The sequence below is a fragment of the Musa acuminata genome, chromosome BXJ3-9, assembly GCF_036884655.1.
Source record: "Musa acuminata AAA Group cultivar baxijiao chromosome BXJ3-9, Cavendish_Baxijiao_AAA, whole genome shotgun sequence".
Classification (NCBI taxonomy): Eukaryota; Viridiplantae; Streptophyta; class Magnoliopsida; order Zingiberales; family Musaceae; genus Musa; species Musa acuminata.
In genome coordinates, this window is record NC_088357.1 from 37,511,450 (window position 1) to 37,583,538 (window position 72,089).

The following is a 72,089-nucleotide window of genomic DNA, read 5'->3' on the forward strand; positions in this document are numbered from 1 at the left end:
TCAAACTTTTGCCTAACTTATGGGACAATGATGTTGTATCACGTTGACTTTCTATTGAGTTTGGGCTAAATATGATGTATATTAATTTTAAGTAGTACTTATTAGTTGAAAGCTATATATTTAATTTCTTTCAAAAATCTTCAATTTAAACTGCTTGAAAGTCTTCTCGGTTCAAGTTAAATAGACATTAAATGATATAGAATAGTCATTTACTATAGCACATCCTATAAAGGGCACATAAAGATCATGCACCTAGGCGTTTGGAGCCATTTAAGGCAGCCCAACCCAACAAACCATAACTATTTGGAAGAGTTATTTATTTAAAATGTACATACAAAGTTTGGGGGAGTGCAATAAGCAATCAACCACCTACGAACGATTATTATTTGTACCATTTTTAAATAAATATAATTTTATAATAAGTACCATTTTATTTTATACATGAGTACATAAGTTGTACCTATAAGTTTCATCATTTCCTAATATACTATTTATATTTTTTTTAAATCCAAATAAGAGTTGTGCAATTGTTATCCTATTAGAGTTCCTTCCTAAGCCGATCCAAAGGAGTCTGAATCTAATTTATGTGGCTGAGATAGATGTAGAGATACGAAAATTTTTGACTTATTTTCCTTATATTTTGTCCACAAGCAGGTCTGTGATATATTTTTTACCGAACGATATGATTTCTTAGAAATTTATGTATTCTTATTCATTATTATTTTCACTTAATGTTCTTTGCAACTTTTTCATTTCACTGTAGCCTTCTGTAAGTTACATATTTGGAGATCTTCCAAATAACAAGTTGAGGAGAAATAACAAATGCTATTTGAGTCACATGGATCCCCAACAAACTCTATGATTATATTTAATGGTGTTGACACATATGATCTCGGATGATTAATATGAGTTGAGAACATTAAAATAGAAAGAAATTTGAGTCAGAAAAGAAAAACAGGAAGGTTATGTGCATTTGATGTCCCAAACTCAAATTTTTTTTTTAATAATTATCATTTATTAAGAATATAAATGAATAGTATCCAACTCTAGAATGTTAATTTTTTTAGATTCTTTAAATGAATATTTTAAAATGGTATTATCTTATTAAGAATATAAATGAATATATATATATATATGTATATATATATATATGTATATATATGTATATATATATATTTATATATATGTATATATACACATACATATACATACATACATACATATATATATATATATATATATATATATATATATATATATATATATATATATATATATATATATATATAGGGAGAGAGAAAGAGATCGAGAGAGAGAGAGAGGTGGGGGTGGGGTCGATTTCCGTATTGCTTTGGTACAGTTGTCTGAAAGCAAATGCATTTCCACACCCAACACTTGCCACATCAAAAGAACACGATCCTCTCTGTAGGACAGGAATTCCGCACTATAAATCTGGATCGAAACCCGCTCTTATACCACTCCAAGCTCAACCAGTCTTCCTCCACATCTCATAGTACTCCACCATCACTCGTTCTGCAAACTAGCTAGCTAGCTAGTAGTATGGCATCCACGAAGAACATCCAGCAGCTGACGCTCTCGGAGGAGGCAGGCGCGTGCGCCTTACGGCTAGCGAGCAGCTGCGCTCTCCCCTTCACCCTCAAGGGCGCTATCGAGCTGCGGCTACTCGACATCATCGTCGAGGCCGGCCCGGGCGCCATGTTGAGCCCGGTTGAGATCGTTGCCCGGCTGCCGACCGAGAACCCGCAGGCGGCCACGATGGTGGACCGAATGCTCCGCTTGCTCGCCGCCAACACTGTCGTCAGCTGCACCGTCCAAACTGGAGCCGATGGCCGCCCAACGAGGAAGTACGGCGCAGCTCCAATCTGCAAGTACCTGACCAAGAACGAGGATGGTGTGTCCATGGCTGCTTTGGCTTTGTTGCTGCAGGATAAGATCTTTGTTGATACATGGTAATTTTGAAGTAGGAGGATATATTTGAGATCTTCTAGGCACATTTACTGTAGCTTTTCTCCAACTGATTTGTAGCAGCTAAGGCTCAGTAGTCATAAAGCAAAACACTGTAAACAATCAATTTCAGGCACCATTTGAAGGATTCGGTCCTGGAGGGTGGCATCCCTATGAAGACTGCCCACGGGATGTTCCTGTTCGATTACACGAGTTCTGATCCAAAGTTCAGCACGGTGTTCAACGAGGGCATGAGGGGCCACTCCAGCATCATCATCAAGAATCTACTCCGTGTCTACAGTGGCTTCGACGACATGGAGGGGCTCGTCGATGTCGGTGGCAATGACGGTGCAACCCTCCAAATGATCACCTCCAGGCACCCGCACATCAAGGGCATCAACTATGACCTACCTCATGTTATCTCCGGTGCTCAACCCATGCCAGGTTCGTCATGATCATGTTCTTTGATCATAAACAGCAACCTATCTAGGAAGAAGTATTATCTTATACGTTCATGGCATGGTTTGGTTGCAGGAGTAGAGCACATCAGTGGAGACATGTTTGAAGCTGTTCCGAGCGGAGATGCCATCTTTTTGAAGGTGATGTCTTCTAATCACTGGACTCCCCGCACTCATTGACATTATAAACTGGAAAGTATAATGCAATCTTTTTTACTCCTTTTCTTGTTCTTATTATATTAATAGTAATTATATGATTGAACAGAGAAAAAATAATTATTCATCAATAACTAAATTTGATATTAATAATGAATTTTTTAGAGCGAGACCTCTGGTAAGAAGCAAAAGACTGAACGTAATATCACAAAATTTACTTAGTTTTGCCTAAATTAAAATTATATTCATCGTGCAAAAAAATTTAGATTCTCTTCTATGTCAGAATAATATATATATATATATATATATATATATATATATATATATATATATACATGAATACCAACAAAAAGGTTCTTCTCATTCTCTAACCTTAGTCATGCATGGTATTTATAATGCAACCAACATTTAATTTTAATGGGCTTTTTCTAGAATTTTTTTTAACTTGAATTACTTATACTCCAAGTAATTACTTTGTCTTTTAAGAAATATTTATTAAATAGAATATTATTTTAAAAAAATACTTTTGAGAAAAAGAAGGAGACTGATGAGCCCTACACCTCAAAAATTATGACAAGAGACAACTCATTCGACAACAAACCGCCTTTTTTGAGAATAAACGTTCTTTACACCGAAGACAAAGAGTCGGATGTCAAAATGAAAAGAAAAGAAAAGGATCATAAGGTTTGTTTAAAAATGAAAACCTTGATCAGGGATTTCAGTTTGCTAAAAAGTAGTATCTATTCTTCATTAATGAACCATATACAATTAAATTAAATTTCTATCATATATATGTTGGGAGCTAACACTGAAAAAGTTCAACGTTACAGTGGGTTTGGAAAGCATTGACAGAAAACGGGAAAGTGATTATGATGGAATAAATACTTCCAGTAGTGCCGGTGTAAGCATAAAATTTGGAATTATGATGCGTATCTTTCTTGTTGTCAAGATTATGATGCGTAATTGAAAAAAATTTTATGTCAAAATTGAAATCAAATAAATTGAATCTAATAATATTATGATGCGTATCTTTCTTGTTGTTCAGAAGAATAAACCTTATCTGATCTACAAATGCTCAATCTTCAGATCTGAAATATCAATCTACAAGGATCTGCAAAGAGAACGAACTAGATCCTTCTCCTCTCTTCCTATTTTTTATAGGACCATCTAGATTGATGGATTAGGGGAGAAAGAGAGAGATTGAGAGAAAAACCTTAATCTCTCAATTGCTAAGATGCTACTCACATGCACCAATCAGATGCACTACTTTGGTGCACACTTAGCACCTAGAGATCCTATCTATTTATAGGCAAGGTAGAGGATCTAGGATAAGTTATTAGGAGAGTTCCTCCCATCAAGATTATCTCTTAAGGAGTCCTACTTTAACATAAACTTCTTTTCTATTGGCCAATAATCAATCCAATAATATCTATAATATATCTTAATTAAATAGGGTCAAATAATCTTATATTTTTTCACTTGACTCATTAATTAGTAAGATATAAAAAGATTTAAAATAAAAAATAAATAAAATTTATTTAAAAATAATTTGACTCAATTGGATTTTAAAATTTTACAAAAACTATATACACGCATGTGAATTTTTTAGAAAATAGGCCAATAAGTCCAATAATAATAATAATAATACATTAAGCCTAACTAATAATATGAGTCATAGCGGTTATATGCTATTAGTGTCACACTTCCTTTTATATACTACAATACTGTTAGTCTTTCCTCATGCAGTCCAAAATGACCCTTATAATTTGTCTTGTCAAGATAATCCTATCATCACATTCAACCATAATATGTACATAATTGTGAACAGGATAACAAAAACAAAATACTTTATGGGTTGCTCACAAACCCAATCATAAGAACATGTTTTTTCAAAATACTTTAGACTGTAAATTCTAAGTGAATGGATCAGTAATCAATGCAGTGGAACTCAAATAATTAATTGACATTAGATATTTGTGGACTCATCTTCTCTAACCATCAAGTACTTTATACCATAATGCATATAGCTGCAATAGTACTTTTCATTCTTAGAGAAGGAAACTACTGCAATGTCATAAAATATCTTCAATAACTTGATAATTGAGTCTAACTACACCAAGTCATGAGATAAAAATTTTACAGTCAAAATTTTGATTAGTGGCCTCAAAGCATGCACCAAAATAAATTGCCCCTCTAATTGACATAGATATTAATCATAAGGTGGACTTCCTATTATCGAGACAATTTATACAATCAACATCTGAAAAAAACCATTATTTCAAGATGATATAATTTTATACATGTGAGCATATAATCTTTTGTCCCTTCTAGATATCTTATTACTTTCTTTATAGTCCTTTAGTGTTTTTACTTCTACGTAACTCAAATATATACCTAATATTTTAACTATAAAAACTGATATCTTTTCTAACAAAGCCTTGAGCATAGACTTCCAACTACACATATACAAAGAATATCTTCTTTATATGATTTTTTCAAATCATTTTCAAGCATTTAATATTGACTAAAATTTTACTTTTATGATTTACTAAACATAATTATATATTAAAATCATTTCAAGACTCGGTTAATATATTCTTTCTAAGATAATATTCATAATCATTGAGGTCTATCCTTGAATTACTCAATGTTAATAATATTAGATGCCTCATTCATATCAACTATATTAAAAATTTTAGTGATAAATTCTTGATTTAGTATAATAAATCAAGATCACTATTGGGAAGGCAAAATATTATCCATATATAAGACCAATATAATAAACTTGCTCCCACTAATATAAATACTGATTAATAGTATTCACCTTAAATCTGAAATTGATATCAAGAACCTTTATATATCATTACCTTGAAGCTTGTTTAAGGTCATAAATGGATTCCTGAATTTGCATACCAAACTTTATATTTCTTTTATTTTCTTTGTAAATCATTTAGAGTAACCCATATAAAGTTAGATCTTTTAAAAATATTTTCATATCATTATGATATAACTCAAACTCATAATGAATCACTAATGTTATGATGATTCATAACGAGTTCATTAAAAATCTCGTTATGGTCGATACATTCTTTATGAGTAAAACTTTTAACCACAAGTCTGACCATTATATCGTTCGACATTGTCCTTTGAGCTACATTTATATAATAGACTCTTTTATAATTATTGGATAATTCGATAAATTTATCAGACGCCATTCTAGTTATTGATTTTAACTTTTTTTTTATTGCATCATATTACTTTTCAAAATCATTATTTTCATGACTCGTGACAAAAATAAGAGATCAATTCTGATTCCTATATCATAATATAATTCTTGTAGATATACAACATAATAACCATAAATGGCATGATTCCTTTTCCTATGAGATATTCTCAAAGTTATTAATTATGGTTGTTCTACAAGATCATTAATAATGATATCAATATAATGTGGGAGTTTAGTAATGTTATTTTGTTATTCACTTTTATCAAATCATTTAATGATTTGAGTAACAACAATCTCTCGAATAATAAAGGAGTATTAACTTATATCTCCTTTATATCAAAATTAAATTTCGAGATTTTCACTCTCACTAATTTGCTATTTTATAGGAATCTTATGTTACCAGATTTAATTATCCTTGTACTATTGATTAGAGCAATAAAATATATACCCATTTAAATTTTTCTGAATAGATAATAAAATATTTAGAAATAATTATTAAATCTAATTTTCTTTTATCTGAGTTGAAGATCCTTATCTTCTTAAGACAATCTCAAATATGTAAATATCTTAAGTTTGATTTCTTGTCCTTTCATAACTTAAAAAAAGTAATGTAATTTATTTACTAGGAACACCATTCAAGATATACATAGTTGTCCTTGGAACTTCTTCTCACATTGATTTGGGTACAAAAGAATAACTTATCATTGCTTTTAACCATATCTATAAGGTACGATAATATCTTTCAGTAATCATATTCTATTGTAACACATCTGGTAAATCATATATCTTATTTTCCTAAGAATCTAGCAAAAGAATTATAATCGGGTTCATCATAAATACCATAAAATTTATCACCCTTGTCAGATATGATGATCTTGATTTTTCTATCTAATTGTCTATCAACTTCATTTATATACACTTTAAGAGTGTAAATGGTCATAGACTTTATATGAATTAGATATATATAATCATATCTTAACAGATTATTTATATGGTGATAAAATGTCTCTCTTTAATGAGACATAAACATAGAGTGATAAACATAACCTCAAAGAGTTTATAAAACTATATTTCACTTTAATATTTAATTGTAGGATCATCGTAAACTTATGATTCATATTAATTCTGTATAGACTATTATATAGAATTCAAAAGTTAATTTTATTGAATCATAATAAGTTTACAACTACCAAAACATAAATAATATTTTAATAATTCTAGATAAAAAAACTCAAATTCCTAGAATTATAAGAAGTATGGATCCTCAAGATTTATCAAATTGAATCATCATATAAGTGATAAATATAAACTAATATCGCTTTCACTTTAAGATGATTCCCTATAATGATAAATATCTCATTCTCTTTTGTTTTTATCCCTCTTTATTTTTTTTAATTTTAATAAATATCTATTATTAGTAATATATGATGAAGCATCAAATTAATCCATCAATAATATCTATAATATTTGATTTGAACCATATAAAGGTTATATTTATATCTTTTTTATTTCAAATCAAATCTTATAGCATATTTATTCTTCATATAACTTTATTTGCTACAAAAGTAACACTTTATTGTGAAGATATTCTTTTATGAGTTTATATAGTAATTATAAACTCAGGTGAACTTACGCTTCATCCTTATTTTAGTGTTACCTACTCCTTGAGTAGTACTCAAAATATTATAAGTCTTGAGCTTACAATTTTATCATTTATTTTGAGGATATAATCTTGAATTCCTCAAATACTATCATAGTAAAGTGTCAACTAATGACTTATCAAAAAATTTAAATTGATCCTTAGATATTTTTATGCACTAGTTGTAAATTGTACTGAAGTCTAAGTATCATAAAATTGAGTCTTTCATATCTTTCTTGATTAGTCACCTCAATTATTTATTTTACAGAACTTTCAGTAATCAAAGTCTCACATAATACAACTTACATATGCTCAAGCCATTTATTTCAGAAAGTATGGGGATATTTACAAAAACACAATAAAGGAAGTGCCGTAGTAATAATATAACATTAATGCTTTGAGTTTACAAAATATGATGAACTATTGATATTATCTATATTTCACATTTGGGTGAAATATTGACATATCTAGTGTTCACTCAAGATCACTTATGGAGGACTGATACTATCCTTATGGAATAGTATTGTTACCTTTGGATATACAACCCTAAACTGTAAAAATATCTGAAACAGTATCATCCTACCCCATCATATAATTATTTAAAATAGATTCTCCTTAGGCATTATCTAAATCTCATAATTATATGTGTCATTGTGAATATTATTTTATTTAATGTTATTTAAGATGAATTCCATAATGTATTTTATAGATTATTGGTCCAGGTCACTTTGGTAACTACAAGACCAAAACAAAAAGATAAAATACAGTCTAAAATATCCCATGAATGACATGAACTTTATTGTAATTCATATTCCATAAGCTTATCATCTCAGGCTACTTAGGTAGCTACCAATCAGATAAAACTTAGGAAGATAAATTACAAATAATATTTACTAATTCATGCTGCCATTGTGAGTATTATTTTATTTAATATTATTTAGGACTAATTTCATAATGTATTTTATAAATTATCGATCCACGTCACTTTAGTGGTTGTAGGACCAATACAAAAATATAAAATATAATCTAAAATGTCTTATAAATGATAAAAACTTTATTATAATTCACATCTCATAAGTCTATCATCTCATGCTACTTTGGTAACTACAAGTCAGATAAAACTTAGGGAGATGAATTACAAATAATATTTATCAAATTTCTTTAATTTATGCTAAGCAATTCAATAATAGAATAACAATCATAATAATTATTGAACATTAATTCTAAATAGTTCAATAATAGAATAACAACCATAATAATTATTAAACATTAATGCTAAGTAGTTCAATAATAGAATAACAACCATAATAATTATTGAACAATAATGCTAAGTAGTTCAATAATAGAATAATAATCATAATAATTGTTGAACATTAATCAACAAAAGAAAACTCATATGATAGTCATGATAACATATAAATCATGCCTTCATGTGAAAGGTAAATATTATTTCATAATTTCAAATATATACATGCAAATAACTAAATAAATATTCAAGAATAATAATTAAATTTTATTTATCACATGTATAATCAATAATTCATATGAGAAAACTATAAAGTAAACCATGATTTATAGTTTTTTAATAAAAAATAAATCCAATCAAATAATAAAAAATATAATAATAATTATAATAAATTATATTTATTAATTTTATAATTGAGAATATAAACCAAATTTCTTAATTTTATAATAATAAAACTGTAAATATTTGATAGGATATAAATCAGAAATATACGATTTATGAAGGGTAGAACTATAATTTGGCATGAATTAGACCCGAGGGTAAAACTATAAATATGTTGATAGAATATTATGAAATATACAAAGGGTAGAACTATAATTTTGTAAACCCTAGCCTCGAGGTCAAAATCATAATAATGCCAAAACCGTAATCTACCTTGCTGCCGTCGCCTACGCGTGCGGCACGGCCGCTACAGCCTTTCTTGCCTACGGACGACGTGCATGGCTGGATGCGGCTATTGCTAGCGCGCGACCGCTGCGGCGGTACTTGCCTGCGCGCGGCCGCTGCCGCCGTGGGGGCTACCTCTGCCCATGAGCGGCCACTGAGGTGGTTCTCGCCCATGCGTAGCCGTTGCCTGTGCACGGCCTACCCACGCGCGTCCGCCGCCGATGCGCGGTTTCCACGTCGCGACGCTGCTTGTGCCGCTCGTGCCCACGCATGACCGCTGCCACTACCTGTGCACGGCTTCCGCGGTTTCTACTCGCGCTTGGCTGCAACCTTGGCGCAGCCGCTGCTGCTGCCCTTTGTCCACAGGGGGAGCAATTGCCGCCATCTACAGCCATCGCCCTTCCGCAGGCGCCTTCTGCGGGTGCCACCATTATGCATGAGGGCGGCCGCCGCCTTTACACGGGGTGTGGCGTTCCGTGTGTTAGGATCGGAGCGGCACTAAGAGGGGGGGGTGAATTAGTGCAGCGGATTAAAACTTTCGGTTTTAGAAAATCTTTCGTACGATAAGAACGGAACTTGAAAAGCTTAATCTTGAAAGCGTATTCTTAAATATGCGCAGCAAGAGTAATAAGGAACTAAAGCATGTAAGAAGGTTTGCAATAATGTAAATAGCAATAATGAAATGCAAACCAAGGATCACGCCGATTTTAGAGTGGTTCGGTCAAATGACCTACTCCACTTGTGAGGCCCCTCTTCGATGAGGCTCCCACCTTCCACTAGCAAATCTCTTGAAATGGAAGGGTAAATACCCCTCTTACAACTCTTTACAAGCGGTTCACTCTCTTACAGATTTTCGAGAAGGGATGAGGTGAACACTAGCAAATTAAAAAGAAGACAAGCTAACACTTTTCTAAGACCTTTCTCTCAAACACTTGCTGCTTAAAAAGTTATAATCTCAGCTGAGATTTGAGGGGTATTTATAGGCCTCAAGAGGATTTAAATTTGGGCTCCAAATTTGAATTCTCGTTGGGTTCCCGATGCTGGCGGTGCTACCGCCTGTCATTGGCGGTGCCACCGCCTGTCAGTGTCAGGCGCTGACAGTGCTGGGCGGTGCCACCGCCCAGCCCAGGCGGTGCCATCGCCTGGCTCTCGAGCACTGGGCGGTGCCACCGCCCAGCTCTCGGGTGCTGGGCGGTGCAACCGCCCAGTCTGGCAGTGCCACCGCCAGACCCTTCGGTTCACTTGTTTGAGCTTCAAATCTTGCCCAAACCAAGTCTAATTTTGGGCCCAGTTGGCCCCTAACCAGGATATAGGATTATCTCTTAATCCTAATCCTAATTACAAGTTAACTACATAACAAAACACATCCTAAGCAATTCTTCAACCGCGAACGTCGAGTCTTGTTCCAACTAGCTTTCCGACGAACTTCTTCCGACGGACTCCCAGCAAGCTTCCGAACTTGTGATGACTTTAAAAAGTAGCCGAGCCTTCTCGGTGATCTCCGTGAACCTCCAACGATCTCTTCGGTGAACTTCCGAAAATTCCAACAGGTTCCCGATTTCTTCTCGGCTGGTTCTGGAAGCATCTCCGACGATTCTTCGGACTCTTAAACGTCCATCGAACTTGACTCCGGTATTCTTGCTTTGTGTTTTCTGGTTATCGTAGTTACTCCTGCACACTTAACTGAATAATATGGATTAGATCAAATAACCCGTCAATTGATTTTATCATTAAAATCCGAGATTCAACAATCTCCTCCTTTTTGATGATGACAATCAATTGATGACAGAGTTAAATAAAACTCCCCCTATCTATATGCCATATTATGAGAAGATAAAAACACTTGAATTTCATCCCTTGAATTCAAGCATAAACCGATAAGTTCTAACCATAGAACTTATCGTTATTCTCATTAAGCATAATGTAAATGCGAAACTTCGATGAAAATCCTTTTCAAGTTGAATGATAAGAGACAATTTTTACTACGACGAGAGATAAAAAGATTTTCAACATAAATTTAATGATATACATGTTAGACATGCTTTCAATATAATCAATCGATCTTGCGATATTCTCAAAGATTTTGCAAGGCATATAAGACATGCTATTGAAATGATACAAGTCATCCCTTTTCTCCCCCTTTGTCATCAACAAAAAGGGAATGAGACTTGAAGCACATAAAGAAGCACATAAAGTATTGATCAGAAAAAAAATTTATCATTCAAAGTTAAGTATGCTAAATTCTTCTTAAAAGAAAATTCAGCATTCATTCATTTTATCAAATCTCTTCTATAAAGAACAAAGATTATAGATGTACAAGGAAGAGATAGTGATAAAAAAAATCATCACGTAGTAACTCCGATAAGTCAAGATCATAATTCGAATACAAACCCATTCAAAATCAATTCGTCAACTTGAAACTCATAATCAAGCCATTAATTTCGAGATTCACTAAATATCATAAAATCATTAGAGAAAGAATACAGCATTAAGATTAATCATTCAAATTTGCCAAAAATACTTATCCAGAATTCAGCTTAAAAAGGAAAAATCAGTATTCATCCAGAAGCATATATCCAGAATTTTAAAAAGATATTTTTTGAAAAATATATTCAAACAAGCTTATTTTCAGGGACAATTTAACATGCCTAGTTCCCTTCTAATAAATTCAAATTGGTCTTCATTTAAGGCTTTTGTAAAGATATCTGCCAATTGATGATTTGTGTCAATGAATTCTAGAACAACATCATTGTTAAGGACATGATCACATATGAAATGATGCCTAATGTCGATGTGCTTAGTTCTAGAGTGCTGAATTGGATTTTTAGTAAGACATATGGCACTAGTATTATCACATTTTATAGGAATATTCTTAAAGTGAATTCCATAGTCTTCTAATGTATTTTTCATCCAAACAACTTGTGTACAGCATGCACTTGCAGCAATGTATTCGGCTTCCGCCGTAGATAGTGCAACTGAATTTTGTTTCTTGGAAGTCCAAGAAACAAGTGCATGTCCTAGAAATTGGCATGTTCCGGATGTACTTTTTCTATCTATCCTGCATCCGCCAAAATCGGCATCTGCATAAGCTATTAAATCAAAATTTTCAGATTTTGGATACCACAATCCTAAATTTGGAGTTCCTTTAAGATACCTAAATATTCTTTTAACACTTTTAAGATGGGATAATTTGGGATTTGATTGAAACCTAGCGCAAAGTCCTACACTAAACATAATATCCGGTCTAGTCACGGCGAGGTAGAGTAGGCTACCTATCATTACCCTATATATTTTTTGATCGAAATTTTCACTATTTTCATCCATATCTAACTTAGTCATAGTACTCATAGGGGTGTTTATTGCTTTTGAATTATCCATGTTAAATCGTTTTAACAATTCTAATGTATATTTAGATTGGTTAATAAATATACCATCCTTAAGTTGTTTGATTTGTAATCCTAAAAAGAAAGTTAATTCACCCATTAAACTCATTTCAAATTCATGACTCATAGATTTGGCAAATGATTCACATAGTGATTCATCCGAAGAGCCAAAAATAATATCGTCAACATAAATTTGCACAACAAGAAAATTATTTTCAAAATGTTTAATAAACAATGTAGTATCAACCTTGCCTTTGGTAAAATTATTTAAAGTAAGAAAGGAACTAAGCCTTTCATACCAAGCTCTAGGAGCTTGTTTCAAGCCATAGAGAGCTTTAGTCAATTTGAATACATGATTAGGAAGAATAGAATTTTCAAATCCAGGAGGTTGTTCGACATATACTTCTTCGGAGATAAAACCATTCAAAAAGGCACTTTTGACATCCATTTGAAATAGTTTAAAATTATAACTACTAGCATAGGCAAGGAGCATCCTTATGGCTTCTAATCGAGCCACGGGAGCGAAGGTTTCTTCGTAATCGATACCTTCTTCTTGGTTGAAACCTTTGGCCACTAATCTAACCTTGTTTCTAACCACGATACCATTTTCGTCTTGCTTGTTTCTAAAGACCCATTTAGTACCAATGACTAAGTGGTCACTAGGTCTAGGAACAAGCTCCCATACCTTATTTCTCTCAAATTGATTCAATTCCTCTTGCATTGCAATAACCCAAAAATCATCTTTTATGGCCTCGTCAATGCACTTAGGTTCGATTTGAGAAAGGAAGGCGACATTAGCAAAAAAATTCTTGAAAGAGGAACGAGTTTGAACCCCTTTAGATGTATCTCCTATAATTAGCTCCTTTGGATGAGCATCTATATACTTCCATTCCTTAGGTAAGGAAATTTCGGAAGAAGGTGCATCCAAGTTGCTATTTTGAGGAGGGGGTTCATTTAAATTCAAATTATCAAAACCAAGATCATCATCAAAATTATTTTTCTTTAAATTTGAAACTTCATTAAAAACTACATGAATAGACTCTTCAATTACTAAAGTTCTTTTATTAAAAACCCGAAAAGCTTTAGAAACGGAAGAGTAACCAAGAAAGATGCCTTCATCGGATTTAGCATCAAATTTTCCTAAGGCATCCCTTTCATTTAAAATAAAGCATTTACAACCGAAAACTTTAAAATAGGAGATATTTGGTTTTTTGTTATTCCATAATTCATAGGGAGTTTTTGATAAGGATGGTCTTATTAGGACTCTATTCATGATGTAGCAAGCCGTATTTACAGCTTCGGCCCAAAAGTACTTAGGTAAACTATGTTCATTCAACATAGTTCTTGCCATTTCTTGTAGGTTTCTATTTTTTCTTTCAACTACTCCATTTTGTTGGGGATTTCTTGGAGTGGAGAAGTTGTGATTGTATCCATTAACTTCACAAAAATTTTGAAAGTCATGGTTTTGAAATTCGCCACCATGATCACTCCGAATTGATGAAATCATGAAACCTTTTTCGTTTTGAGTGAGTTTACAAAATTTAGAGAAACACTTGAAACAATCACTTTTGTGAGTTAAGAAATAGGTCCAAGTGTATCTAGAGTAGTCATCCACAATCACAAAAGCATATTTGCTTCCACCTAGACTTGTTGTATCAATTGGTCCAAATAAGTCCAAATGGATCAATTGTAATGGTCTAGTGGTGCTAATTTGATTTTTTGGTTTGAAGCTTGTTTTTATTTGTTTCCCTAGTTGACATGCATCGCATACCTTATCCTTAATAAACTTCATATTCGGAATCCCTCGGACTAATTCTTGAGATGAGATTTTAGATATTGTTTTCATGCTTGCATGGCCTAATCTCCTATGCCAAAGCCAAGCATCATCATTTACGGCGGAGAAACACATTTCATTTCTTAGTTCATCAAGATTGATGGTATAGACATTATTTTGTTTTAAAGCAATCATAGTCATGTTATGATTTGGTTTTTCAATAATGCACATATTTGATTCAAATCTAACGATATAACCTTTATCGCATAATTGACTAATGCTCAATAGATTATGTTTCAATCCATCAACTAGTAACACATCATCAATGGAAAAACTTGATTTGTTACCTATGGTTCCCTTGCCAATGATTTTGTCTTTGTTGTTGTCTCCGAAGGTGACATAGCCTTCGTCCATGCTAGTGAGCTTGGAGAATTGGGATGGATCTCCGGTCATATGCCTTGAGCATCCACTATCAAGATACTATCTCTTGCTCCTAGCATATGATGGTGTATGTTTCTACAAGAAGAAATTATTTTTAGGTACCCATTTACTTTTGGGTGCCTCCAAAACTAATCTAACTTGTTTATCATCTTGCATAGACTTGATCATGGTTCCTTTAGGAACCCAAATCAATTTGTTCGGACTAATTTTCTTGAATGGACATTGGTAAGTTATATATCCATATTTGCAACAAAAGTTGTAATTGCTTTGGTGTTGAACATGTAAGATAGGACCTTTAATAAAGGTGGTTGGATTTTGGTGAGTACTTCTCACAAATCCGATTCCACTCCTTTTAGGAACGTGACCCTTATTTGTAAGGATCATGTTTATGGACTTGCTACCGACCTCGAATTTCTTCAAGGTGTCTTTAAGTACCATGTTCTCAGTTTGGAGAGTTTCTAGATCATGGCATTTAGCACATGGAGCTATACTATCATGATATTCAGTTTTTAATTTATCAAAATCACAAGTAAGGCTATCATGCTCATTTTTTAGCATTTTGTACTTTCTACTAATTGTCTTACATTCATCAAATAACTCATGGAAGGCATTTAATAATTCATGATAAGGTAAATCTGTATTAATTAAATCAGTTACCTCTTCTTCGAAGGCTATTAGGGCGTAATGAGCAACTTGCTCGGTGTTGGACTCCTCTTCTTCGGACGTGCTTGAATCATCCCATGTTGCCTTGAGCGCCTTCTTCTTTGATGCTTTCTTTTTGGCTTGTGGACAATCGTTCTTGTAGTGTCCCGGTTTCTTGCACTCATAGCAAATTACTTGGTCCTTCTTGTGTTCAAATTTATTTTTTGTATTATTTTTAAATTTGTTCTTTCTTAAATATTTTTTAAATTTTTGAGTCAAAAGTGCAATGTCATTGTCACTGTCCTCATCACTTGATGTTCCTTTCAAGTGGTCTTCTTGTAATGTGAGTGCCATATCCTTCCTGTTCTTTGGAAGGGGGTTCTCGAGCTCGTCATGAGCTTGACATGTCATTTCGTAGGTCATTAGAGACCCAATGAGTTCTTCAAGAGGGAATGTTTTAAGGTTTTTGGCCTCTTGAATGGCCGTAACTTTTGGATCCCAACTTTTAGGGAGGGATCTTAAGATTTTAGTTACTAGTTCAAAGTTAGTAAAATCTTTACCAAGAGCTTTGAGTCCATTGATGACATCCGTAAACCGAGTGTACATGTCTCCGATGGACTCACTTGGTTTCATTCGGAAAAGTTCGTAAGAGTGCACAAGAATGTTGATTTTGGACTCTTTGACTCGGCTAGTGCCTTCATGAGTGACCTCAAGAGTTCTCCAAATATCAAAAGCCGAATCACAAATTAAAACACGATTAAATTCATTTTTGTCTAGTGCACAAAACAAGGCATTCATAACCTTTGCATTTAAAGCAAAAACCTTCTTCTCCGATTCATTCCATTCGCTCATCGGAAGAGAAAATTTTTGAAATCCGTTTTCAACAATAGTCCAAAGCTCGAAATCCATAGAAATGAGAAAGATCCTCATCCGAGTCTTTCAATACGTATAATCCGACCCATTAAACATAGGTGGACGTGTGATAGAGTGTCCCTCATGCATGTCGGAGTAAGCCATCTCTCTTGGGTATTAAACCAAATATGAGAGTGAGCCTTACTCTGATACCAATTGTTAGGATCGGAGTGGCACTAAGAGGGGGGGGTGAATTAGTGCAGCGGATTAAAACTTTCGGTTTTAGAAAATCTTTCGTACGATAAGAACGGAACTTGAAAAGCTTAATCTTAAAAGCGTATTCTTAAATATGCGCAGCAAGGGTAATAAGGAACTAAAGCATGTAAGAAGGTTTGCAATAATGTAAATAGCAATAATGAAATGCAAACCAAGGATCACGCCGATTTTAGAGTGGTTCGGTCAAATGACCTACTCCACTTGCGAGGCCCCTCTTCGATGAGGCTCCCACCTTCCACTAGCAAATCTCTTGAAATGGAAGGGTAAATACCCCTCTTACAACTCTTTACAAGCGGTTCACTCTCTTACAGATTTTCGAGAAGAGATGAGGTGAATACTAGCAAATTGAAAAGAAGACAAGCTAACACTTTTCTAAGACCTTTCTCTCAAACACTTGCTGCTTAAAAAGTTGTAATCTTAGCTGAGATTTGAGGGGTATTTATAGGCCTCAAGAGGATTCAAATTTGGGCTCCAAATTTGAATTCTCGTTGGGTTCCCGATGCTGGCGGTACTACCGCTTGTCAGTGGCGATGCCACCGCCTGTCAGTGTCAGGCGCTGACATTGCTGGGCGGTGCCACCGCCCAGCCCAGGCGGTGCAACCACCCAGTCTGGCAGTGCCACCGCCAGACCCTTCGGTTCACTTGTTTGGGCTTCAAATCTTGCCCAAACCAAGTCTAATTTTGGGCCCAGTTGGCCCCTAACCAGGATATAGGATTATCTCTTAATCCTAATCCTAATTATAAGTTAACTACATAACAAAACACATCCTAAGCAATTCTTCAACCGCGAACGTCGAGTCTTGTTCCAGCTAGCTTTCCGACGAACTTCTTCCGACGGACTCCCAGCAGGCTTTCGAACTTGTGATGACTTTAAAGAGTAGCCGAGCCTTCTCGGTGATCTCCGTGAACCTCCGACGATCTCTTTGGCGAACTTCCAAAAATTCCGACAGGTTCCCGATTTCTTCTCGGTTGGTTCTGGAAGCATCTCCGACGATTCTTCGGACTCTTAAACGTCCATCGAACTTGACTCCGGTATTCTTGCTTTGTGTTTTCTGGTTATCGTAGTTACTCCTGCACACTTAACTCAATAATATGGATTAGATCAAATAACCCGTCAATTGATTTTATCATCAAAATCCGAGATTCAACACCGCGGGCACCGCATTCATAGGCGATGCAGGATGCCCGTGGTGCCGCCACCGCTCGCAAGCAAACCGCTGCGAGCGCACGACCATGATCCGCGGCTGCGGGGTGGTACACGACCCTTTGTCGACAACGATCAATAGAGATGATCGTGTCGATTCAATAACCTCAATGATAGTAAACAATAAATTCATTGATCAAACATAAAATTATACATTGCTCAGTAATAGAGCAAATCATATAGAAAAAACTGATCAATAATATTTGATGAATCGTTCAGGCATCGTACACAACAATAATAGATCTAATATATTTGATCTCAAGAACTTGCCTCCGATACCAATTGTAAGCATAAAATCTGTAATTATGCTATCTGTAATGTGGAAAAGCTTTTATGCTAAGATTGAAATCAAATAAATTGGATCTAACAATATTACGATGTGTATCTTTTTTATTGTTCAGAAGAATAAACCTTATCTGATCTACAAATGCTCCATCTTCATATCTGAAATATCAATCTGCAAGGATCTGCAAAGAGAACTAGATCCTTCTCCTCTCTTCCTATCTTTTCATAGAACCATCTAGATTGATGGATTAGGGGAGGAAGAGGAAGATTGAGAGAAAAACCTTAATCTATCAATTGCCAAGATGCTACTCATATGCACCACTTAGATGCACTATTTATAAACGAGAGCAGATGATCTAAGATAAGTTATTATGAGAGTTCCCCCCATCAAGGTTATCGAATCTTACTTTAACATGGACTTCTTTTCTATTGACTAATAATCATAATCATAATCCAATAATATCTATAATATATCTTACTTAATTAAATAGGATCACATAATCTTAGACAAAAAGTCGGATGTCTAAATGAAAAGAAAAAAAAGGATCATAAGGTTTGTTTAAAAATGAAAACCTTGATCAGGGATTTCAGTTTCGATCCTGCTAAAAAATAATATCTATTCTTCGTTAATGAACCATATATAATCAAATTAAATTTCTGTCATATATATGTTGGGAGCTAACACTGAAAAAGTTCAAAGTTACAGTGGGTTCTTCATGACTGGAGTGACGAAGATTGTGTGAAGATATTGAAGAATTGTTGGAAAGCAATGACAGAAAACGGGAAAGTGATTGTGGTGGAATGCATACTTCCAATAGTGCCGGAGCCAACTGAAAGATATTGAAGAAATGTTGGAAAGCCCAAGCTGTTTTCCAGTTGGACCTCTACTTGATAGTTCTCACCAATGGAGGAAGAGAGAGAAGTGAGGAGGAATTCAAGGACTTGGCAAGAGAAGCTGGGTTTCCGGGATTCAAAGCTGCTCATGTGTTTGCGGATACTTGGGTCATGGAATTCACCAAGTAGATGGTTAGTATAAATTGTGTTTTGTACTTGAATAAATTGTGTGTGCCTTTGGGCTGCTTTGTCTGAATTTGAAAAGCTTTTGTTGGTGAAACCTTTGCATCATTACAAAATTGTTCTTTTCTACCATCAAACACTATGGTATTGATAAGTTGGCGAGATGTCTAACGTTATTATATAAACTAAATAGTACTTGAAATAAAGGTTCCCCCACAAGCTAATTGAACCGAGAATAATAAGCATGTATCAAATGACTAGAATTGATAATTGGTTAATTCCAACAACTATGATGGATATCATGATATGAAGATATAACACAATTAGGTTGTTTCTAGGTTTTAAATTAGATATAATAATTAATAGGTCACCAGTAGTTAATAGTTTGAGGAAACTGGTCAAGAGACTTTAATATTTTCTATAAAAAATAAAAAAAATACTTATTTTAAATAGATATCAAAGCTAGGTTTTACGAACCTCTTCATTTATATTTTCTCCGGTTGTAGGTCTGCAGACATACAATCATAAGGTACATCTGCTCCAAGTATTTTTTCATAATTTTCACGTTGTTCCTCTGACATTTCCAGATATATCTGCTATTGTAGCAGTAGGATGCATTAATAACAGGAAGCAGATAAACCAAAAGTTTACATCAGGTTTGAAATTCTTGTATCAGAAAGATACTGATAGCATAGCATAACACATCCTCTGGATTATCTTCCTAAATTCTTCTATCTCCATCTGATCTTGAAGATAAGTAAAACAAGTGGTAGATGCTTCCAAAAAGCTGGGAGCTTGACAGCGAGATATAGACAATGCAGTTGACGAAGGCTAGATTTTATGTTGTGAATGACTTTCCTCATTTTTCATACATAAAGACTATGGCATTTAATATATAACCAACATGCCTCTACTTCTTTTGGAGGATTTATGAAATCTCAGATGTTCCCTGTCCTAGCTAGTAGTTGTCCTGGTCATGTCAGTCTCCTCCGTTGGCAGAGATATCTTGTCGGTAGGTAACCCGGGATTGTGATGAGCATGTAGACAGCTATCTCTTGTCCTAGCTAGTAGTTCCACTGACTTATCATGCTTATGCCACCTGCTCCATATACCTTGCATTTGACAATGGTTAGATAGACTGGTGACTTCAACACTATAATTAACATAACTCGAGGAATCAAAACTCTACAGTAGTGTTGCATGGTTGTAATCATTGGCGTAGTCGTCATGTACGTGGTCAGTCGTCATGTACGTGGTCACTCTATAGTTTTGCTTATGTTGCTGCTAAAAAAAATTGTTCTCAACAGGAGATACATGGTCTGAGTCCAGGGAGGGTCTTTGTTTCAACTATGGGACATGAATTCAAAGGTCGTCCAGTCTGAAATTATCAATCATTCAGATACCTCGGAATTAATAAAGAAGAGGTTGAGGACGCTCAGGCAAACTGCATCTGTGATGGCCGGGCAGTAGGTTCTTTGGGCAATCGGAGATATGTGAACCGGCATCCAGACTACAACTTCTTTGTATCACGGAGTGGGTAGAGGTTCTGATGGAATATAAAGAAAAATAATTTTTTATATATTAATAAATACTAACAGGTTATAATATACAGTGAAATTAAATGAAATCATAATAAAATAAAACACCAAGATATACATAGAGAATCCTTTCAATGTGAACGGTAAAATTCACAGGGCAAACTATAGATAATCCACTACAAGAATAATGAATATACAAATCTCAATCTATCATGTCACTGTACATAATATCTATATCCTCCATAATTCTCCCCAAGTAATCACAGTAAGAATCTACTATAGATCTAATCTAATCTGAGATGAAAGCACTACTAGATAATTGAGAACAGTCTCTCTACGTTGTCCTTATTTTCTTCCCTTTCTTTCTCCTTAGATTTATATATTTTTCTTCTCCTTTTTGCTGTTGCTAAGAGCTCCTCTACTGCCCTCGTTGCTACTTTATTTATGCCTCTTTCTGCATCTAAAACGTAGCCACCCACACCCTCTAATATGAAATAATGTTAGGTTAAAAGAGGAGGTGGGCTATGGGCTGTTCAAGCCCACTATGGGCTGAACCATGGGCTGTCAACCCAACAACCTCCCCCTTCAGCCTATAAGGGAGGCTATCCTAATACTCCTCAATGTAAAGCCATGCTGACTAGTTGTCAGCATATCTCCTGTATTTTTTTTTTGTAAGGTCTTTGTCAGCATATCTGCTTCATTGTCATCTGTGTGAATTTTCTGAAGTTGTAACTGCTTCTCTTTCTGCTCATTTCAACTGCTTCTTAGTAACTCTCTGGTTCACCTACATCAATAAGCATCACATACTCATATATAGAGTATCTTCTGTAAGGTTGACGTTGTCTAAAAGATCTTCTCAACCGAGGTTCTATGGGAAGTTGCTCTCCAACTTCTTCTTGCTCAACATGTCCTACAAGTAGATCAACATCAAGCTCTACACCATCTTCCTGCACATCTCCCCCATCACCTTGATATATTGGAGGAGTAATTGGGTCATAATATGCTAATCCTTCTATAGAAGTCTTGGTCGGTGTCTTCTTCTTCAAATCTTCAAAGGTTTGATCCTCAAAAAAGACTACATCTTTGCTTCTGAATACCTTCTGCTTTTTTGGATCCCGTAATCAAACTGATTATGTGAGTAACAAAGAAAAATACATTCTTTAGTTTTACCATCTAGCTTGGACCTCTCATTGTCTGGAACATACGCAAATGCATGACAACTAAACACTCTCAAATGCTTGTAGGAAATATCTTTCCCTGACCATACATACTCTGCAACATCACCATCTAGGGTTGTACATGGTAACAAGTTGATTACATCAACTGCAGTCCTTAAAACCTCATCCTAAAACCTTTTGGGTAGCTTAGCTTGTGAAAGCATACATCTGATATTTTTTATGATGGTGCGGTTCATCATTTCTGCAATTGCATTATGCTAAGGTATACCAAGAACTATCATCTTATGTTGGATACCATATGACCTATAATAATCATTAAATAATCCTATATACTAACCACCATTATCTAATCTTATGCATTTCAATTACCTTTTTGTTTCCCTTTCAACCATGGCATGAAACTCTTTGAAGCCATTAATAACTTAATCTTTGGTCTTCAAAGCATAGGCCTAAACTTTTCTAGAAAAATTATCTATAAAAGTGACAAAATAAAGTGCACCACTAATACCAGGAATATCAACAGATCCACCAGGAGTTTTTGTCCTCAAAGGATCATATACATCTGTATAAACATGGTCTAAAGCATGCATTTTTCTAGATAAAGTAGGACTAGCAAATGAAACTCTATGTTGTTTACCAACCAAACAATAAATACAAGGGTTTAGATGTATACCTCTAAGGTCTGGCAATACCTCTATCTTGGAAAGAGCTTGTAGCCCATTCTCGCTCGTGTCCCAGTCGTCTATGTCACAACTCCATGCTAAAGTCTTTCTCTGTAGCATTTAACTGCTCACCATAAGCTTTGGCCTGCAACCTATACAAAGTATGATATTTCTTTTCACTAGCCATAATAAGAGAACCCTTACTGAGCTTTCATTGTCCTTTGTGAAATCTACTATCATAGTCTTCATCATCTAGCCTTTCAACTGAAATTAAATTCAGCCTTAAGTCAACCACATGTCTCATATCCTTAAGCACTAGCTTACAGTCAAGGTTGGTCTTTAAATGGATATCACCTATGCCAATGATGTCTGTTGTGCCATAGTTGCCCATCTTGATAACACCAAAATTTTTAGACTTGTATGTAGCAAAAAAACCCCTCCGTAGTATAGCATGATAAGAAGCACTTGTGTCAATCACTCACTCAAGGTCCTAACACATACAAGAAAAAATATCATCAAAAGGAGACAAAATCAATAATCACCACCCTACACTATAGCTGTGGTATTATCCTTTGACTTTATAGATTCTACTTTGTTTCCTTTTTTTTTATTCTTCATATGTTGCTTACATTGATTCTTGTAATGTCATTTCTCACCATAATTATAGCAAACAATATCTTTTCTTGATCTTGACTTGCTTCTACCAATGCATGAACTGCTTCTAGACTTTGACCTTTCTTTGTTCTTTGAGATAAGTGCATGTGAATCATTCTGAGATGTTGCTAAATTCTTTCTTCTCAACTCCTCATTCAACAAACTGCTTGTTACTTGACTCATAGTCACAACACCATCTGGTGCAGAATTACTAAGGGAAACCACCAGGGTCTCCCAACTTTCTGGTAATGAACAACTAAGAAGTAACAATGCCTGTAACTCATCATCAAGAGACATTTTCATAGAGGATAACTAGTTAGTAATACTCTACATTTCATTCAAATGCGAAGCACCCTCTCTATATTTTAGGTTCACAAGTTTTTTTATTAAAAAAACTTTGTTGCCAGCTGTTTTTCTTTCATAAAGACTTTCCAAATTTTTCGAAAGAGAATATGCAGAAATTTCAGTAGAAATATGGTGAAAGACACTATCATCAAGCCATTGTCGAATAAACATAACTGTTTTTCAATCTAACCTCTTCCACTCATCATCTGTCATAGTTGTGGGTTTTGCACTATCCCCCTGCAGAGGTCCATACAAATCTTTGCAATACAAGAGATCTTCCATTCTTGGTTTCCATGTTATCCAATTGTTTTTATTCAAACTAATTATACGAGAAACATTACTAGCCTTCATGTTCTAATACAAAATTAAATCACTACAACCAAAGCTCTAATACTAATTGATGGGATATAAAGAGAAATAAACTTTTGTATATGAACAAATACTAGCAGGCCATAACACACAACGGAATTAAATGGAACCACAATTAAATAGAACACCAAGATATACATGGAAAACCCCTTCAATGTGAAGGATAAAAATCATGGGGCAAACTAGAGATAATCCATTATAAGAATAATGAATATACAAATCTCAATCTCTTACCCAAAACTCTAACAATAATCATAAGAGAATAACTAGGATAAAAGAATCACGTCATTGTACACAATATCTAAATCCTCCATAATTCTCTCCAACTAATCATAGTAAGAATCTACTGTAGATCTGATCTAACCTGAGATGAAAGCACTACTAGATGATTGAGAACGGTCTCTCTATGTTGTCTTTATTTTCTTCCCTTTCTTTTCTTGAATCTCGGATTTTAATGATGAAGTCAATTATCATTTGTTATCTAATCCATATGTTGAGATAAGTGTGTAGGATTAACTACGATGAAAGTAAGACATGCAGCAGGAGTTATGCTGGAGTCAAGACTATGATCACGTAGGGAGTTCGAGAGTTCGACGGAAGTCCGGATGGTCGTCGGAGGTTCTGCGGGAACAAATCCGAGAAGTCCAAGAGCTTACCAAAAGAAGCTCGTCGGAACTCGCCAAGTGGAACGTCGCAAGTCCAGGAGTTTGTCGGAAGTCCGTCAGAGCATCGCCGAAGGTTCGTCGGATGTTCACAGGAAGTTCGCCGGAAGCTCGCCGGAAGAAGCGATTGACGCACCGGAGCAGGTTGTAGTAAATGTCTTAAGAAATGTCATAGTTAGCATACATATTAAGTTAGGAATGGGAGGTGATCCCATTAACTTAATCTAGGGGTAATTGGGCCCTTGACAGACCTAAATTGGGCCGAATGGATCAACCCATTCGGACCAAAATTCCTGCTAGGCGATGGCATCGCCAGGGTCGGTGGTGGCACCACCCAAGAGAGGGTCTCTCAGGAAAGCTGGGTGGTGCAACCTCCCTAGGCAAGCGGTGGCACCACCTGGGCTCAGTCTCCGAGCGAGAATGAGTGGTGCAACCGCCCTTGACAAGCGGTGGAACCGCTTGAGCTCGGTCTCCGAGCTTTGCTAGGCGGTGGCACCGCCAGGGCTTAGTCTTCGAGCGAGACTGGGTGGTGCAACCACCCCTGTCAAGTGGTGGAACTGCCCAGAGGCTTAGTCTCCGAGCTGCCAAGCGGTTATACTGCCCTAGTCAGGAGGTGGTACCGCCAGGACCTTGGAAATCTAGGAAAAGATATTTTTGAGCTCCAAATTCAAACTAGTTTGGGGCCTATATATACTATTAGGATCAAGAGCACTAAGAGGGGGGGTGAATTAGTGCAGCGGAAATCTTTCGACGATTAAAACTGCGTTTATATGATAAGAGCGATTTCGGTAGAAAATCCGATTCGTAAATCACATTAACTTGTGATCAAGCAAGAGGCAGTTAAAGCAAGTCTATAAGGGCAGTTTGTAGTTATGATGGAAATCAGAATATAAGCGCAAATTGAAATATGATGTTCGTACGATAAAACTAATTTACGTCTAAACACCGATTCGAAAAATACTTAACTTTGAAACATAATCATAAATTTGTAGAAGGCAATAAGCTATTGAGGAGGTTTGTAGTAAAGATAATATGCTCAAAGTAAATGCAAACTAGAGAGCACCACGATTTTAGAGTGGTTCGGTCAATCTTGACCTACATCCACTTCTAGCTTCCTCCACCGATGAGGTCACCGACGTCCACTAGAGGCCTTCCTTCAATAGGCGAAGGCCAACCACCCTTTTACAGTTTCACTCCTTTTGACGGGCTTAGGAGACAACCCTTACAGAATTTTCTCTCCTCTCTTGAAAGATCAGAACTTGGAAGAAAAGAGAGAGAAGAACTTTTAACTCATACAACACTTTTAAGCTCTAAAAATCATAGAGTAAGATCAGGATTTTGGTGGTTTTCGTTGCTCTTTCATTGCTGAAAGAGTGGGGTATTTAGAGGCCCCAAACCAGTTTGAATTCCGAGCTCGGAGACTAAGCCTCTAGGCGGTGCCACCGCTTGTCAAGGGCAGTTGCACCTCATACCAGAGCTCGAAGACTAGGGCAGTTGCACCTCTGTCAGAGGAGGTTGCACCGCCCAGCCAGAGCTCGGAGACTAAGCCTTGGGCGGTGCCACCATCGACCCAAGCGGTGCCACCTCTAGCCAAGTAATCTAGGTCCGAATAGGCTGATCCATTCGGCCCAATTTGGATCTTTCAAGGGCCCAATTACCCCAAGATTAAGTTAATGGGATCACCTCCCATTTTAACTTAATCATCGTGCTAACTACAAATTTCTTAAGACATTTACTGCAACTTGCTCCGGTGCGTCAATCGCTTCTTTCAGTGAACTTTCGACGAACATCCGACGAACCTCCGACGATGCTCCGACGGACTTCCGGTAAACTCCTGGACTTGTGACGTTCCACTTGGCAAGTTCCGACGAGCTTCTTTTGGCCAACTCCTGGACTTCTCGGATTTGTTCCCGTAGAACCTCCCACGACTGTCCGAACTTCCATCGAGCTCTCGAACTCCTAACGTGATCATAGTCTTGACTCCGGCACAACTCCTACTGCATGTCTTACTTTCATCGTAGTTAATCTTGCACACTAATCTCAACATATAGATTAGATAACAAATGACAATTGACGTCATCATCAAAATTCGAGATTCAATAATCTCCCTTGATGATGACAATCAATTGATAACGGAATTAACCTTAACTCCCCCTATCTATGTACCATAATTGAGATAAGTCATTCTTGAATTCAAAGCCTTTGAATTCAAAAGACATATTGATAAGTTAAAATCATTTAACCTTATCAATACTCCCATCATAATTCCCATCATGATGTATCTCTCTAAAAATGATGTATGATGTCAAGGCTTGACATCCATTTTCAAATTTCAAATGTGAATGATGGTAACGATAGTAATTCATCATATGGTAAGATATCAACACATAAAATTACGATGCAAGTTCTTGATATCTTAACATGATGCAAATATGGCAATCATAGCAAACATGACATAATGTAAATTATGGCAATCATAGTTATCATCAATTCATATATTTTTGATGATGCAGTCATAGCATCAATTCATATATCAAGCATGGCATAATCATAGCATCAATTCATACATCTGCTTTTTTCAACATAATATGACATTTATAGCATCAATTCATATATTTCTCCCCCTTTGTAATCAACAAAAAGGAGAACGATATAAACAACTTTTAAATATACATGCGATGTCATAAGTAGGTTCATGTCATTTGGATATAAATTATACAAACATCTCAAGAAAAACATAATATGAAGATTATAGAGTGAAAACTTCTTCCTTTTTATTTGTTATTATCTTTTTTGCATGAAGGAGGAAAGCCATTTATGTAGTTCAAATCGATAGGATATTAAAGCATGCTTTACAAGGATCAGGATATTTATGTGAATCAAATCCTTGCAAAAAATATCTTCCTTTTATAAGAAGGAATCATCAAATCTATTTCTCAAAAAGAATATTTTTCATATGATAAGTCTAAAAGATATGCATTTGCTAGATGATTCTATTTGTCAAAAATCAATGATGTGAATCATATGTTTATTAAGTCCGAAAGAGAATAATGTATTCATGTAATCCGATTGGAACTGAAAATTTAATTTAACACTTTCATATAATTGGATAAGACTATACAATTATGAAGACATGCTCATCATTATGAAAACTTTTGTATTAATTTCCAACATGTTATTTTAGGCATGTAATGGTAATTAAGTGATTTGATCATTCAATCAATAAAGTCCGAATAATTATAACAAGTTTATGCATTCGGACACATCAACATCATGGCAATACATCAACATCATAATAATATTATGTCACATTAACATCATGGAAATGACATATCAATTTCATGGCTATATTACTTTCACATTTATCATGGAAACCAAGACACAAGGTTTTCAAAGTTGGCATTATAGAAACATTTAATATCAACATGAAATCCGACAATGAGTAACGAGATTGAGCAACATAACCCTGTATATTCTTACCAATTAATACATCAAGTAACCATATCAAAGATTAGTAATCATCAAGGCATTGTGATCAAGGTGAGTAATGTAAAGAGTTTACAACAACGTAATTGTTACAACAAGAGGTTATTATGTCCACATATACAAGCTTATTCAGGAGGTGAAAAATTAAAGTGCCTAAATAAAGAGTCAAATTGTCTATGAATTTGCTGTAGTTCAGCTAGGATTTGATCTTGCTGGTGTTCAAGCCGATCTTGTCTTTGTTCAAATCGGTCCATCCGAATCCCAGTGTCTTCGATAGATGATGCATGAGCTTGCTCAAATGGATGTGTTTCCTCAAAGGGACAGATCAGAGGAGATTGAGTGCCCCTAAAGACTGGTGTTTCGGGTTCTGGTTCTGGTTGAGGAGGATCGGTTCTTCTAGGCATTCTAACCTAATTATCGTTTCTATAAACACATCTCAATCGATGAAGTAGATTTTTGTTTATTATGCTAAACCTATCTACTTTCATCACTTCTTCGTCGGGTGGGATTGGAATATCGTAGGCTTTAAGTATTCTAGTGATTATACTACCATATGGAAGCATCATGTCTCTCTTGGTTAGTTCTATCATGTTTTGTTGGATAAGGTATCCAAAATAGATGTTATGTCCTTTCATGATCCAATACATGGTTCCTAATTCCATTTGACTTCATCATGATGGTATTGTTTAGGGAGAATGATGCTAGTTAGGATATGATGAAGTACTTTAGTGTTTAGTGGTAGTAGATGTTTACAGCTTTTAGGAACTATCACTAAGTTGGGATTACCAAAAATTATTCTTAATGCTTCAACATATGTTGTCCCAACTATTTCATTGTCTTACGATCCTCTAAAATAAAGTCCTCTATTTTTTATGGGAATGCCTATCATGTCGCAAATGAATTTATCTGTAATAGAGATGTGTTGTCTTAAGAGATAGGTAGACATTCTTTCTTCTTCATCTACTTGTAGATTGTTGTAAAACAGTCTAATAAGTCTCGGATAGATGGGTTCACTAATTTGTAAAATAGGGAGTAGATCTAGGTTTGTAAACCATTGGATTATCTCTAAGTCTCTTAGTTCATCTAAATCTACATGTTTTCCCTCATTGACACTTCTAAATTTGAAAGAGGAAAATTTTTCAGCATGATATTTTGAATCGAAAAGGGTAAGATCAAAGTCTTCCACTAATCTCCTCTTCCCTTTGTCCCTTGAGGATCTTCTTGAGCCCATAACTATTGATGATATTGATGTGAAGATATTGATGAATTGTTGGAAAGCATTGACAGAAAACGGGAAGGTGACTGAAAACTGGTGGAATTCATACTTCCAATAGTGCCGGAGACAACTGCAAAATCCCAATCTGTCTTCCAGTTAGACATCTAAATGCTAGACTGCACCATTGGAGGAAGAGAGAGAAGTGAGGAGTTCAAGGACTTGGCAATAGAAGTGGGTTCTTGATTCAGCCTGTACATACTATGTGTCTCAATAGACATTGGTTTGCTTCTTATCAATCTATTGATGGAGGAGTTGTCCTGATTGGAAGTAATGTGTCATGTAAGGTTGTTGGTATTTTAAGAGTTCAAATCAAGATACATGATGTGATCATTAGGACTCTGACTAATGTTCGACATATATTATATATGAAAAGAAACCTTATATCTTTGAGTACTATTGACTCCCAAGGCTACAAATATTTAGCTGAAGGTGGAGTTCTAAGGATTTGTAACGGTGCACTTGTTGTGATGAAAGGAGAGTTGAGGAATGGTCTCTATTATCTCCAAGATAGTATAGTTATTGAAGCAAAAACTGTTTCATTCTCATCCAATGTAGATTCAGATACTACCCATCTTTGACATATGCAATGAAGTCATACGAGTGAGAGAGGTATAATAAATTTAGATAATACTCATCATATGTAGATTTAAATAATACTCATCCTTAGCGTATGCATTTAGAGCATACAAGTGAGAGGGATGTTTATTTTGAGCAAGCAAGGTTTGCTAAATAATCAGAATGTAGGGAAGCTTGACTTTTGTGACCATTATGTCTATGAGAAATAGTGTGGAGTCAAATTCAATACAACCATTCAAAGACTAAAGGCATAGTGGATAACATTCATTCAGGTCTTTAGGGGGTCTTTTCTGTTCAATCTAAAGGTGGTTCCCAGTTGACATTCATCGATGACTACTCTAGGCAAGTTTTGACTTATTTCTTGATAAAGTGGAGAGCTTATACTGAGAACCAAACAAATAAGAAAATCAAGTAGTAACACTACACATGCACTTGAACACCACAACAAAATAGAGTCATACGACACATGAACAGAACCTTTTGGAGACAGTAGGTTGTATGCTTCCTCGTTTTGATTTATCTAAGAGTTTCGGATTGAAGCTACTAAGCATCCTTACTACATGGTGAATAGGTATCAATTGAATTAAAGACTCTGATAGAGGTATGGTTTGGTTCTCCTGCTAATTACTCTGATGTAAAAATATTTGGTTGTCCTGTATATGCTCATGTAAATGATGGTAAACTTGGGCAAAGGTCACAAATATGTGTATTACTATGATTTCAGTCTAGGGTGAAAGGTTATCATCTATAGTATGTTGAACCAAAATTATCTAAATTCATAATTAATAAATATATTAAGTTTGATAAGAATATCATGCTAAGGAGAAAAAGGAGTTTATAGGCTCAAACCTTGGTGTCAGTGGGCAGGCGGAGCTTGAGATTGGAGCGTTTAGCAAGGTACAAGATAGCACTTCTATTCAGTCAGTTCAAAAAGAGAAACATAATTTGGTAGATAATACAGTTGAGGAGCAACAATAATAATATAGTATTGATATTGATCGAGAGAAGAGGTACATTAAACCACCTTAGAAATATGCTAATGAGGACTTAATTTCATTTACACTTATTGTGGCAGATAATATTGAGGTTTAGGAACCTTCCATTTATCGTGAGGCTATTTGCAATGAACGAAGAGATTGAATCTCTCCATAAGAACTATACGTGCGAATTGGTGAAACCATCCAAAGGCAAGAAGAATATTAGTTGCAAATAGTCTTTCATAAAAAGGAAGGAATATGAGAGTTTGAAGCACCGATATTCAAAGCACACTGGGTGCAAAGGGTTATAGTCAGAGAGAAAGTGGACTTCAATGAAGTACTTTCACTAGTTGTTACCCAATAGCTCTATTTGCATGTTGCTTGCCATGGTTGCATTGTTTGACTTGTTGCTAAAGTAGCTAGATGTTAAGACAGTTATTCTACATGTTGAACCTGAAGAACAACTCTACATGCAACAGCTAGAAGGGTTTACTGTTTAGGATAAACAAGACCACATTTATCTATTGAAAAGTTCTTATATGGTTTGAAGCAATCTCATAGGCAATGATACGAACGGTTTGACTCCTTTACGCTTGAGAATGTTTACTTTAGAAGTATTGTGTTTATTACAAGCAACTTTCGGAAGGTTTTTTTTGTTTATTTGTTGCTCTATGTTGATGATATATTTATTGCTACCAAGAATAAGGATAAGATCAACAAATTGAAAGGTCAGCTATGTGGTGAGTTTGAAATAAAAGATTTAGGTGCTGCGATTAAAATTTTAGGCATGGAAACGGGGACAAAAAGACGGAAAGTTGGTTGTCTTAGAAAAGCTACATTGAGAAAGTTTTTGAATATTCTAGTATGCAAAAGCCTAAACCTGTGAGTACATTCATTTGTAGTGTATTTCAAGCTTTCAGTAGATCGATTGCCACGATGGAAGGAGGAAAAGGAGCAGACTTCTCGTGTTCCTTGTGCTAGTGTAGTTGGGAGCATTATATATGCTATGGTCTATACTAGTTCTACATGAATAATCCTGTCAAGGTTCATTGGAAGGCTATGAAATGGATCCTTTGTTATTTGTAAGGTGTTACAAATATGAGTATGTTCTTTGGTAAGAGTTTTGACATTAGTAGCAATGTTGTTAGTTATGTGGACTGTGATTATGCTGGTGATCAAAATAAAAGGAGATCTTTGACATGCTATCTGTTCAAACTTTATGGTTGGAAATTTACTTTACAATCTATCATTGTTTTATCTGCTACAGAGATAGAGAGTATACGAAGGAAGTCATCTAGATGTTTGGTTGGCAGTTTGGGAGTATTACACAGTGCTACTATTGTTTCGTGAATGGGACTTGATATTAATATTTCATGCAATGTTTGCACCATAACCAAGAAAAAGTGAGGGAGGATTAGGCAGAAATGTGAATAGCATGCGCAAACTGCATCTTCCTGTTGAGGCTAAACAATATACCGTTTAGTTGCAAAAGTTGAGTCCACTCTTAAGAATGGTTTTTGACGGCTGGGAGAAGGTGGAACTCAGAGGAAGGAGACCGGATGAAGACATCAAGCAATATCTGCGGAAGTGACACGAGTTCTCTGTGATAAAAAATTAATAAGATATAAAATACATACAAAACATGGAGCCGAGCATCACATGTCATAACACCTTTCTTCTTTGGTTTTTGTTGGAATATGGATCTGCACTCACTATGATGGTGGAGCCGATGATGATAGCTTTGTTACGAGGGTGATAATTTGTTCTTTGTTAAAACGAAAACAACCCACGTGTATAATATGACAAGTCGAATGAAGTGCGTCCTGAGTGTTCCCTCGTATTGCGTTTGCTTGTCTAAAATCCACTACACATCAGATCATTTATAAGATAATATTTTGATTTGATTGAAGACAAAATTTAACAATAATACCAATCCAATTAATTTATGTTTACTATTTTTATGTTGTGATGAGCTCATGGTGGCTTGATGAGATAGAATCAATAGTGCATATCTATCTCATTAGTGGGTTATATTTTGGCTCACTTAAATTAGCATAAAATAATATCGATTAAGATCTTGACGAATCAATCACTCATCTAATATATATTCGAAGCTTTCGACATATTGTCCACTCTTTTTAATATATTTTTTTATCTTTTGATAATTCATTCAAATCTATGGTATATCATTTTATCCTTCAGCAAATCATCAAATCCTTAAGTATATTAATTTCATCATGACATTTGATCTTTTAATACGATATCCAATCATTTCGATATGAAATTCGAACTTTTAGCATCTAGCACATCGACCAATCCTCTATCTCGATATTGAATTTTTGGCATTATAATCTTTTGACACAATGTCCAACTCTATTACTCAGTATTTTTGGTCATTCGATAGTCTGAGTCTATAATTAAAGTATTTTCTGTATTACTTATATTAAAAGCATATTAGTTTATTAAATTTATTAATTAATTTTATCATTAAAATTTAGAATTAACACTAGATTGTTTGCTAACCCATCCAGTAACTCCAAGCAGATAAATATTTGGCTTGAGCTTTTTTATGACTTGACATGGCCTAAACTTCTTTTGCTTAAGTTCACTATATGTCCCATAAGGTAATCTTTTTTTGAAATCATGACAAAATCATGAACTTATCATGAATGGTCTTAATGTGGGCAGCAAGCTCCTCTTCAAATTGACAACTTGTCGACAACTTGATTAAGGCTTTTTTTTTGTCATAAAACTAAGTCGGCAACTTGATTAAGGCTTTTTTTTCTGTCATAAACCACTTCAAATTGAGCTTTTTAATTGATCTGTTAGATAGTTATTGTAGGCAAATTTAGCTTTAGAAAGAATGAACTTTCATCTTTTAGGATTGTCCCCAACCAAGCTTCTTAATAAATTCTCAAGAGAGTGATTTATCACCTTACTTTGGCCATGGATGAGAGGCATTATTAGAAAACTCTAATTTAGTACCCACAAGCCTCCAAACTGTCTTCCAAAATTGATTGACAATTCACATATCATAATATGAAGTAATAGACCTTCAAACTATAGAATTACTTCTTTGAATAATAAATTGGCTACATGTAAGGTATCACGAGAATTTTTGTTTGTAAGGCAGGAAGTGAGTCATCTTTGAGAATTTATCAATAACCACTAAGATGCAATCATACTCATGATATATTTTAGGCAAACCAAAAACAAAATCCATTGATACATCCTCCCAATAAGTATTAGAAATAGGAAAGGGCTAGTATAAACTAGTGTTATGCGCTACTCATTTGGCCTTTTGATAAATATAACATCTTTATACAAAGCAAACAACATTCTGTTTCATATTAGGCTAAAAGTACTTTCTTTAACAAATGCTTCTATTTTATCTTACTCAAAATACCCTCCAAGCCCACCACCATGCAATTCTTTCATGATAAAAACTCATAAAGAATCTTCTAGCATGCAAAGCTAATTTCCTTTGAAAAGATAGCTATCCATGAGTGTAATCTTTATTTTGTCCTACTCCAACATTTGTAAGACTTTAGAGAGGAAAGGGTCAATTGTATACCTTTTTTTTGGTGAAAGATCAAATCCAACAATCTCATAAGAAAAAGTGATCAACAAGCTATATTTCCTACTGGCATCTGCTACCTTATTATATGAACCAGCCTTATGATTCAAAACAAAGCAGAAGCTTCCAAGTAAGCAAACATTTTGCATGCTGAGCATTAAGCTTCTTTTATACCTTCAGGAACCTTAAATTTTGATGGTCTAAATAAAGAACAAATTTCACTCCAATAATATACCATTTCCAATGCCACAAGGCTTAAATTATGTACCATATACAACTCTGTCATATGTTGAATATTTCAACATAGAGTCACTTATTTTCTTACTAAAATAATCAATTTCTCCCCCCTTCTTATATTAGGACACCCTTATTCCAATGGAATTATCACACTCAGATATATTATTTTATCTACCATATTCGAATTCACAACCAAATGTGTCTCTACATCCAACTACAATGTAAGCCCCTATGTAACAAAAAATAGACTTGATGGAAAGAATAGAATAATTATTGAAGAATCTTTATTGAAGAAGTGAAGTAACCTTAGTTTCAATACATTAACATGTCCCTCTTCTATTTATACAAATTAGGAGGGAAGATTTTCCTCAATAGAATAGAGGATTTTCCTCAACAGAGTAGAGAGATTTCCTCATATAGTTGAAGAAATCTTATCTGCTATCATGCCCCCGCAAGAGGTGCTCTTGTCAAGGATACCAATCGATTAATGCAAAGCAAACAGTTTACGAGCCAGAGGCTTCGTGAGTAGGGCAAGAGCAGATCGCTGTTGCTATTGTTGATGTTGTTGTTGTTGCGACTACAACGGTGACGGCTGCAATGGAGGAGAAAGCTACAGCAATAGAAAAAGCTATAGCAAAGGAATAAGCTGCAGTAGAGGAGGAAGTTGCAGCAGAGGAGGAATTTACAGTAATGTTACAGCAATGCTATTGTAGAGGAGGAAGCTATAGCAGAGGTGCAGCAGAGGAGAAACCTACAATAGAGATATAGCAGAGGAGGAAGCTGCAATAGAGGAGGAAGCTGCAACGATGCTACAATAGAGAAGAAGGCTACAGCAAAGGAGGAAAGGTGGGGTAGTGCTGGTGAGCGCAGCATTAGAGACGCCACAACGGAAGGGAATGGACGTTGGTATAGAGTGGCAGTGGAGAAGACAGTTTCTGTTCACCGAGGAGGAAAGATTTATCGCACCAACGGCCTAACGATGGAAAAGTAGTAGTAAAAAGCCTTTTCTTTTGTTGCCGGAGGTGGAGAAGCAACAGTGATGAGTCAACAGCGAGAAGAGAGCTTGCTCTAGGCAAGTGGCTCTGATACCATGATGGAAAGAATAGAAGATAAGAACAATTATTAAAGAAGCTTTATTGAAAAAGCTTTATTGAAGTAACTTTAGCTTCAAATATATTAACATGTCCCTCTCCTATTTATACAGATTAGGAGGGAGGATTTTCCTCAACAGAATAGAGGATTTCCCTCAATAGAGGAGAGATTTCCTTATATAGTTGAGGAAATCTTATCTGCTATCAAGACTGGTTTGTTTGAGAGAACCTTTTTCTATGATCATACTTAATCATGTTATGCATGAACAGGCTTCGTAAGATCCCATAGAATAAAATAAATGATGTGGCATGATTCAATGTTCTGTTTATTTCACTTCCTTATTTGTATGGTATAAATGCATTCAATTCCTCCGATCCCAAAAAAAAGTCTTCAAGATGTAGAGCAATGCTAATGCTAGTGTTTGTACAAGTCTTTTCTTCAATAATTTGAAACTTTTTTTAACTTTTTTGCTCCCTATAATCTCTTTGTTCTTCAAGACATCCATCGTAAGAGCAACAATGGTGCTACAATTTTTAATGAACCATTGATAAAATGATATCAAGCCATGAAAGATTTAAATATGAATAAAATTCTTAGGTGTAGGCCAATCAAGAAATCCATTTGCAAGCCACCTGCAGTTACCACATAGCCTAAAAATATAATTTTTTTAGTCATGAAATATCATTTTCTGAGATTATTATATAACTAATTGTTATGGAGGACCTTCAACATATTTTTTGAATATTCTAGATGATATAATTTCTTTTGACTATTGTTAGTGAATATAAGTACCATAGCTAATGAGTCAGCACGGTTAGGTCCGTGGGCCGATGTCGGGAGCTTCTTATGGAGTGAGTAGGATGATGAGGTGGTCGCACCCTCAGGAAGGAATGCTGGTTGGCGTTGGTCAAGCTAGCAGGGTCGTTTGGGCCCTCGCGAGAGGATGTTGACTAGCGTTCCTCGATCTGCCGACCCGGGCGTCGTCTGTGTTGGGTCGCATCCCTCCAACTTCGGGGTGAATGGCAGTGTGTCCTCGTGCATGGGATGGCAATTTCTGGGTTGAGACGCTTGCCGCTCGGGGGTGACCGCTTTCCTACAAAAATGGCCTTCGTCGGGTGTTCCTCGATTTCGACCCTTTCAACGAGCAAGTTAGTAAAGTGTTTTGTCTTTATTTTTCTTCTCTCCCCTTGGCCGGGCATCGGCCAGGGGCTTTTATACCATTGTGCGAGGATTGATTGCGCCTCAGTTCGGTGTGGCCGTTGACTTTTGTGGGATGGAACGGCTTCTCTGATGAGTTGACGTCTTTGGGGATGCTTGAGCGGCGTCAGACGACACCGTCCCGAGTTCTCAGGATGGTCATGTCGTATAGTGTATCGGTACGGAGCCTAACGTGGCATGCACCATGAGGTTCTGATGGCGTGTGGCATCAGATTCTAACATTGGTTGGGACGTGGCGTGTGACATCGATGGTGACTCATTTTCGGGGACCAAAATATGTCTTAACACTTCTCCCCCCCCCCCCCTCCCCCTCCGAGGCATGCTGTTGACTTCGTCGGGTGTTCCTACAAAAATGGCCTTCGTCGGGTGTTCCTCAATTTCGACCCCTTCAACGAGCAAGTTAGTAAAGTGTTTTGTCTTTATTTTTCTTCTCTCCCCTTGGCCGGGCATCAGCCAGGGGTTTTTATACCATTGTGTGAGGATTGGTTGCGCCTCAGTTTGGTGTGGCCGTTGACTTTTGTGGGATGGAACGGCTTCTCTGATGAGTTGACGTATTTGGGGATGCTTGAGCGGCGTCAGACGACACCGTCCCAAGTTCTCAGGATGGTCATGTCGTATAGTGTATCGGTACGGAGCCTAACGTGGCATGCACCATGAGGTTCTGATAGCGTGTGGCATCAGATTCTAACATTGGTTGGGACGTGGCGTGTGACATCGATGGTGACTCATTTTCGGGGACCAAAATATGTCTTAACACTTCTCCCCCCCCCCCCCCCCTCCCCCTCCGAGGCATGCTGTTGGGTTCCTAATGGGCCGAGAGGCATGCTTGGGGTTGAGGGACACGATCGTGCTGGCTGCTTGCATGGGAGAGCTGGACTGACTCGTCGGGGGGCGATTTAGAGGGGTGGTGCCCCGTGATTCGGGCACGGCCGACCCTGTTGATCGAACGGTAGGGGCTTGACGAGGCAAAATTGAAGTGTTGACACCGGTAAGTCGAGGCTTACATGGTGAATCCAACGTATTTTAGCTCAGATGATGGGTCTCGTATGGCTCGGAGTTATGATTGTCAAGTTCGCAAGTCAACGAGCAAGCCGGGGCAGCTCGGTTAGAGACTTTGACGGGTTACGAGTCGGGGATCGGCACAGAGTGACTTAGATAGCAAACTGGGCCGGCGATTTGGGCATTAGATCGACCGTGAGGTGTGGCTCGGGTGTTGTATCGGTCGAGATGTGTGGCTCAAACATTGGATTTGGCCGAGATATGACTCGGTTTGAAAGTTGGGTCTGTGGGCCGAGTGACTAAGTCCGAGCTCAGGTTTTTAGTGCCGGTAGGTTGCAAGTCATGAACGATCTAGAGCAACCCAGGCAAAGGCTGGATTTGGGGGCCATCTGACTAAGTTCGGCTCTGATTTGAATCTAGGGACCGAGTGAATAGGCTTGGCTTTGAATTGAATCTAGGGACTGAGTGAGTGAGCTCGACTCCGAATCGAATTTGGGGACCGAGTGAGTGAGCTCGGCTCCGAATTGAATCTGGGAACCGAGTGAGCGAGCTCGGCTCTGAATCGAACCTGGGGACCGAGTGAGCGAGCTCAGCTCCGAATCGAACCTAGGGACCAAGTGAGCGAGCTTAGCTCCGAATCGAACGTGGGGATCGAGTGAGTGAGCTAGGCTTCAAATTGAATCTGGGGACTAACTGAGCGAGCTCAGCTTCGAATTGGACCTGGGGACCGAGTGAGTGAGCTCGACTCCGAATTGAACCTAGGGATCGAGTGAGTGAGCTCGGCTCCAAATCGAACCTGGGGACCGAGTGAGTGAGCTCGGCTTCGAATTGAACCTAGGGATTGAGTGAGTGAGCTCGGCTCCGAATTGAATCTGGGGACCGAGTGAGCAAGCTTGGCTCTGAATCGAACTTGGGGACCAAGTGAGTGAGCTCGGCTCTAAATTGAATCTGAGGACTGAGTGAGTGAGCTCGGCTCCGAATTAAATATGGGGATCGAGTGAGTGAGCTCGGCTCTGAATTGAATATGAGGACTGAGTGAGTGAGCTCAGCTCCGAATCGAACTTGGGGACCGAGTGAGTGAGCTTGGCTCCAAATTGAATCTAGGGATCGAGTGAGCGAGCTCGGCTCTGAATCAAACCTGGGGATCGAGTGAGTGAGCTCGGCTCCGAATGGAATCTGGGGACCGAGTGAGCGAGCTCGGCTCCAAATCGAACCTCGGGACCGAGTGAGGGAACTCGGCTCCGAATTGACCCTGGGGACCAAGTGAGTGAGCTCGGCTCTGAATCGAACCTAGGGACCGAGTGAGCGAGCTCAGCTCCAAATCGAACCTAGGGACTGAGTGAGTGAGCTTGGCTCTGAATTGAATCTAGAGACCAAGTGAGCGAGATCGGCTCCGAATTGAACTTGGGGACCGAGTAAGTGAGCTCGGCTTCGAATTCAATCTGGGGACTGAGTGAGTGAGCTTGGCTCCGAATTGAACCTGGGGACCAAGTGAGTGAGCTTGGCTCTGAATTGAATTTGGGGACCATGTGAGCGAGCTCAGCTCCGAATCGAACCTGGGGACCGAGAAAGTGAGCTCAGCTCCGAATTGAATCTAGGGACCGAGTGAGCGAGCTCGACTCCAAATCGAACCTGGACACCGAGTGAGTGAGCTCAGCTCCGAATTGAATTTAGGGACTGCGTGAGTGAGCTCAGCTCCGAATTGAATTTGGGGACCGAGTGAGCAAGCTCGGCTCTGAATTGAACCTCAGGACCGAGTGAGCGAGCTCGACTCCGAATTGAATTTGCAACTTCGCCATCCTCTTTGCTTCAATCCCTCGCCTCGGACCCCGGACTTCTTTCTCACAACTCTGAGGTCGAGATGTCTCCGTCTTCATCTTCGTCTTCTTTTTCATCTTTGTCTTTGTTTTCATCCCCTTGTCCCTCTCCTTCTCCTTCTCCTTCACCTTCTCCTTCTACAAATTCCCGGGATGAGGTAGTGAGTGTGTCTTCAGGTAGCGCCTCCTCGGAGGCCTCAGAGGGTTTAGCCGAGCTTGAGGCCTTCAAGTCCTGGCATGATGTAGACTTGGTGGTGATCGAGGACCTTTTGACAGTACTCCGGGATCGCTACCACATCCCAGAGTGTTACAACCTATACGTCCCTCGTCCGGGGCAATCGCCGTACGACCAGTTTCCCAACGGATTCGGGTTAACTGTGGTGGCGCTGGAAGCCGGTTTGCGGTTCCCAGTGCACCCTATCATTAGGGATTGTCTTCACTTTTGGGGGATTTCCCCATCCCAAGTTTCGCCCAACTCCTAGCGCTACTTGGTGGCTTTTATCTGGGAGTGTCAGGGGGTTGGGATCGAGCCATCCCGGCCCCCCTTTTTGGCTTGCTTCTGCTTGGGCAAGGGACCTGGCAAGTATTACGTGATCGCTCATAGCGGTTTTAAGATCAGTGGCGTGCCCTCCTGTTAGGATCAAGAGCACTAAGAGGGGGGGGCGAATTAGTGCAGCAGAAAACTTTCAACGTTTAAAACTGCGTTCGTACGACAAAGCTGATTTCAGTAGAAAAGTCGATTTGTAAATTTTTTTAACTTAAGATTAGGCAAGAAGCAGTTAAAATAAATCAGTTAAGGTAGTTTGCAGTTGTGATGGAAATCAGAATATAAGCGCAAATTGAAATACGATGTTCGTACGAGAAAAGCGATTTACGTCTAAACACAATTCGGAAAATACTAAGCTTGGAAACGCAATCGTAAAAGCGCAAAAGGCAGTAAGCTATGAAGGAGGTTTGTAGTAAGGATAATTAGCTCAAAGTAAATGCAAACCAGAGAAGACAGGAGTTTACAGTGGTTCGGTCAATCGTGACCTACATCCACTCCTCTGATTCCTCTTCCGTCGAGGCCACCGGCATCCACTAACGATCTTCCTTTACTAGGTGAAGATTAACCTTCTTCTTACATCCCTCTTCTCCTTTTACTAGGTTTAGGAGACAACCCTTACAAGCACTCACTCTCCTCTCTTAAATAGAATTCTAACACTTAAGCTAGAGGAGATAAATTCTAGAGATTGCAGCAGTGTTTTCTCTCTTTTAATCTCTTTGTGCTTGTGTCTTTTACCCAGGGATTGGAGGGGTATTTATAGGCTCCAAACCAGTTTGAATTTGGAGCTCAAATATGTCATCTCCCGGAATTCTGGGGTCTGGCGGTTGCACTGCCTGACTGGAGCGGTTGCACTGCCTAACAGAGCTCGAAGACTGAGCCTCTAGGTGGTGCCACCGCTTGTCAGGGGCGGTTGCACCACCTGGCAGAACTCAGAGACCGAGCTTAGGCTGTGCCACCGCCTGATTCGGGCGGTTGCAAGGCCAAGCCAGAGCTCAAAGATCGAGCTCAGGCGATTGCACCGTTGTCAAAGGCGGTTGCACCGCCCAGTCTCGCTCGGAGACTGAGCCCTGGCGATGCCACCGCCTGCCTAGGGCGGTTGCACCACCCAGCTTCACCGGGAGATCCTCTCCTGGGTGGTGCCACCGCCGACCTTGGCGGTGCCACTGCCTACACTATTTCAGCTCACTGGTTGGGCTCCAAACTTAGCCCAAACCAGTCCGAACTTGGGCCCAATTGGCCCCTACTTTGGTTATAGGATTAACACCTAATCCTAACCCTAATTAACGTGCTAACTATGAATTTAAAGATATTTTCTAAGCTATTACAAAGTCCGCAAGTCAAGACTTCTTCTGGTGAGCTTCCGGCAAACCTCCGGCGGTCTTCCGATGAACTCTCGGAAACCATTCTGCGGACTCCCAGCAAGCTCCTAGGCTTCATGATTTGATCATAGCGAGTTCCAACGAGCTTCTTCGGCACGCTCCGATCTTTCTTGGCAAGCTCCGCAAACTTCCAATGAACCTTCCGGCGAGCTTCCGAAAAACCCTTCGGCAAGCTCCCAACTCATTCTCGGCTAGTTCCGGTAGCGTTCCCGACGAACCTTCGGACTTCCGTCGAACTCTTGAACTCACAACGAATCCTTCGCGCTTGACTCTGACACTTTATTTCGCTTTATGTCTTTATCGTTATCATAGTTAATCCTGCACAATTAAAACAAAACTTCGATCGAGATAATTAATTCTAAGCAATTAAATAAGTTGTCCGGCATGTCATTGGTCCCTCGACGCTTTGTCCGATTCTTCGGCGCATCTTCCTCTCCTGCGGCTTATTGCCCAATCGGCCAGTTGACTCCGCAACTCCGATATCCTTGGCGCAATACCCGCTCTTCTTGGCCCGATGCCCAAGTCCACGGCCTGAAGCCTTCTGTCGATACATCGACCAATCCATCGGCCCGACGTCCAATCTTATGACATGTTTCTTCGGCACAACATGATTTTTCCTACTTTAATTGTCTCATCCTGATCGAAGCATCCTGCATCACTCAAAACGCAAATTAAAACATAAACATAATTATCAATTGGTTTCATCATCAAAATACGAGATTCAACAATCTCTCCCTTTTTGATGATGACAACCAATTGATGACGGAGTTAAACTTAACTCCCGTAATTTAAACAAACTCCCCCTATCAATATGCCATATTGATAGAACCTTGAATTCAAACTGAATTCAAGTCATTGCAATATTCATCATGAATACTTGCAACACATCATCATGAACTTATGCATAAACTTATGCATAACATGTCATGACATCAACATACTTCTCCCCCTTTGTCATCAACAAAAAGGAGAAGTACCACAATCAAGTGTTTGGAATATTAGTTCAACTTATTGCATGAAAAACATAATATCAAGTTTTATAGCATACAAGATAGCACTTTTGGTAATGTTCAAGATAGCAAGTTCTACATCATGCAAGCTAGCAATATTATAACATTTTAGAACTTGCAAGCTATTAGTTTTGAGATGTTCAAGAAAGCAACTCTTGCTTCTTGAGATATGCAAATTTGTCAAGTTTTGCTAGATGTGCAAGTTAGCATTTTTGCCTCTTGAGATAGGCAAGATAGCATATTTGCTTCTTTTGAGATAGCAACTTTTTGCTTCTCTTTAGATTACAAGCTAGCAATTTTTACGATATACAAGTTTCACAATATACAAGCTAGCAAAAACTTCGAAAGCAAATGCAAGATAACTTTCTTGTGTAGGCTCATGATTCTTGCTTCCTATTGCAATGTGCAAGTTGCAAGTTTTGCTTCTTGAGATAGGCAAGCTAGCACTTTTGCAATTTTTGTTTCTTAAGATAGGCAGGCTTGTGATGTTCAAGATGACAAGCTCTTTCTTCTCTTTTGAGAAGTGTCATTTTTGCTTTCTTTGCAAAATGCAAGCTAGCAAAATGCCAAACTAGCAAGAGATAATGTTTTACATGAGGCAAGCAAACAATTTGACAAATTTTATATTTGCATCTTCTCTTTTGAGAAGTACAATTTTTGCTTTCATCTTGAATTATGCAAGCTAGCTAGTTTGCCTCTTTTCATGATGTTCACGCTAGAAATTCTTGCTCCCCCTTTGTCATTGTCAAAAACAAGAGAAGACCCTTATATCAATTTTCATATTATGACAAAGGTAAGTATCAATCTTATTTGTGCATCATTATATATTCAAATTAAAACATACATAATTTCAAAAACCTTATTTTTCATGCACGATACCGAAAAATAAATCAATCATCATTAATGGGCATATCATACATGATACTTAAACATTAAAATTTTTAAGCATTTATCAATATGTTGATCATGATACCAAACATTCATCATTTAAAGCATTCATGATACACATCATATGCAATACATCATGTATATCATTATCATAAGTATTGCATACATCATTTTAACTTCATGAATATTTCATCATTGTATGCATCATACCAAAACATTTCAAGCCATGCAAGCCATAAATACAAAGAAATCATGTCATGAAGGATAAAATCATTTGAATACCAAATGACATGATTCATATAGTAAATATCTTCTTTAAATAAAATATCAAGAAAAATCATAGGAGTACAAAGAAGAGATCTTGTTTTAAAAGAAAATCAAGTAATAACTCCAGGAACTCACAAGGAAAAATCATGATTTATTTAGAAAATCTCCTCTTAAGAGAATATCAAGTAAAATCATAGAAGATCGATTAATGAGAAATTTTGATTTATAATAAAATCTCATGTATCGAATGTTGAGAAATCAAAATGATGATTTATATGAAAAATATCACAAGTTATATTTAAGAAAAAAATCATCATTCAGTTTTAACTCAATCAATTTGTCACATCAATATTTTTTAGATATGCATGATACAAATCTTCAACATATAACATGCATAAATTCAAAAAATTGAAAGGAGAAGGGAAGAATTCAAAGGTATGAAGATTTCAACCATCTCATAAACAAATGTAAGACCAAGTCATGAATCCAAAATTCCATGAAACAAAATGATCATCAAAGGTAATCTCATGTTATTCCAAGAAATCAATATCATGATTTTGATAAAACTCATTTCAAATTTAAATCATCAAAATCACTTTTATGGTTCACAAAATTCATAACATAGGTAGATTCATGATTTCATTGATAATATATTTTCCCCCTTTTTTAAGTATTTGATTTCATGTTAGCATGCCTTTTCATTTATGTTAAACAAAAACATGCATCAACATTTATGATCGAAAAATGAATTTCATCATAGAACCATCAAGATCAATAGATTTTCAAAAATGAATTGTTATGGTCAAGAAAATCCGAAAATGAAATTTAACACTTTCATGCATTCGGACATAGTTTTGCCATATACACTCATAAGAATAACACATGCTTATCATCATGTATAACTTAAAATCTTATGCATAAAATTGTCAATCATTGTATTAAAAATATTTAATATTTTCATTACATCATTATGCATTACTTCAAATCAAACATGATTTCATTCAACAATGTTAATCAAGCATGATACACATTATGATTTCATATTTTCAATCAAAATCATTTTGTTTGTTTATAAAATATGCAATGTTATCATTTTCGAAATTACTAGCATGATCATAATTTTTGTATTTTTATTTTTAAACATGTAATTTTTAAGAAAATTAATTCTAAACTAAAAAAGAAAATACATCATGAAAGCATCAAGTAATTTCAAAATAAATCAGGGGGATTTTGATTACCTTTTCATTGAAGGCGGTTAAGGCGTAGTTTGCCACCTCGCCTTTCTTGATTTTCTCCTCGTCTTCGGAGGAGCTCGATTCATCCCACTTTGTGTTCTTCTTCTTTGGCCTCTTCCTTCGTTCAAGTTCATTGTTTATTTTAGATTTTTGTTTAATAAACTTATTAAGATTTAGTGTTCGAAGTTTAAGTTCATCATTGTCCTCATCACTTGAGTCTTCGCTCAAGTGGTATTCATTTGTCCGGGGTTCCAAATCCTTCCTGTTCTTTGGAAGATTGTTTTGTTCATCGTGTTCATCATGTGCATTGTGCACCATTTCATATGTCATCAATGAACCAATTAATTCTTCAAGTGGTAAGTTATTTAGGTTTTTAGCTTCTTGTATTGCAGTTATTTTTGAATCCCACTTCTTAGAAAGTGAACGTAAAATCTTATTTACGAGTTCAAAATCCGAAAAACATTTGCCAAGAGCTCTTAAACCATTGACGACATCCGTGAAACGAGTGTAAATGTCAACAATGGTTTCGCAAGTCTTCATTCGAAAAAGTTCGTAAGAATGCACGAGAATGTTGATTTTGGACTCTTTCACTCGGCTAGTGCCTTCATGAGTGATCTCAAGAGTTCTCTAAATATTAAAAGCCGAATCACACGTTGAAACGTGATTAAATTCATTTTTGTCAAGTGCACAAAATAAGGCATTCATAGCCTTTGCGTTTAAAGAAAATTACTTCTCCTCTAAATCCGACCATTCGTTCATCGGTTTAGAGGGAAGTTAAAAACCGTTTTCAACAATATTCCATAAATCCAAATTCATAGAAATCAAGAAAACTCTCATTCAAGTTTTCCAATAAGTGTAGTCTAATCCGTTAAACAACGGTGGACGAACAAACGAAAAACCCTCTTGAAAGCCATGAAGAGCCATTTCTCTCGGGTGTAAATCTGAAAAGAGAAATACTGGGCTCTGATACCAATTGTTAGGATCAAGAGCACTAAGAGGGGGGGGGGGGGGGGCGGGGTGAATTAGTGCAGCGGAAAACTTTCAACGTTTAAAACTTCGTTCGTACGACAAAGCCGATTTCAGAAGAAAAGTCAATTCGTAAATTTCTTTAACTTAAGATTAGGCAAGAAGCAGTTAAAATAAATCTGTTAAGGTAGTTTGCAGTTGTGATGGAAATCAGAATGTAAGCGCAAACTGAAATACGATGTTCGTACGAGAAAAGTGATTTATGTCTAAACACAATTCGGAAAATACTGAGCTTAAAAACGCAATCGTAAAAGTGCAAAAGGCAGTAAGCTATGAAGGAGGTTTGCAGTAAGGATAATTAGCTTAAAGTAAATGCAAACTAGAGAAGACGGGAGTTTACAGTGGTTCGGTCAATCGTGACCTACATCCACTCCTCCGATTCCTCTTCCGTCGAGGCCACCGGCATCCACTAACGATCTTCCTTTACTAGGCGAAGATCAACCTCCTTCTTACACCCCTCTTCTTCTTTTACTAGGTTTAGGAGACAACCCTTACAAGCACTCACTCTCCTCTCTTAAACAGAATTCTAACACTTAAGCTAGAGGAGGGAAATTCTAGAGATTGCAGTAGTGTTTTCTCTCTTTTAATCTCTCTGTGCTTGTGTCTTTTACCCAGGGATTGGAGGGGTATTTATAGGCTCCAAACCAGTTTGAATTTAGAGCTCAAATCTATCATCTCCCGGAATTCCAGGGTTTGGCGGTTGCACCGCCTGACTGGGGCGGTTGCACCGCCTAACAGGGCTCGAAGACTGAGCCTCTGGGCGGTGCCACCGCTTGTCAGGGGCGGTTGCACCGCCTAGCAAAGCTCGGAGACCGAGCTCAAGTGGTGCCACCGCCTGACTGGGGCGGTTGCATCGCCCAGCTAGAGCTCGGAGACCGAGCTCAGGCGGTTGCACAACTGTCAGAGGCGGTTGCACAACTGTCAAATGCGGTTGCACCGCCCAGTCTCGCTCGGAGACTGAGCGCTGGCGGTGCCACCGCCTGCCTGGGGCGGTTGCACTGCCCAGCTTCGCTAGGAGATCCTCTCCTAGGCGGTGCCACCGCCTACACTATTTCAGCTCATTGGTTGGGCTCCAAACTTAGCCCAATCCAGTCCGAACTTGGGCCCAATTGGCTCCTACTTGGGTTATAGGATTAACACCTAATCCTAACCCTAATTAATGTGCTAACTATGAATTTAAAGACATTTTCTAAGCTATTACAAAGTCTGCAAGTCAAGACTTCTTCTGGTGAGCTTCTAGCAAACTTCCGGTGATCTTCCGATGAACTCTCGGAAACCATTCTACGGACTCCCGGGAAGCTCCTAGACTTCACGATTTGATCTTAGCGAGTTCCAACGAGCTTCTTTGGTAAGCTTTGATCTTTCTCGGCGAGCTCCGCGAACTTCCAATGAACCTTTCGGCGAGCTTCCGAAAAACCCTTCGGCAAGCTCCCAACTCATTCTCGGCTAGTTCCGGTAGCGTTCCCGACGAACCTTCGGACTTCCGTCGAACTCTTGAACTCGCAACGAATCCTTCGCGCTTGACTCCGACACTTTATTTCGCTTTATGTCTTCATCGCTATCATAGTTAACCCTACACAATTAAAACAAAACTTCGATCGAGACAATTAATTCTAAGCAATTAAATAAGTTGTCCGGCATGTCATTGGTCCCTCGACACTTCGTCCGATTCTTCGGCGCATCATCCTCTCCTGCGACCTATTGCCCAATCGGCCAGTTGACTCCGCAACTCCGATATCCTTGGTGCAATACCCACTCTTCTTGGCTTGATGCCCAAGTCCACAGCCCGAAGCCTTCTGTCGATATGTCAACCGATCCATCGGCCCGACGTCCAATCTTCTGACATGTTTCTCCGGCACAACATGATTTTTCCTGCTTTAATTGTCTCATCCTGATTGAAGCATCCTGCATCACTCAAAATGCAGATTAAAACATAAACACAATTATCAATTGGTTTCATCATCAAAATACGAGATTCATCACCTCCAACAACAAATGTTGGAAGAGGCATTTCTTCTATGTTAGTTATGACCAACAGTGGGGCTTTAGCACCGGGTGGGCATTTCGGACCATTGATAATGCCCCCCCGTCACTCTCTGCTAGAGATGTAGCAGTCGTGGATCATCTGAGGGGCATCCTGTCCTCTTCTCGGGTAATTAAGGAGATGACCAAGGAGTGGATGGTTGAAGCGGAGCTAAGCCCTACCACCAGGGGTATGGCCATTTGTATATAATGGCTCGTTCATTCGTCCCAAACCATTTGACCGCTATCTGTTTTTGCAGAAATTGTGGACCTGCGTTCGATGAAGAAGATGACCAGCGCCAAGGCTGTCAAGCTCCCGTCCTAAGGCGGGGTTGTCCCTGTTAGGACTCTAGCTAGGAGAGTCCTAATTGAGAGGGACATTCATGTAAAACCTACTTAAGCCGACCCCTATTAAAGAGGTGAAGAGGCCGACTAGGGTTAGGAGATTATTTCTTAGAGATAAATTAGGAGTTGTAAAGAAATAGGAGTCTTGATTAGAAGTTCTATTAGGAGTTGATTAGAAGAAGGAGTCTTGAGTAGGAGTCTTGATTAGAAGTTCTATTAGGAGTTGGTTAGAAGAAGGAGTCTTGAGTAGGAGTCCTATTAGGAGTTAGGGTTTAGAAACCCTATAAATAGCCATGTATTCCTCCTCTTTTCATAAGCAATAGATGAATCTTTTCTGCAGCATTTGAGCAACAACTTGGAGGGAGGAACCCCTATAGAGTTCCAAGGAGGCTGATCCCCTAAAGAGATCAACCCCAAGTTAGAATCTGCAAGGGTTCTAACACCTGCCTTTGAGCAGCAACTTGGAGGGAGGAACCCCTATAGAGTTCCAAGGAGGTCGATCCCCTAAAGAGATCAACCCCAAGTTTAGAATCTGCAAGGGTTCTAACACCTAGTATCAGAGCAGCGTTCTTGGCATCTCGCTGTCCTTCTACAGCCATCTATCAACCCTCCACAACCATCCAAAGCAATTTCCATAATTGCTTAAAAGATCGTCGCCGAATTCCGCCATCATCTCCACCACCGCGGATCATCCTTTTATCTCTCCGTGAATTGCAACAGGTTCTGGTTTCCTACCTTACTGCTACTGCAATTTAGTTATCCTTATTTGAAAATCCCAAAAAATTTATTCCTATACTGCTGCATATACTTTTCGTCATAAAGATTTCATCTCTACGACGAAAGATACATTGCAGAATTCCAACCGTATAGCACCGTCTGTTTGATCTTGCTACTGTGTTTTTTCTATCCAAATTTCTACGAAATTTTTATGACATCTTTGAAACTTCCTACCAGTGGATTTCCCTTTGGTTTCATCGAAAAATTCTTAATATAAACCACTGATCTTTTACGTCCAATCTGCTATACTTAAAAATCTGTGCTGCAGAAAATTTCAGCCACATATTGTTTCCTTAACCCATCTATTTGCAATCCTTTTTGAATGAAATTTCTTATACACTTCATAGATCATCTTGGCTTCTATCTAAGATTGATCTATTAAGAAAATTCATCTCAAAAAATGATTTTATGTTGCTGCAAATTTTCGTCGTAACCTGCTGAAATTTTTCGACGAGAATTCTGCAATTGCAACTTGCACCAATTTCCTTGTTGTTATACTGCCAAAATTTTCTTGATTAAATTAGATATCATTGCTGTCATATAAAATGTAATTTTGCTATCAATTCCCTCCTCAATTCTCTCAAGTTTTTGGTGGAAATTACGTCGAGAAACCTTTGTTTCTTCGACGACAATTCTACTCTTACAAGACAGCACATACTTGCTGCAACTTCCACTGTTTCTATCAAACCTTTGCTACCATCTACCACAGATCCAAAACTTTCATCTATAGCCCTAAAACTCTACCAAACCACACCCTCAAACTGCACCCAAAATAGCCACAAAACAAGCCTAAACCGTAGCCTACATCTACCAATCCATCGACCCTTTCGACCATCACCTCTCTCAACCTATACACGCCTTTAACCCGACAACAAAAGAGAGATCTTAACATCATAGATTTGGGGGCATATACTATGGCATCTGAGGAGGTAATCAATGCTAAATTTGAAGCCTTGGAGGTGCGAATGGAAGATAAGATTTGGACGCTCTTTACCGAACTCAGATTGGGCCGACCACTAAGCCCAAAGAAATCACATCAAGGAGAGAGCTTTGCCCAATCGCACCAAGCCCAAAGATATGACTTCCAAGAGAGGGGAAGCTCTATGACCAACCTCAACTATCCATGCATGAGAGTGGACTTCCCTAGATGGGAAGAAGGAGACCCGATTGGTTGGATCTCGCGTGTGGAGCGATATTTTCGGTACCACAAAACCGAGGATGCATCTATGGTGAAAATTGCAGCTATACATCTTGAAGGGGATGCTATACAGTGGTTTGACTAGTTTGAACATACTTATGGAGTCCTTTCATGGCGACAATTCAAAGAAGGACTGCTGATCCGCTTCAAACCAACCGATTACGAGAATATTGACGGACAACTAGCAAAGATCCGACAAACCTCCACCATTCAGGAGTACCAAACCAGGTTTGAAAGGTTATCTAATCAAACTCATAATTGGTCTCAAAAACAGCTATTGAGGACCCTTATTGAGGGCTTGAAGCCGGAGATCCGAAGAGAAGTTAAAGCGCGACAACCGTATATGCTTATGGTAGCCATCTCTTTCGCACGAAATCAAGAGGAGCAATTGAACTATGAAGCTCGGAGGACTAGGGTTACTCCTCAACCAGCAATATTGAAGCCCTCAACCCCCCCTACTATCAACCAAGTCCCTACACCAAAGAGGTTAACAAGAGAAGAGCTTCGGGAGCGATATGCGAAGGGGTTATGTTGGCATTGTGATGAGCCGTGGAGCCGTGAGCATCGCTGTGATAAAGGGAGACTTCTTATGATTGAACCAATAGAATAAGAGGTTATTGAACATCCAGAAGAGAGCCTTGAACATGAAGAAAAAGATGCAGAAGAAGAGCCACAACCGACTGAAGTTACGGTACATACACTAGCCGGCTACTCAAACCCACAAACGATGAAAGTTGGAGGCCTTCTCAAACAACAATCGATCAATGTTCTTATCGACATGGGCAGTACTAATAACTTTCTAAACAGTAAGGTTGCTGTCTAGATGGCTTTACGTATCGAGAATTGCAGCAGGTTTGACGTTAAGGTCACCGATGGACGGATTTTGAATTATGATCGTAGGCGCCCGCAGGAGAAACTATTGCTGGAGGACCGAGAGATAATTGCAGATTTCTTCCTTCTCCCTCTTTACAATCATGAGGCCATGCTTAGAATTAAATGGTTGACGACATTAGGTGATATTTCCTGGAATTTTATGAAACTAATTATGAAATTTTATAGTAAGGAGAAACAGGTGATATTGCACGGGAAACGTGGGGGCGACATAACAACGATTTGCACACAACAAATGGAGAAGGTTTTGCATAAAGTATGCAGCAGCTTTTTGGCACAACTTGAGCAGCAAACTAAGGGAGAGCCAACAGAATTTGAAGATCCAAATCTACTTCCTTTGCTTGCTGAATTTTCAAATATATTTGACGAACCGCGCAACCTACCTCTTACCCGTCGGTATGATCATTGTATAACGATCCTTCCAGGCAAATCTTCAGTAAATGCTCAGCCATATTAGTATCTACATCTCTAGATGGATGAAATAGAAAGGATTATAAAAGAGATGCTTGAAACAGGAGTTATTCGGCCAAGTTGTAGCCCCTATTCCTCACTGGTGCTACTTGTACGCAAGAAGGACGGAACTTGGCGGATGTGCATCGACAACCGAGCTTTAAATGGCATCACTGTCAAAGACAAGTACCCAATACCAGTGGTGGATGAACTTCTTGATGAATTAAAAGGAGCTCGAGTCTTTACGAAGTTGGACCTCCGATCCGGTTACCACCAAATTCGGGTATGTGACGATGACATTCCAAAAACTGCATTTCACACACATAATGGCCATTATGAATTTTTGGTAATGCCTTTTGGACTCACTAATGCTCCTTCAACCTTTCAAAGTCTCATGAACGATATTCTTCGAAGCTTTCTTCGTAAATTTGTGCTGGTATTTCTCGATGATATTCTCGTTTACAGCCTTTCTCTTGAGACTCACTTTCAGCAATTACGGATTGTTTTGACGATCCTTCGGGAGAATACTCTTTTTGTAAAGTAACCAAAGTGCGCTTTCTTTAGCAAAAAGTAGAGTACCTTGGGCATATAATATCAGAAGGAGTGGCGGTAGACCCAACAAAAATTGAGGCAATGCAAGGCTGGCCGAAACCTACAAACGTGAAATTACTACGGGGGTTCCTTGGACTAACGGGCTACTACCGAAAATTTGTTAAGGACTATGGGAAGATCAGTGCACCACTCACTTCTTTACTGAAAAAAGATGCTTTCCAATGGTCGGACAAAGCCTCTGTTGCCTTCGACAAACTTAAAGCAGCCATGACAACGATGCCGGTGCTTGCGCTACCAGATTTCAATAGACCCTTCATCATTGAGGTCGACGCATCTGGAGTCGGAATTGGAGCCGTTCTCATGCAAGATGGTCGACCACTCGCATACACTATCAAGGCATTATCTCCCTCCCATCAAAATAAGTCAACATATGATAAGGAGATGCTTGCCATTGTGCGCGCAGCAACGAGGTGGAGACCCTACTTGATTGGTAGACGATTTCAAACAGACCATAAAAGCCTCAAGTACTTTTTGGAGCGAAAGATATCATCCCCTGAGCAGCAAAAATGGGTAACAAAACTTCTTGGATTTGATTATGAAATAACTTACAAAAAGGGGAAAGAGAATATTCTTGCAGATGCGCTTTCGCAACTACCAGAGCAAGGTGAAGTGTCAGCCGTTTCACTTCCGACCAGCAACTTCCTTAAGGATATTAAGATGGAATGCCAGGAAGATTCAGAGACTAGTAAGATTATAAAAAATTTGGAGGAAGCACCAAGCTCCGTGGCTCATTACAATTGGGACTAAAAAAAATTACACTATAAAGGGCGCATTGTGCTTATAATAAATTCTACTTGCATCTTCACGAGCAGATTTTGGACAAAGTTATTCCATATGCAGGGTACTAAATTAAAAAGGAGTACGGCATATCACCCACAAATCAATGGCCAGACAAAAGTTGTAAATAGGTGCTTGGAGACAACCCAAAGCCACCCACCAAATATGACTATCCAAGAAGAACTCCAGACCCAGCCAAGTGCCATTATTGATCGACGAATCGTGACTCGACGACGATGACCCACTACTAAAGTGCTAATACAGTGGCTGAATCTACCAACAGAAGATTCCACTTGGGAGAACTATGACGACTTGAAGATCAAATTCCCAAAATTCATGAATCGTCAGCCTCGAGGACAAGGCTGATTTGAAGAGGACGGGTCTGTTAGGACTCTAGCTAGGAGAGTCCTAATTGAGAGGGACATTCATGTAAAACCTACATAAGCCGACCCTTATTAAAGAGGTGAAGAGGCCGGCTAGGGTTAGGAGATTGTTTCTTAGAGATAAATTAGGAGTTGTAAAGAAATAGGAGTCTTGATTAGAAGTTCTATTAGGAGTTGGTTAGAAGAAGGAGTCTTGAGTAGGAGTCTTGAGTAGGAGTCTTGATTAGAAGTTCTATTAGGAGTTGGTTAGAAGAAGGAGTCTTGAAGTAGGAGTCTTGAGTAGGAGTCCTATTAGGAGTTAGGGTTTAGAAACCCTATAAATAGCCATGTATTCCTCCTCTTTTCATAAGCAATAGATGAATCTTTTCTGCAGCCTTTGAGTAGCAACTTGGAGGGAGGAACCCCTATAGAGTTCCAAGGAGGCCGATCCCCTAAAGAGATCAACCCCAAGTTAGAATCTGCAAGGGTTCTAACACCTGCCTTTGAGCAGCAACTTGGAGGGAGGAACCCCTATAGAGTTCCAAGGAGGCCGATCCCCTAAAGAGATCAACCCCAAGTTAGAATCTGCAAGGGTTCTAACACCTGCCTTTGAGCAGCAACTTGGAGGGAGGAACCCCTATAGAGTTCCAAGGAGGCCGATCCCCTAAAGAGATCAACCCCAAGTTAGAATCTGCAAGGGTTCTAACACCTGCCTTTGAGCAGCAACTTGGAGGGAGGAACCCCTATAGAGTTCCAAGGAGGCCGATCCCCTAAAGAGATCAACCCCAAGTTTAGAATCTGCAAGGGTTCTAACAGTCCTGTTGGAGGGCATGCCAAAGAGGGCGCCGACGTCACCGACATTAGAGCGCCCTCATAAGAAGACGAAGATGGTGGTCCGAAAGACGCCAACGAGCCAAACCACCCACTCAAGCGCCTCCCTAGAATCGCTCGGGGCCACTACCCAAGGGGAGGGCTCGAGTGATTTGAAGGGGAAAGGGTCGGCCGGGTCATCCAGTAATGACCTTTCCAAGAGGGCGCCGACGCGCCCCTTGTCAGTGCGAGAACTGTGCCGCATCTATTCCTAGCCCGAGGGTGGGCAATACCAAGCCCAGCATATGGCCAATCTTCTAGCCGAGGAGTCGGGGGCCCCCTATGCCGCTCGGTGGCCGACTCTCAAGGCCGACAGCCGTCTTTAGGGCTATGGGCTAACCGCCCAGGAGTTCATCCGAGGGGCGCTACACCCGCCCTAGCCAAGGACCTCTACAGCTCCACCTCTGAAGTCCTGGTAGAGCGGGCTGCCAAGTCGCTCATTTGGGTAAGTAATGGCTTCCTTTTCCTACCCGATCCCCTCTTTCTTGGGTGCTGACACCGATCCTCATGCAGAGCCAGCACTATAGTATGGCATTGATCGACCGGGTCCTTGACACCGAGCGGGTGATTGGGCGCCAATTGGAGATCGACGTCGCCCTCCGGCTAAAGAACCTAGAGCTGTGAGCTAAGGGGGTCTAGAGGCTGTTGTCACGACCGAAGAGCGGGCCACGACACTAGGTGAGGAGGTGGCTCGTTTAAAGACCAAGCTAAAAGAAAGCCGGTCACACATCCGTTCACTGGATAACGAGTTGTTGACCCTCTACCAAAACGTCGAGACCGCTAGGTCGGTGGTCCGGGCCGCAGAGGAGGCCCTAGAGGAGGAGCAGTTGGGGTTGCCTAAAAGGGTCGAGGAGGCGGTCACCGGGTATAAAGCATCCACCAGGTTCGAGCATGGCTTGGTGAGGTCGGGCGAGGTCACGTATGAGTGTGGGTACCGGGTGGCTTGTGCTCGCTTCTGGGTGAAGTACCTAGACCTAGAGCTAGAGTCGGACCCATTCGTCGACAACCTGGTAGACCAAGACGTTGATATGCCGGTGAACGTCCCCTTCGACGATGGGCCAGTGACTCTGTTGGGAAATCAATGGGGGCGACATCACATGCGCAGCGGAAGAACAAGAAAACAAAATCCCCGATTCCCAAAAAGATGTTCGTCGTCGTGCGAAGATTGGTGCGAAAAATCCGCGAAACATAAAACTGCGTATATTGATTGTGTTACCTAGGGAGATCGTATATCCCTATTTCCTTGCAGATCCTTAGGAGAGGGTGAAGGAGGTCAAGCGTCCTCCTCTCTAGCGGTGATCCACACAGTAGGGTTACGACGACGCTCCTCAAAACTCCAGGCCTACTCTGAGGTGGAGAGGGAGAGGAGAATAGGAAAGGCAAGCAAAGACTCTAGCCTATGAGGCTGTGAATCCCTCCTATTTATAGAGATCCCGTGTCAAACCCTAATGGGTCCTTCCCTAGTGGGTATTGGATCTGCATCCAATAAGACAAGGGCTCCGTCGGATATCTCATATCCGAACCTCTACTCATCGCAATGCCTACCATATGTGTGTGACCCTCTAGGCCCAATATCGAGCTGGCCGTGAGTCATACCTATCAGAACTCCTTCTAACTCGGTGAATTATTATCTCTGTAATAATTCACTCGACTCATCGACTACGGACGTACTAGGCCATTACGCCGTAGTCCCCAGACGATACAGGGGAATCCAATCCATTGGACCTGTCTGTCCTCAGTTACCGTATACCTATAGTCCCTCATCCATCTAATATCTCAGAGACCGTATATCGAGCATGGTGCTGTCAGACCCATACGGTTTCTACTCGAGTCTCGCTCTAATCGGATTCTCCCGGAGAACTCTTTCTCTCTCAACCCGAATGACCCTAGCCAGGGATTTGTCTGAGAGTGGATGATCCTCTATTGACACTCAATAGCCCTCGTAAGGTCGACTACCACTCACAATGACCAGTTGTACTAGATCTGGGGACAGCCAAACCTATAAGTCTGATATCAAAGAGTGGAGCACTCATACAGGACATCCTTGGTGTCTCAAGTCTAAGGACTAGATACACCACTAGGACTACGGAATCACTGTCTGACAATAAGGCATCATCAACCATCCAGTATTCCGTAAGCGGATCAATCAGTGAACTCATTCTCCAATGAGCACCTGTACTGTATCCCTAGTGTCCCTACACGAGCAGCTATGAGACCAGCTGCATCCATCATATGAACGGGTATACAGCACACCAGTCTATCCGGTTATCACGATGTCCCTCTCGAGTAACCTATGACCGGGATTATTTAGGATATGTGTTTAAAGGTGAATCGATCTCATTATCGTGATCTCATCACGATCCGATTCCCATTGCACAAATCCAAGGACATCACAATATATGTTTGCATTTATGCAATAGTTATAAAGTGATATATGCCAAAATATAATAAGCAAAAAAGATTCTGTATCAAGTCACACGTGCCATCACTCACGTGATTGGCTTGCTGGGCAACTATGACTAGCAATCTCCCACTTGACCTAAAGCCAATCACCTATGTGTCTGATCCCCATCAGACCCCTATGACGCTCAAAGACAATCTGAGACAACGGCTTTGTCAGTGGATCTGCAATGTGATCTTCGGATGGAACTCTTTCCACTGCTACATCTCCTCGGGCTACGATCTCTCTGATAAGGTGGAACCTCCTCAGAACATGCTTAGATTTCTGATGAGACCTAGGTTCCCTTATTTGAGTAATCACCCCATAGTTGTCGCAATATAAGGAAGTCAACTTGTCACTATTTGTATCGACTCCCAAACTCCCTCCTTTGCTGCATCTAATGCGGCAATGTACTCCGCCTCTGTGGTCGAGTCAGCAGTGGTATCTTGCTTGGAACTCTTCCAGCACACTGCTCCTCCATTCAAGGTGTACACATACCCTGAATTTGACTTGCTATCATCGACATCAGACTGAAAACTTGAGTCAGTGTAGCCTTCAATCTTAAGGCTATTACCTCCATATACTAGTAAAAGATCCTTAGTCCTTCTCAAGTACTTAAGGATACACTTTACTGCTTTCCAGTGCTCCAAGCCTGGATCCGCCTGATACCTGCTCGTGACACTCAGAGCATGCGCTATATCAGGCCTAGTACATAGCATGGTATACATGATAGACCCTATTGCTGAGGCATAAGGTATCATATTCATGTTTGCCCTTTCTTCTGGAGTCTTTGGGGACATACTCGTAGAAAGCGATATCCCATGTCTCATTGGTATGAGACCTCTCTTGGAATTTTCCATACCAAACCTTTTGACAATGGTTTCTATGTACCGGGACTAGGACAAGCCAAGCATCCTTTTGGATCTATCTCTATAGATTCTAATCCCCAAGATATAGGATGCTTCCCCTAAGTCCTTCATGGAGAAGTGTCTAGATAACTAAGCCTTTACTATGGATAGTATTCTTACATCATTCCCAATGATGAGGATGTCATCCACATATAACACCAAAAAGGTGATAGCGCTCCCACTTACCTTTCTGTATACACAAGGCTCATCTTCGTTCTTAACGAAGTCATAAGATCTGATTGCCTTATCAAATCTTATGTTCCAACTTTGGGAAGCTTGCTTTAGTCCATAAATGGATCTAAGCAACCTACACACCTTATCTGGGCAGTTCTTGGACACGAATCCCTCAGGTTACATCATATACACCTCCTCCTCGAGGTTCCCATTGAGGAATGCGGTTTTCACATCCATCTGCCAGATCTCATAATTATAGTGTGCTACAATAGCCAATAGAATTCTGATGGATTTTCGCATTGCTACGGGTGAGAAGGTTTCGTCGTAGTCAACACCTTGCCTTTGACGATACCCCTTAGCCACTAGCCTTGCTTTATAGGTCTCTACCTTTCCATCTACTCCGATCTTTTTCTTAAAGATCCACTTGCAACCGATGGGTACAATACCTTCGGGCGCATGAACTAGGTTCCAAACCTTATTGGAGTACATAGAATCCATCTCAGAATTCATGGCTTCTTGCCACTTCCCGGAGTCTATACTCATAATAGCCTCCTCGTAGGTCTGAGGATCAATATCCTCCACATCCTCTCCTCTAATATGTCCCACATATCTCTCAGGAGGATGGGATACTCTATCAGACCTGCATAAAGTTAATACTTGTGTATTAGGTACCTGAACAGACTCGGGCTGTAGAGTGGTGCTTGAGCTTGGTTCTCCAACCTCGCTCAACTCTATCATTCTCCCACTATCTCCGCCAAGAATGTGTTCCTTCTCAAGGAACACTTCTCTCTTAGCTACAAAGACCTTTTGGTCCTCGAGATGATAGAAATAATACCCACAAGTTTCCTTAGAGTATCCCACAAATTTGCATCGCTCTATCCTTGATTCTAACTTATCGGGGTTGTGTCTTTTAACGTGGGCTGGGCAGCCCCAAATCTTAACAACCTTAAGATCAGGCTTCTTCCCTTTCCATATCTCATATGGTGTAGACACTACCGACTTAGTTGGAACTCTGTTCAGAAGGTAAGCTGTGGTTTCTAGGGCATATCCCCAGAATGAGATGGATAGGTCAGCGAAACTCATCATGGACCGTACCATATCTAATAATGTACGATTTCTCCTTTCAGAGACACCATTGAGCTGAGGTGGATAAGGAGGTGTCCATTGGGATAATATCCCATGGTCCTTGAGGAACTGAGTAAACTCTGTACTTAAGTACTCACCTCCTTGATCTGATCGAAGAGTTTTGATACTCTTTCCAGTCTGGTTCTCCACCTCATTCTTATACTCTCTGAATTTCTCAAAAGGCCTCGGACTTGTACTTCATTAAGTACACATATCCATACTTTGAGAAATCATCAGTAAATGTAATGAAGTAGGAGTAACCTCCAATGGCATGAGTTGACATGGGTCCACATACATCACTATGTATGAGTTCCAACAACTCAGTGGCTCTCTCTCCAATTCCACTAAATGGAGAGTTGGTCAATTTTTCACGAATGCAAGGTTCACAAGTTGCATATGACACGTAGTCGAATGGATCTAGATATCCATCATTTAGTAACTTTTGAATCCTTCTTTCATGGATGTGACCTAGCCTACAATGCCACAGGTATGCACTGTTCACTTTATCTCGTTTCCTCTTAGACACATTTACATTCATGATATGTGGAGTAGTGTCTAACATAAATAAACCATTATACAATGTTCCTTTCGTGATGATCTTATCATCTAATAATATTGAACAACCATTGTTCTCAAAAACAAATTTATATCCACTAACTATTAAACATGAAATGGAGATAATGTTTTTGATAATAGAAGGAACAAAATAACATGCATCTAATGCAATAAAAGCTCCACTAGGCAGATGTAGGGGGACCTCGCCAACAGCTAATACAGCAACTTTTGCTCCATTACCCATCTTGAGGTCCATCTCGCCTCTCTCTAGTCTCCTAGGCCTTGCTAGAACCTACAACGAATTGCATATATGATAAGCACTACCGGTATCCAATACCCATGTGTTATCATAAGAGTTTGACAAATGGAGACTAATCATGAATGTACCTGAAGCTTCATCAAGCTTTTGTTTCGCCCTTTCTGCAAGGTACTCTTTGCAGTTCCTCTTCCAGTGCCCATCTTTACCATAGTGGAAGCATTGGCCTTTGTCCTTTACTGGGTCTTTCTTAGCAACTTTTGCTTTACTTGGTCTGCCCTTGCCCTTTCCCTTCTTAAGGGACCTTTCTGATTTCCTTTTCTTTCTGGTCTCACCAGTGTAGAGAACTGGCTTCTCTTTCTTAATAGTACTCTCTGCCTCCCTCAACATATTGAGGAGCTCTGGGAGAGTCACCTCAAGCTTGTTCATATTAAAATTCATTATGAACTGTGAAAAGGAATCTGATAGGGACTGAAGCACAATGTCCACACACAAGTTATCCTCTAGGACCATTCCTAGACCTGTGAGTTTCTCTATCCACTCAATCATCTTTAGGACATGGTTCTGAACCGGTGTCCCCTCAGTTATCCTAGCACGGAAAAGACTCTTGGATATATCATATCGTTGAGTCCTTCCCTATTCCTCAAACAATTTACGAACATGTAGGAGAATGGATCTGGCATCCATCTTTTCATGTTGTCTCTGTAACTCAGGAGTCATAGAGCCCAACATATAGCACTGAGCGAGAGTGGAGTCATCAATGTACTTCACGTAGCGAGCGATCTCATCCTCGTTTGCCCCTTCTTCGGGCGTAGGCATCACTGTATCAAGGACGTACACGATTTTCTCCGCTATGAGAACAATTCTCAAGTTACGGAGCCAATCCGTATAATTTGGACCAGTGAGGCGGTTGACATCAAGTATACCACGTAAGGGATTTGAAAGCGACATTTTCTGAAAATAAAGAAGTAGCAGAAATGAATAACATGCAGATTTTGCAAGAAATAAACTATCAAGATATGGACTTCTATCTTAATATGCTCCCACTATTTTACTATCGAGTCACGCGACACCCTCAGCACGTAAAACGGAAGTCTCCGGCAGACTTCTAGTGGGGATCAGGATCCAATCAGCATCTTAGTGTAACCTCGAGGGACTCGACCAATCACACTAAGCCTAAAAGGTAGGCAACTCTTGCCGATCACAACTCCTTGTGATTCCCGTCCTGTTCGGCCTCCGAATCACCATGGCCTCGAGGGACTCGACCAACCATGATGCTCGGTTAAGTCAACACCTTCGTTACAAGATGAGTCTGATTTGATGATATACCCTCAAGGGACTCGACCAAGCATACCATGCCCTCAGGTCACCGGTGACATCTCTATGTCGTAAGCAAGATAGCGAATCGCGATATAGGTGAGTCTCGAGGGACTCGACCAACTCAACCTACACTGGGAATCGGTTCCTACTCATAACGATGGAAGGCCACGTGGGTCAATCTAATTGCCTCACGTTTACCGACTTAATATTATCAAGAGATGTTTCTATGATTTGGTCTCCTAATATGACATATCACACATATACATATTTAATATATATCTACATCGCATGCAAATATATATACATATCTAGTATGTGTATAAGCAATAACACCAGATGATCATGGACCACAACCTAATATGATTAGGCCCGAGCCAGTAGGCCTAATCACTTACATCAAGATCTATGTGTGCAACGGTGCATCTCCATGCCCTGTGATCGTCCATCTCGTCCTCGTCGGTTCCGTCGACATCTTGATGCATCTTCATACATCACGATCGTCCGTCTCATGGGTCCCGCTATCGCATCCACGCTCCCGCTGCGCCTTATCATGTGATTATAACTTAATCATAGGCACGCAGGCCCGACAATAAACGAGAAATATAATGGAGGTTCGCAGACCTCAATAATAATAATCACAAGTACACACATCACACGGTCCATGATCATCCGTCCACACATCATACATCACATATATAAATAATCATCATCATGTAGGACTACTAGATAATAAAAAATAATAATAAACTAAACCTTTTAATTAATTAATATTTTCAAAAATCAGGGACATATAGGGAATTTCTGAATTCATAAGGGTATTTTCGTAATTTTGACAAAAGATAGAAACAAGAATTTCTCAAATTCCGAGGGGCAAAACTATCTTTTTGCCCAGAAAACCCTAATGCCCTTCTCCCCCTTGCTGCTGCGCCGCCGCCGCCGCCACCCTGCTGGCGGCGGCCTGTGCGGCGAGGGCGAGGGCACTGCCCTCGCCTGTAGGCGGCACGCCCGCTGGGGGCACTGCCGCTGCAGGTGGGCACCCCCGCGGGGGCCGCCGCCTCCGCGGGCGGTTCTGCCTGCGAGTCAGCGCCCGCAGGTGGTGCTGCCTCGCTGGCGGCCGCCCCTGCGGGGTTTTTGCCCGTGGGAGCAGCGGCCACAGGCGCCGCTGCCCTGCGGTGCCTCAGCCCGCGCTGCTGCCCCGCGGCGCCTCTGCGCGCGGGCTCAGCGGCCGCAGGCGCTTCTACCGCGCGGGCTGCCAGCCCCGCCGGCCACACGCCTGCTGCAAGCAGACCGCCGGCCGGCTGCTGCAGGCACAGCGCTTGCGCATGCGCCGGCGCTGTGCTGCCTAGCTGCGGCTGCGGCTGGCTGCAGGCATGCAGATAGAGGGCAACAACAGTTGCTGCCCTTCCTCGCTTTTGCGTCAACGATTTTGACGTCAAAATTCTTCCTAAACACAACACACGCAGTTCAAAACCAATCATTCACATGAACAACCTGGCTCTGATACCACTGTTGGGAAATCAATGGGGGCGACATCACATGCGCAGCGGAAGAACAAGAAAACAAAATCCCCGATTCCCAAAAAGATGTTCGTCGTCGTGCGAAGATTGGTGCGAAAAATCCGTGAAACATAAAACTGCGTATATTGATTGTGTTACCTAGGGAGATCGTATATCCCTGTTTCTTTGCAGATCCTTAGGAGAGCGTGAAGGAGGTCAAGCGTCCACCTCTCTAGCGGTGATCCACACAGCAGGGTTGCGACGACGCTCCTCAAAACTTCAGGCCTACTCTGAGGTGGAGAGGGAGAGGAGAATAGGAAAGGCAAGCAAAGACTCTAGCCTATGAGGCTGTGAATCCCTCCTATTTATAGAGATCCCGTGTCAAACCCTAATGGGTCCTTCCCTAGTGGGTATTGGATCTGCATCCAATAAGACAAGGGCTCTGTCGGATATCTCATATCCAAACCTCTACTCATCGCAATGCCTACCATATGTGTGTGACCCTCTAGGCCCAATATCGAGCTGGCCGTGAGTCATACCTGTTAGAACTCCTTCTAACTCAGTGAATTATTATATCTGTAATAATTCACTCGACTCATCGACTACGGACGTACTAGGCCACTACGTCGTAGTCCCCAAACGATACAAGGGAATCCAATCCATTGGACCTATCTGTCCTCAATTACCGTGTACCTATAGTCCCTCATCCATCTAATATCCCAGAGACCGTATATCGAGCATGGTGCTGTCAGACCCATACGGTTTCTACTCGAGTCTCAGTCTAATCGGATTCTCCCGGAGAACTCTTTCTCTCTCAACCCGAATGACCCTGGCCAGGGATTTGTCTGAGCAAGAACACATAGGATATTCCTCTCATGACGCCGAGAGTAGATGATCCTCTATTGACACTCAATAGCCCTCGTAAGGTTGACTACCACTCCCAATGACCAGCTGTACTAGATCTGGGGATAGCCAAACCTATAAGTCTGGTATCAAAGAGTGGAGCACTCATACAGGACATCCTTGGTGTCTCAAGTCTAAGGACCAGATACACCACTAGGACTACAGAATCACTGTCTGACAATAAGGCATCATCAACCATCCAGTATTCCATAAGCGGATCAATCAGTGAACTCATTCTCCAATGAGCACCTGTACTATATCCCTAGTGTCCCTACACGAGCAGCTATGAGACCAGCTGCATCCATCATATGAACGGGTATACAGCACACCAGTCTATCCGGTTATCACGATGTCCCTCTCGAGTAACCTATGACCGGGATTATTTAGGATATGTGTTTAAAGGTGAATCGATCTCATTATCATGATCTCATCACGATTCGATTCCCATTGCACAAATCCAAGGACATCACAATATATGTATGCATTTATGCAATAGTTATAAAGTGATATATGCCAAAATATAATAATCAAAAAGATTCTGTATCAAGTCACACGTGCCATCACTCACGTGATTGGCTTGTTGGGCACCTATGACTAGCAGACTCCTCCCCTGAGCTAGGGGCTGTGCCCCCTCTCCTTTTGCGTGTTGTCTTTTTTTTTTTTGTTCCGGTCGGGTTCGGGGTCGTGCTACCCGACCGCCATGTGTACCTCCTTTATGATCAAGAAGCACTTTTATTTTGAAATTCTAACTTGCTCTTCTCCTCGACTATGGGTGCGCTGGCTCCCCATATCTTTTCTGTCCCGACTAGCCTCCTTTATAGGTAGAATTTCTTCAGGTTTGTCGCATTCCACATTCTCAGCAGGGGACTTCCCTCCATAGTCTCGAACCGGTAGGTTCCTTCTCGGACCATGTTATAGACTCGATAGGGGCCTTCCCAGTTGCTAGTCATAGGTGCCAGCAAGCCAATCACGTGAGTGATGGCACATGTGACTTAATACAGAATCTTTTTGCTTATTATATTTTGGCATATATCACTTTATAACTATTGCATATATGCACATATATATATTGTGATATCCTTGGATTTGTGCAATGGGAATCGGATCGTGATGAGATCACAAAAATGAGATCGATTCACCTTTAAACACATATCATAAATAATCCCGGTCATAGGTTACTCGAGAGAGACATCGTAATAACCGGACAGACTGGTGTGCTGCATACCCATCCATATGCTGGATGCAGCTGATCTCATAGCTACTCATGTAGGGACACTAGGGATATAGTACAGGTGCTCATTGGAGAATGAGTTCACTGATTGATTCGCTTACGGAATGTTGGATGGTTGATGATGCCTTATATCTGGTCCTAGTGGTATATCTGGTCCTTAGACTTGAGACACCAAGGATGTCCTGTATAAGTGCTCCACTCTTTGATACCAGACTTATAGGTTTGGCTATCCCAGATCCAGTACAGTTGGTCATTGGGAGTGGTAGTCGACCTTACAAGGGCTATTGAGTATCGATAGAGGATTATCCACTCTCAACGTCATGAGAGGAATATCCTATGTGTTCTTGCTCAGACAAATCCCTGGCCAGGGTCATTCGGGTTGATAGAAAAAGAGTTCTCCGGGAGGATCCGATTAGAGCGAGACTCGAGTAGAAACCGTATGGGTCTGATAGCACCATGCTGGATATACGATCTCTGGGATATTAGATGGATGAGGGACTATAGGTACATGGTAACTGAGGACAGACAGGTCTAATGGATTGGATTCCCCTATATTATATGGGGACTACGACATAGTGGCCTAGTACGTCCGTAGTCGATGAGTTGAGTGAATTATTACAGAGATAATAATTCACTGAGTTAGAAGGAGTTCTGACAGGTATGACTCACGGCCAGCTCGATATTAGGCATAGAAGGTCACACACATATGGTAGGCATTGCGATGAGTAGAGGTTCGGATATGAGATATCCGACGGAGCCCTTGTCTTATTGGATATCCAATAAGCCCCTAAATTATTGGATCCCATGGAAGAGATCCAATAAGAGCCCATGAGAGATTATTGGACAGAGATCCACTAATCTAAAAGACTTGGGTTGTTGGATGCAGATCTAATACCCACTATGGGAGGATCCATTAGGGTTTGATAGGGGACCTCTATAAATAGGAGGGATTTAGAGCCTCATAGGATAGAGCCTTTACTTGTCTCTCCTATTTTCCTTCCCCCCTCCACCTCTTGAAGTTTTGAGGAGTATCATCGCAGCCCTGCTGTGTGGATCACCGCTAGAGAGGAGGACACTTGACCTCCTTCACCCTCTCCTAACGATCTGCAAGGAAATAAGAATATATGATCTCTCAAGGTAACACAATCTACTCTATATGTAGTTTTTCAGTTTCGCGGATTTTGCACATCAATCTTCGCACAACGACAAACATCTCTTTAGGAATCGGGGATTTTGTTTTCTTATTCTTCCGCTGCGCATGTGATGTCGCCCCCAAGATTTCCCAATAGTGGTATCAGAGCCAGGTTGTTCGTACGAATGATTGGTTTTGAACTGCGTGTGTTGCGTTTAGGAAGAATTTTGACGTCAAAATCGTTGACGTAAAAACAAGGGCAGCAACAGTTGCTGCCCTTGATCTGCATGCATGCAGCCACCTACAGCGGCAGCTGTAGCCAGGCAGCACAGTGCCGACGCATGCGCAAGAGCTATGCCTGCAGTAGGCTTGTGGCCGGCGGGACTGGCAGCCAGCGGGCAAAGGTACCGCAGGACAGCGGCGCCTGCGACCGCTGCTCACGCGGGGTGACACGCCGCAGGGCAGCGGCGCCTATGGCCGCTGCTCCCATGGGCAAAAACCCCGGCGAGGCAGCACCGCCTGCGGGCGCTGCCTTGCGAGCAGAACTGCCCGCGGAAGGGGCGGCGCCCACAGGGGCGCCCGCCCGCGGTGGCAGCGCTACCCACCTGCAGGGGCGACGCCCCGGCCCCGTTGCACCTACCGCCGCCGTGGCAGCGCTACCCACATGCTATTGATGCAAGCAATGTCGTGGGATCATAAATTATTTATTATTGTATGACTCATATAAGTCGTAGTTCCGCTCTTGCTCCCAGTAGTAATAGGTTTAAAGTGCAGGAGCTCGACTCTAATACTCCTTTGCCCACTTAAGTCTTTATTTCGTATCTTGTTCTTAAACTCCTTGGTTTAGGTCTACTGTTTTAGCCTCACAACTTCTATGGTTTAGCTTGCTTTTCCCACTATCAGTCCATGTACTCTGTCTTCGATTCTGACTTAACTAGTTAGCGTTCTTACTGTACCTTCTCTAAGCCCTAATCACCCGACTTTCTTTCTATAGTTCCAGTTAAGGTCTTCCGCTCCTAGGTTTCAAACAGGGTTTCCTTTCTTTCATTAATAGATGCTTACTAGTTTGGAGGTTTGGTAAGAATTAGTGGCCTAAGTCATAATCGAACTCCTCAGGTACAAGATAAGAGTCCTATAATAAGGGGCGACCTAGGCCCTAAACCGTGTGCTGCCTTCCATTCCTGTGTTTTTAGTATGCCCTCGTTAGCAGCAGTTCCACTCTTGATAGTAGAAGTATCGGCCTTGTTGGTAGTGTTTTCAGTGACTCAATTCTTTCTTTCGGTGTCTTATAGGCACCTTATAGTGTAGGGCTCCTATCTTTCTAGTTGAATTATGAAAACTCACCTTCCCGAACCATACCTTGACCTGGAGTAGCAACCTCTTCTTCTTATGATTATGATTCTATTATTATAGTGCAATAGTTCATTCTCTTACTTAGCATTTGAATTCCTGTGAGTGGTGTTTACACTCTTTCTGGTATAGCATTAAGTCAATACTCTTTTCTTATTCTTATAAAGTATTCCATCAATTATTGTGTTAGTAGCGATATCAGCCTTGTTAGTGCTAGTTCGATTCTATCCCTTTTATACGATATATCATCAATAGTCTGACCATTGACTAAGAAGAAACTAAGCAGTTACAGTTTGAAGCTCGTAAGTAAGAATGCGAGTAAGTAGTATAGTTTCTAGTAGGGAGCGGCATAGTGATATAAGGGAGGTCAAGAATGAATAGAAGTAGCTTCAGACTTGGATAAGTACACCACTAGCATTAAAGCGCGGAGCCTAAGACTCACCCAAAGGTGCAGAAGGCAAGCTAACTTATGTGTTTAGGTCTGCTACTTATTAGGATACTGGACTTTAGTCTGCTACTTACTTGTTTGATTCTCTATTATGAGATAAGAGGAGATAAAGCCCCAGCTAGGCAGTGGTTCCGAGTAGTAGTCCATTCTTCCCAACAGGATCCCGATTCTTATAGGGTAGTGTTTCAATCTGCAAAGACGTAAGCGTCAATAAAAAATGAAAAAAAGCGATTTATTGGTTTTGACTCTTACAAGTGCCCTTGGTAACCGAGTTCTTATTATTGGTAGTTGGCTTCCCTTAAACTATTAGATGCAATGGTATCAGTCTCGCTTTTGCTAGTTTAGTTCTATAGCTGTTGGATCCGGTCCATATGTGAGCTTAGACAAATTTGGGCCATGAGCCCAAATCAAAGAAATCAAGAGAGAGAGAGAAAGGGCAAAATTGGGTGATGGCTGCGTGTGCAGTGAGAGGGCAGCGTGTGTTGTGAGATTGCACATGAGCGTGCGGCGGAGGAAAGATGAGAGAAAAATAGAGAAAGAAAATGATTAGGTTTCTGAGATTTCTGCTTAACGATCGGTGGCCAAACGTTGTCAGTTTTGGCCCAAATTTTATGTGGAGAATCCTTGCAGTAAACTCTACAATCTTAATGGTGTTGATCTATAGTTTACCCTCTCTAAGGTACTTTCCTGTGATATCCATTCTGTGAGACCTAGAATTCTCTTTTGAGGAGATCGGTCATGATGAAGATATGTTATTCTTGAGCCAAGATCTATGATCTTGATGTTATTCTGATCCTCTAGTTATTCTAGAGAAGACCTACTATAAACCTGTTATCATTATTATTGATAGTGGAAGTTTGAGGTGGACTACGGTCCCGTGGTTTTTCCCACATTGGGTTTTCCACGTTAAAAAGATTTGGTCTCACTGTGTGATTGATTTATTGCTCTATTGTTTATGCTGTGCTGATTGATATTAGCATTTTGATATCAAGTTAGTATTTTGATGAGGAACCTATTTTAATACACAAAGAGGGAAAAGAATTATTCCGCATTAACAGGTTTTCTTCCCAACAAGTGGTATCAGAGCATCAGGTTGTTTGGTGCTAGTTTTCTTGTGTGATTGAAATGGAGCAGTCAGATGGTATGATTAAATTGAACTCATCAAATTATTCCACTTGGAGGCATCTGATGGAAGATTTGCTCTATTGCAAAGATTTGTATAAGCCTATCAAGATTAAAGATAAACCTTCTATTATGGACGATGAAGAATGGGAAGTTCAACATAGAAAAGCTATTGCCTATATTAGAAGATGGATGGATATAAACTTGCATGAGCATATTTCAGATGAAATCAGAGCTGATGTTGTTTGGCAAAGGTTAGAAAATCTCTTTGCGAAAAAGACAGTGGGAAATAGAATTTCTCTCCTCAGAAGGCTTGTAAATTTGAAGTATAAAGATGGTGGTGGTAACATTGTTGAGCACATAAGCCTATTTCAGAGTCTTGCAAACAAGTTGGTTGCTATGAAAATGAATATAGATGATTAGATGCAGGGATTATTACTTCTCAGCTCTTTACCAGAAAGTTGGGAAACGTATGTTGTGACTATTTGTAACTCCACGCCAGAGGGGACTCTAACCATAGATATGGTTAAAGACAGTTTGCTAAATGAAGATGCCAGAAGGAAAGAACAGGGTGAATCTTCTTCTGGGGCATTTGTTACTGAAAAACAAGAAAGACGTGGAAGAAGTCATAGCAGAAATCCATATGGTTATAGAGGAAGATCCAAGTCTAGAAGAGATATCAAATGTTTTCACTGTAATAGGCCAGGTCACATGAAGAAAGAATGTAGGTTTTGGAAGCGAGAACAGAATGAAATGAAGAAAAATGAGAAAGAGACCAATACAGTTGCTGCTGAAGGTAATATCACTATTGTTTGTGATGAAGGGTGTGTTAGCCTTGTAGCTCAGGACAGTAATTGGGTAATTGACTCTAGCGCTTCATTTCATGTTACTTCTCATGGTGATTTCTTTAGATCTTACAGTGCTAGTGATTTTGGTAATGTCAGAATGGGAAACAATGGTACATCTAAGATTGTGGGTATTGGAGATATTTGCTTGGAGACCAGTATTGGGAGCAAATTAATACTCAAAGATGTAAGGCATGTTCCAGATATTCGTCTTAACTTGATATCTACATGTAGACTTGATGATGAGGGCTTTGCACATTATTTTGGTGAAAGTAAATGGAAACTCACTAAAGGTTCTCTAATTGTGGCAAAAGGAAAGAAGATGAACTCTTTTTATGTCATGGAAGCTAAGCTACACAAAGGAGAGATTAATGCAATTCGAAAAGGTGAAAGTATAGATCTTTGGCATAAGAGGCTAGGACATATCAGCGAGAAGGGACTTCAAACTCTTGCTAGAAAGCAGTTCTTACCAGAGTTGCAAGGTACATTTCTTAAATCTTGTGATCATTGCTTAGTTGGAAAAACACATAGAGTTGCATTTCAGACATATCCATCATCTAGAAGATCTGATGTTATTGATTTAGTTCATACTGATGTTTGTACTATGCAAACTAGAACTCTTGGAGGTGCTCTTTATTTTGTTACTTTTATTGATGACCATTCTAGAAAAGTTTGAGCTTTTGCTTTGAAATCTAAAGACCAAGTACTCGATGCTTTCAAAGAGTTTAATGTCAATGTTGAAAGAGAAACTGGCAAAAAGCTAAAGTGTGTTCGATCAGATAATGGTGGCGAGTACAGGGGTCCTTTTGAGAATTATTGCAGGTTTCATGGTATCAGGCTTGAGAAAACAGTTCCTAAAACTCCTCAGCAGAACGGAGTGGCAGAAAGGATGAACAGAACCATTGAAGAAAGGATTAGGTGTATGCTTTCTCACGCCAAGTTACCAAAGTCATTTTGGGGGGAGACTATGAGAACTACAGTTGATCTGATAAATCTTTCTCCATCAGTTCCTTTGAAATGTGATGTTCTAGAGAGAGTATGGGGTGCTTCACGAACTTTACTTTCCCTTAGGCTTCACCTACCTTTAGTTGAGTAAAACAAATATCAATACATATAAGTTAACAGAAGAATTAATGTATATGAAAAGAATAATTAATACAGATAAGTGAATGGATTACTACTTAATTAAAGAATAAAATAAAGGAAAGGTAGGCTAAGCTACCCATAATGAGAAAAGTGGAAAAAGTAAGGAAAGGATGAGGTAGGAGCCAATGCTTCATACTAATGAGAAAAAGAATCAATATAGGAGTAAAGAATATAAGTAGTCAGCCCCCCTATAAGTCAGAAGTAAACTCATAGCTCTAACATAGGAATTCGACTACTATCTCTAAGACAACAGCTAGGAACTCCACCTTGCCACTACTGACTTGAAAGCTTGTTTTACCGGCTCTTATCCTCACGCCGCTACTGCTAAGGCTTCTGTTGCTTCCTCATAGCCTGCTACTCTCTTCTATTCCTTGATCTCAGGTTTACTCTATCTTGTCCGGTATTCTTACTACCAAACTGACACCGCTACTAACGATACTTTCACTAATGACAGGGAACTCAGCTGCTACTGATGGGAGTATGCTACTGCAAGCAGAAAACAACTCGGAACTCGCAATTGAACCGCCGATAACAAGGTTAACGCGCTGACATCTAAATATGAAATGACACTAGATCGGGCCTACTACCTTGACTCTAACTCTGAAACTGCTTACCCTTATTCTTGAGACCAATACTAGCTGGAATGGAACTACTATTTACAATAATCGCTAGGGGCATAGAAGAATGCAATTGCAAACCAACCCCAACTTATCTTATATTACAAGGAGAAGGAGCTACAGCGGGACAAGATGTTGACGACAATAGGCTTGGACAAGAAGTTCCATATCTAGCCCAGTACAGAGGTTTGTCTTAACTTAATTAGTTCCTGTTCCTAAACTATACTACCCTTAACATAAAGTAAGCCAATCATGCAAAGGGGGAAATAAACACTAAAGGATAGGATAGTCAGAATTGGATAAGGGGGGAGTGGCATAGTAGTAACTTGTCTGGTCTCGTGAGCACACTAGTTGGTTTCTTTATTGTAATAAGGGTATTAAAAGCACTCAATACAGAATGCAACTAGCGCTTCTAATACAACAACTAGAACATAGAAATAAGGAAAAGCAAATACAGAATTAACTGATGGTA

At 39.6% G+C, this 72,089-nt stretch overlaps 1 protein-coding gene across 1 annotated transcript; it reads left to right on the forward strand.

The window, feature by feature from the left end:
- Positions 1–1,469: 1,469 nt before the first annotated feature.
- LOC135649058 (flavone O-methyltransferase 1-like) lies at positions 1,470–48,592 on the forward strand. Its single transcript, XM_065167156.1, has 5 exons — positions 1,470–1,970; positions 2,099–2,409; positions 2,500–2,564; positions 48,284–48,458; positions 48,528–48,592. The coding sequence occupies exons 1-5, from the start codon at positions 1,561–1,563 to the stop codon at positions 48,590–48,592; spliced, it is 1,026 nt and encodes a 341-aa protein (XP_065023228.1). The 5' UTR covers positions 1,470–1,560.
- The last annotated feature ends 23,497 nt before the right edge of the window (positions 48,593–72,089 follow it).

Bases quoted from the DNA above. Each gene is read 5' to 3' on its own strand.
- LOC135649058 (XM_065167156.1), top strand. From the start codon at position 1,561: ATGGCATCCACGAAGAACATCCAGCAGCTGACGCTCTCGGAGGAGGCA. The intron at 2,565-48,283 runs GTGATGTCTTCT...TATGACCAACAG, and splicing joins GAGATGCCATCTTTTTGAAG to TGGGGCTTTAGCACCGGGTG. The intron at 48,459-48,527 runs GTATGGCCATTT...CTGTTTTTGCAG, and splicing joins GCTAAGCCCTACCACCAGGG to AAATTGTGGACCTGCGTTCG.